The sequence below is a fragment of the Pagrus major genome, chromosome 10 (assembly GCF_040436345.1).
Source record: "Pagrus major chromosome 10, Pma_NU_1.0".
Classification (NCBI taxonomy): Eukaryota; Metazoa; Chordata; class Actinopteri; order Spariformes; family Sparidae; genus Pagrus; species Pagrus major.
Window position 1 is genome coordinate 16599269 of NC_133224.1, and position 72089 is coordinate 16671357.

The 72089-nt window shown below is 41.8% G+C and overlaps 1 protein-coding gene and 2 long non-coding RNA genes across 4 annotated transcripts; all 3 read left to right on the forward strand.

The window, feature by feature from the left end:
• Positions 1–15246: 15246 nt before the first annotated feature.
• Positions 15247–37181, forward strand: LOC141003171 (uncharacterized). 2 transcript variants are annotated; one of them, XR_012179678.1, is made up of 3 exons: positions 15247–15731; positions 35221–36580; positions 37079–37181. It is a non-coding gene; the product is annotated as an uncharacterized lncRNA (long non-coding RNA). The 2 variants fall into 2 exon arrangements; XR_012179679.1 differs by having other exon boundaries at positions 36377–36580.
• A 29-nt stretch (positions 37182–37210) lies between these two features.
• Positions 37211–38754, forward strand: LOC141003173 (uncharacterized). Its single transcript, XR_012179680.1, has 2 exons — positions 37211–37385; positions 37942–38754. It is a non-coding gene; the product is annotated as an uncharacterized lncRNA (long non-coding RNA).
• Positions 38755–47551: 8797 nt separating this feature from the next.
• On the forward strand, positions 47552–52548 carry LOC141003341 (uncharacterized). The gene is made up of 8 exons (XM_073474665.1): positions 47552–47646; positions 48372–48496; positions 48748–49113; positions 49301–49550; positions 49655–49869; positions 49963–50110; positions 51799–51908; positions 52240–52548. The coding sequence occupies exons 1-8, from the start codon at positions 47559–47561 to the stop codon at positions 52546–52548; spliced, it is 1611 nt and encodes a 536-aa protein (XP_073330766.1). The 5' UTR covers positions 47552–47558.
• The last annotated feature ends 19541 nt before the right edge of the window (positions 52549–72089 follow it).

The following is a 72089-nucleotide window of genomic DNA, read 5'->3' on the forward strand; positions in this document are numbered from 1 at the left end:
TGCAACAGGCCTGGGTTTTATTAGCAATTTTGACTATTTTTGGACTGAACGTGATCTCTTCAAATTTGATGGCTTACACTTGAACAGGAAAGGGTCTGAAAGATTAACAAGCAATTTTATTAACTTCATTGCTTTTAGCCTGAAATGATGCTTTTCCCAGCAAGACCCTGCCCTGCACACGTTGTCTTCCTGTCACAGCACTGTCTCTGATAGTGCGGGTCCTGCTGTCATCTTTAGTGTCTGCACTGTCTCCGCTTCTGGCTCCCTTACTCCACCTAGTTCTTTTGCAGCAGCAAAACCTGTAGCAGATCCTCATACCTCTTTTCCAATGTCAATTCCAACTCCTATCTGCTCTCATATCCCTATTAGAGTTACTGACAGCCGTTGCATCCTGTCAAAACGCTCTCACTGTCCTCATGGCAACAACCCTGATCCCAGTAAAGTTAATCGTTCCAGCACTCGTGGGAGGGTCACATCTAACCTGATTAGTATAAAAACAGTTCCTGTCCCTCCAGCTCTTCCCCCTGTCGACCTCAGTTGTGCTTTACTTAACATTAGGTCACTCTCCAGCAAGACATTTTATATTAATGATTTTATTACTCACTATGGTTTGCATCTATTTTTCCTCACTGAGTGTTGGCTTTCCTCCACTGCCAGTGCTGTTCTTATTGAGGCGTCTCCCCCTGACTATAGCTTCTTATTCTCCGCCAGGAAAGACAAAACGGGTGGGGGACTTGCGGTTATCTTCTCTAATCAATTTCCCTGTACAGTATGTTCACTCGGTGACTTTACATCTTTTGAGTACCTGGCCATGCTTATTGGAAACCGCCAACATATCCTGGCATTACTCATTTATAGACCACCCAGGTTTAATCCCATTTTTTTAACAGAGTTCTCTGAATATTTATCTACCGCTCTGATTAAATATGACAAAATAGTTCTGCTCAGTGACCTGAATTTTCACATTAATGATGTTTTGGATTCCAAAGCAACGGAATTTCTGGATCTTCTTTCTAGTCTCAACTTCATCCAACATGTCACTGGCCCCACTCATAATCTCGGTAATACTTTGGATCTAGTCTGTACAAAGGATATTACCGCTGGCCTCCCTTCTATTTTTCAGGTCCCGGTCTCGGATCACTCTTGTGTCTTTTTTAACCTTCTCACGCATACACAGACTATTCGCTCTGAATCTAACCCTCATTCTTTTCGTTTCATTAACAACCATATTAAGTCCCTTCTAGCTGATCATTTGCCCGATAAACTTGAGTCACTTTCCAACACGTCCATGTCTGTCAACAACCTTACAGATGGCCTAAACAGTGCACTGTCAGAATCGCTTGAGTCCTTTGCTCCTCTCAGAACTAGTAGAGGCACTCGAACTAAATCTGCACCTTGGTTCTCCGACCTCACTCGCTCTTTAAAACGGGCTTGTCGTAAACTTGAAGACAGATGGCGCACCTGTAAATCAGAGTCCTCTGGCCTCGCCTGGACTCTTAGCTTTAAACATTATAAACTTGCACTTTCTGCTGCCAGATCTTCTTATTTCTCCAATTTGATTGAAACCAATAAGAACAATCATCGGGTCCTGTTCAATACTGTGGCCAGGCTTACACACTCTTCACCGGTTCTGAGCTCTTCTTTCACAGCTAATGATTTTCTAGATTTTTTCACTCACAAAATCTCCCAAATAAGGAACAATATCATTAGCCAGCAGCTCTCTAGCACCGTGTCCAGCCAGTGCTCTGTGTCCTGGTCCACGAGCTCACTCTCTCAGTTCAAACCCATTTCTGCTGAGGCCTTGGCCTCAATGGTTGCCGCCTCAAAGCCATCAACGTGTTCACTAGATCCCATCCCTTCTGACCTCCTTAAGGAACTCCTTCCTATTCTGAATGCCCCTATACGTGCCATCTTGAACACTTCCCAATAGCGATCCACTGGTTCTTGCCAATTATCGACCTGTCTCCACTCTCCCTTTCTTATCTAAAATACTTGAGAGAATTGTTGCTGATCAACTGACTCTCCACCTTTCTACCAATAATCTCTTTGACAATTTTCAGTCTGGTTTCCACTCCTGAGACTGCCCTAACTAGAGTAGTTAATGACCTACTTGTCACTGCTGACTCTGGATCAGCCTCCGTACTTTTAATTCTTGACTTAAGTTCGGCCTTCGATACCGTAGATCATTGTGTGCTTCTACACAGACTGGAGCATTACGTTGGTATTCACGGGCTGGCGCTCTCATGGTTCCAGTCCTACTTATCTAGTAGAACCCAATGTGTTAGTTTCAATAACTCTTTGTCAGAATGCTCTACAGTTACCGCTGGTGTGCCCCAGGGGTCTGTCCTGGGGCCTCTGCTGTTTTGTATTTACATGCTCCCTCTGGGTAGGATAATTGCCGAATATGGTATACAGTTCTATTTCTATGCTGATGACACACAGCTATACATCTCACTACAGCCTAATGACCCCTCTCAAATACAAAATCCGGAAACATGTGTAAGCCGAATCAAGATCTGGATGAGTCAAAACTTTCTCATGCTTAATACTGCTAAGACTGATTTGCTGGTGATTAAGCCTAATAACTACAAGTACTTCTCTGACAGTCTTTGTCTTAATATTGATGGTTGTTCAATCTCTGAAAGCACGCACATTAGAAACCTAGGTGTTATTTTTGATCCGACCCTGACTTTCCAGACTCACATCAAGGAAATCACCAGGACGGCTTTCTTTCACCTGCGTAACATTGCCAAAATCCGCCCTGCTCTGTCCCGGCGTAGCGCCGAGGTGGTTCTCCATGCCCTTGTGTCTTCCCGTTTAGATTACTGTAATGTCCTTTTTTCTGGCCTCCCCATCTGTACTACTAGGAGCCTTCAGCTTGTGCAAAATTCAGCCGCCAGACTTTTAACAAAAACAAGTAGGTTCTGTCACATAACTCCTGTCCTGGCATCATTACATTGGCTGCCCATTCAGGCTAGAGCCGATTTTAAAGTTCTTCTCTTAACTTATAAGGCTTTAAATGGACTTGCACCATCTTATTTAACTGAACTACTTTCTCCCTACATTCCGCCACGTCCTCTTTGTTCTCTTAGTTCAAACCTCCTTGTCATCCCACCAATCAATAAAAAGTCAGCTGGTGGCAGGGCCTTCGCCTACCGTGCTCCTTTTCTATGGAATGGCCTCCCACTAGGTATCAAAGAAGCTACATCCACTGCAATTTTTAAGTCCCATCTTAAAACACACCTCTTTACTCAATATTTTGGTTTAAACTAATTCTTAACTGTTTTATCATTTTCCTGTGGTGTTTTAATATTGTTTTATTGTCTGTTATTATTGTACTTGATTTTATTGTAAAGTGTATTGAGACCATGTACCATGGTGACTTTGCACTTTAAATAATAAATTGATTGATACTGTGTATTTCTACTGTGTTCTGTGTATTTCTACTGTGTTATGTGTATTTCTACTTTGTGCTCTGTATTTCTACTGTGTGCTGTGTTTTTCTATTGTGTATTTCTACTTTCTGCTCTGTATTTCTACTGTGTGCTGTGTTTTTCTATTGTGTATTTCTACTTTCTGCTCTGTATTTCTACTGTGTATATCTACTGTGTTCTCTGTATTTCTACTCTGTGATGTGTATTGCTACTGTGTATTTCTACAGTGTATTTCTACTATGTGATGTGTATTGCTACTATGTATTTCAACTATGTACTGTGTATTTCTATTGTGATGTGTATTTCTAATGTGTATTTCTATTATGTGCTCTGTATTTCTACTGTCTGCTGTGTATTTCCACTCTGTATTTCGACTGTGTGATGTGTATTTCTACTCAGTATTTATATTGTGTTTTTCTACTGTGTGCTGTGTATTTCTACAGTGTATTTCTGCTGTGTGATGTGTATTTCTACTGTGTGCTGTGTATTTCTGCAGTGTATTTCTAGGGTGTGATGTGTACTTCTACTGTGATGTCTGTTTCTACTGTGATGTGTATTCCTTTTGTGTATTTCGATTGTGTGCTCTGTATTTCTACTGTGTATTTCTACTGTGTGATGTGTATTTTTACTGTGTGCTGTGTATTTCTATCATGTATTTCTATTTTGTGCTCTGTATTCATACAGTGTGTTTCTACTGTGTGATGTGTATTTCTACTGAGTATTCCTACTGTGTGCTGTGTATTTCTACTGTGTGCTGTGTATTTGTACTATGTGATGTATATTTCTACAGTGTGCTGTGTATTTCTACAGTGTGATGTGCATTTCTACTGTGTGCTGTGTATTTGTACTCTGTGATGTGCATTTCTACTGTGTGCTGTGTATTTGTACTGTCTATTTCTACTGTGTGTTCTGTATTTCTACTGTGTATTTCTACTGTGTAATGTGTATTTCTACTGTGTGATTTGTATTTCTACTGTGTGCTGTGTATTTCTTTATTTCTACTGTGTATTTCCACTGTGTATTTCTACTCTGTGATGTGTATTTTTACTGTGTTCTTTTTATTTCTGTTGTGTATTTCTACTTTGTGTTCTGTATTTATACAGTGTGTTTCTACTGTGTGATGTGTATTTCCACTGTGTATTCCTACTGTGCGGGGTGTATTTCTACTGTGTATTTCTACTGTGTGCTGTGTATTTGTACTGTGCGATGTGTATTTCTACTGTGTACTGTGTATTTCTACTGTGTGTTATGTATTTGTACTGTGTGATGTGCATTTCTACTGTGTATTTCCACCGTGGGATGTGTATTGCTACTGGATAATTGTACTGTGTGCTGTGTATTTCTCATCTGTATTTCTACTGTGGTGTGTATTTTACTGTGATGTGTATTTCTACTATGTATTTCTGCTGTATGATGTGTTTTTCTGTTCTGTGCTCTGTATTTCTACAGTGTATTTCTACTATGTATTCCTAGTGTGTGCTGTGTATTTCTACTGTGTGATGTGTATTTATACTGTGTATTTATACTGTGTGATGTGTATTTCTACTGTGTATTCCTACTGTGTGCTTTGTATTTCTGTGTATTTTGACTGTGTGCTGTGCGTTTCTGCTGTTCATTTCAACTGTGTATTTCTACTGCGTGTTGTGTATTTCTACTGTGAATTTCTAATGTATATTTCTGATGTGTCCTGTGTATTTCTACTGTGTATTTCTACTGTGTGCTGTGTATTTCGACTGTGTGCTATGCGTTTCTACTGCTCATTTCAACTGTGTATTTCTACTGTGTGTTGTGTATTTCTACTGTGTATTTCTAATGTGTATTTTGATGTGTATTTCTGCTGTGTGCTGTGTATTTCTACTTTGTATTTCTACTGTGTGCTGTGTTTTTCTACAGTGTATTTCTGCTGTGTGCTGTGTATTTCTACTTTGTATTTCTACTGTGTGCTGTGTTTTTCTACAGTGTATTTCTACTGTGTGCTCTGTATTTCTACTGTGTATTTCTACTGTGTGCTGTGTATTTCTACAGTGTATTTCTACTGTGTGCTCTGTATTTCTACTGTGTGTTGTGTGTTTCTACTGTGTAATTCTACGGTGTGCTGTGTGTTTCTACTGTGTATTTTGACTGTGTGCTGTTTATTTCTACTGTGTACTTAGTATTTCCACTGTATATTTTGACTGTGTGCTGTGCATTTCTACTGTTCATTTAAATTGTGTATTTCTACTGCATGTTGTGTATTTCTACTGTGAATTTCTAATGTGTATTTCTGATGTGTATTCCTGCAGTGTGCTGTGTATTTCTACTGTGTATTTCTACTGTGTGTTTCCACTGTGTGCAGTGTATTTCTACTGTGTATTTCTACTGTGTGATTTGTATTTCTACTGTGTATTTGGACTGTGTGCTGTGCATTTCTACTGTTCATTTCAACTGTGTGCTGTGTAGTTCGACTGTGTATTTCTAATGTATTTTTTTGATTTGTATTTCTGCTGTGTGCTGTGTATTTCTGCTGTGTATTTCGACTGTGTGTTGTGTGTTTCTACTGTGTAATTCTATTGTGTGCTGTGTGTTTCTACTATGTAATTCTACTTCATGTTGTTTATTTCTACTGTGTATTTCTACTGTGTGCTGTGTATTTCTACTGTGAATTTCTAATGTGTATTTCTGATGTGTATTCCTGCAGTGTGCTGTGTATTTCTACTGTGTATTTCTACTGTGTGTTTCCACTGTGTGCAGTGTATTTCTACTGTGTATTTCTACTGTGTGATTTGTATTTCTACTGTGTATTTGGACTGTGTGCTGTGCATTTCTACTGTTCATTTCAACTGTGTATTTCTACTGTGTGTTGTGTATTTCTACTGTGTATTTCTAATGTGTATTCCTGATGTGTATTTCTGCTGTGTGCTGTGTATTTCTACTGTGTATTTCGACTGTGTGTTGTGTGTTTCTACTGTGTATGTCTACGGTGTGCTGTGTATTTCTACTGTGTGCTTAGTATTTCCACAGTGTATTTTGACTGTGTGCTGTGTGTTTCTACTGTGTATTTTGACTGTGTGCTGTGTATTTCTACTGTGTATTTCTACTGTGTGTTGTGTGTTACTACTGTGTATTTCTACTGTTTGGTGTGTATTTCTACTGTGTATTTCGACTGTGTGTTGTGTGTTTCTACTGTGTATTTCTATGGTGTGCTGTGTATTTCTACTGTGTATTTCAATTGTGTGCTGTTTATTTCTACTGTGTACTTAGTATTTCCACTGTATATTTTGACTGTGTGCTGTGCATTTCTACTGTTCATTTAAATTGTGTATTTCTACTGCGTGTTGTGTATTTCTACTGTGAATTTCTAAAGTGTATTTCTGATGTGTATTCCTGCAGTGTGCTGTGTATTTCTACTGTGTGTTTCCACTGTGTGCAGTGTATTTCTACTGTGTATTTCTACTGTGTGATTTGTATTTCTACTGTGTATTTGGACTGTGTGCTGTGCATTTCTACTGTTCATTTCAACTGTGTATTTCTACTGTGTGTTGTGTATTTCTACTGTGTATTTCTAATGTGTATTCCTGATGTGTATTTCTGCTGTGTGCTGTGTATTTCTACTGTGTATTTCTACTGTGTGCTGTGTAGTTCGACTGTGTATTTCTAATGTGTTTTTTTGATGTGTATTTCTGCTGTGTGCTGTGTATTTCTGCTGTGTATTTCGACTGTGTGTTGTGTGTTTCTACTGTGTAATTCTATTGTGTGCTGTGTGTTTCTACTGTGTAATTCTACTTCATGTTGTTTATTTCTACTGTGTATTTCTACTGTGTGCTGTGTATTTCTACTGTGTATTTCTACGGTGTGCTGTGTATTTCTACTGTGTGCTTAGTATTTCCACAGTGTATTTTGACTGTGTGCTGTGTATTTCTACTGTGTATTTCTACTGTGTGTTGTGTGTTACTACTGTGTATTTCTACTGTTTGGTGTGTATTTCTACTGTGTATTTCGACTGTGTGTTGTGTGTTTCTACTGTGTATTTCTATGGTGTGCGGTGTATTTCTACTGTGTATTTCAATTGTGTGCTGTTTATTTCTACTGTGTACATAGTATTTCCACTGTATATTTTGACTGTGTGCTGTGCATTTCTACTGTTCATTTAAATTGTGTATTTCTACTGCGTGTTGTGTATTTCTACTGTGTGTTTCCACTGTGTGCTGTTTATTTCTAATGTGTATTTCTACTGTGTGCTTTGTATTTCTGTGTATTTTGACTGTGTGCTGTGCGTTTCTACTGTTCATTTCAACCGGTATTTCTACTGCATGTTGTGTATTTCTACTGTGAATTTCTAATGTATATTTCTGATGTGTGCTGTGTATTTCTACTGTGTATTTCTACTGTGTGCTGTGTATTTCTACTGTGTATTTCTAACGTGTATTTTTGATGTGTATTTCTGCTGTGTGATGTGTATTTCTACTTTGTATTTCTACTGTGTGCTGTGTATTTCTACTGTGTGCTGTGTATTTCTACAATGTATTTCTACTGTGTGCTCTGTATTTTTACTGTGTATTTCTACTGTGTGCTGTGTATTTCTTATGTGTACTTCTACTGTTTGCTGTGTATTTCGACTGTGTGTTGTGTGTTTCTACTGTGTAATTCTACGGTGTGATGTGTATTTCTGTGTTTTCACTTTGTGCTGTTTATTTCTATTGTTTATTTCTTCTGTGTGCTTTGTATTTCTGTTTATTTTGACTGTGTGCTGTGTGTTTCTTCTGTGTATTTCAATTGTGTGCTGTATATTTCTACTGTGTGCTTAGTATTTCCAGTGTATTTTGACGGTGTGCTGTGTGTTTCTACTGTGTATTTCTACTGTGTGTTGTGTGTTTCTACTGCATATTTCTACTGTGTGCTGTGTATTTCTACTGTGTATTTCTACGGTGGGCTGTGTATTTCTACTGTGTAATTCCACTGTGTGCTGTGTATTTCTACTGTGTGCTTAGTATTTCCACAGTGTATTTTGACTGTGTGCTGTGTGTTTCTACTGTGTATTTCTACTGTGTGTTGTGTGTTTCTACTGTGCATATCTACTGTTTGCTGTGTATTTCTACTGTGTATTTCAATTGTGTGCTGTATAATTCTACTGTGTGCTTAGTATTTCCACTGTATATTTTGACTGTGTTCTATGCGTTTCTACTATTCATTTCAATTGTTTATTTCTAATGTGTTGTGTATTTCTACTGTGTGTTGTGTGTTTCTACTGTGTATTTCGACTGTTTGTTGTGTATTTCTACTGTGTATTTCGACTGTGTGTTGTGTGTTTCTACTGTGTGATTCTATGTTGTGCTGTGTATTTCTACTGTGTGCTTTGTATTTCTGTGTATTTTGACTGTGCGCTGTGCGTTTCTACTGTTCATTTCAACTGTGTATTTCTACTGTGTATTGTGTGTTTCTACTGTGAATTTCTAATGCATATTTTTGATGTGTACTGTGTATTTCTACTGTGTGCTGTGCGTTTCTACTGCTCATTTCAACTGTGTATTTCTACTGTGTGTTGTGTATTTCTACTGTGTATTTCTTATGTGTATTTTTGATGTGTATTTCTAGTGTGTGCTGTGTATTTCTACTGTGTATTTCTATCGTGGGCTGTGTATTTCTACTGTGTAATTCCACTGTTTGCTGTGTATTTCTACTGTGTAATTCTACGGTGTGCTGTGTATTTCTACTGTGTATTTCTACTGTGTGTTTCCACTGTGTGCAGTTTATTTCTTATGTGTACTTCTACCCTTTGCTGTGTATTTCTACTGTGTATTTGGACTCTGTGCTGTGTATTTCTAATGTGTCTTTCTACTGTGTATGTCTACTGTGTAATTCTACTGTGTATTTCTGCTGTGTAGTTCTACTCTGTGCTGTGTGTTTCTTCTGTGTATTTCAATTGTGTGCTGTATATTTCTACTGTGTGCTTAGTATTTCCAGTGTATTTCTACTGTGTGTTGTGTGTTTCTACTGTGTATTTCTACTGTGTGTTGTGTGTTTCTACTGTGTATTTCTACTGTGTGCTGTGTATTTCTACTGTGTATTTCTACGGTGGGCTGTGTATTTCTACTGTGTAATTCCACTGTGTGCTGTGTATTTCTACTGTGTGCTTAGTATTTCCAGTGTTTTTTGACTGTGTGCTATGTGTTTCTACTGTGTATTTCTAATGCATATTTTTGATGTGTACTGTGTATTTCTACTGTGTGCTGTGCGTTTCTACTGCTCATTTCAACTGTGTATTTCTACTGTGTGTTGTGTATTTCTACTGTGTATTTCTTATGTGTATTTTTGATGTGTATTTCTAGTGTGTGCTGTGTATTTCTACTGTGTATTTCTATCGTGGGCTGTGTATTTCTACTGTGTAATTCCACTGTTTGCTGTGTATTTCTACTGTGTAATTCTACGGTGTGCTGTGTATTTCTACTGTGTATTTCTACTGTGTGTTTCCACTGTGTGCAGTTTATTTCTTATGTGTACTTCTACCCTTTGCTGTGTATTTCTACTGTGTATTTGGACTCTGTGCTGTGTATTTCTAATGTGTCTTTCTACTGTGTATGTCTACTGTGTAATTCTACTGTGTATTTCTGCTGTGTAGTTCTACTCTGTGCTGTGTGTTTCTTCTGTGTATTTCAATTGTGTGCTGTATATTTCTACTGTGTGCTTAGTATTTCCAGTGTATTTCTACTGTGTGTTGTGTGTTTCTACTGTGTATTTCTACTGTGTGCTGTGTATTTCTACTGTGTATTTCTACGGTGGGCTGTGTATTTCTACTGTGTAATTCCACTGTGTGCTGTGTATTTCTACTGTGTGCTTAGTATTTCCAGTGTTTTTTGACTGTGTGCTATGTGTTTCTACTGTGTATTTCTACTGTGTAATTCTACGGTGTGCTGTGTATTTCTACTGTGTATTTCTACTGTGTGTTGTGTGTTTCTACTGTGTATTTTGACTGTGTGCTGTGTGTTTCTACTGTGTATTTCTACTGTGTGTTGTGTGTTTCTACTGTGTATATCTACTGTTTGCTCTGTATTTCTACTGTGTATTTCTAATGTGTATTTTGATGTGTATTTCTGCTGTGTGCTTTGTATTTCTACTGTGTATTTCTACTGTGTGCTGTGTATTTCGACTGTGTGCTGTGCGTTTTTACTGTTCTTTTCACCTGTGTATTTCTGCTGTGTGCTGTGTATTTCTACTGTGTATTTCTACTGTGTGCTGTGTATTTCGACTGTGTGCTGTGCGTTTTTACTGTTCATTTCAACTGTGTATTTCTACTGTGTTGTGTTTTTTGATGTGTATTTCTGCTGTGTGCTGTGTTTTTCTACTTTATATTTCTACTGTGTGCTGTGTATTTCTACAGTGTATTTCTAGTGTGTGCTCTGTATTACTACTGTGTATTTCTACTGTGTGCTGTGTATTTCTAATGTGTACTTCTCCTGTTTGCTGTGTATTTCTACTGTGTATTTCTACTGTGTGCTGTGTATTTCTACTGTGCATTTCTACTGTTTGCTGTGTATTTCGACTGTGTGTTATGTGTTTCTATTGTGTAATTCTACAGTGTGCTGCGTGTTTCTACTGTGTATTTCTACTTTGTGTTGTTTATTTCTACTGTTTATTTCTACTGTGTATTTCTAATATGTTTCCACTGTGTGCTGTTCATTTCTACTGTGTATTTCTACTGTGATTTGTATTTCTACTGTGTATTTCGCCTGTGTGCTACGCGTTTCTACTGTTCATTTCAACTGTGTATTTCTACTGCGTGTTGTGTATTTCTACTGTGTATTTCTAATGTGTCTTTCTGATGTGTGCTGTGTATATCTACTGTGTATTTCTACTGTGTGCTGTGTATTTCGACTGTGTGCTGTGCGTTTCTACTGCTCATTTCAACTATGTATTTCTACTGTGTGTTGTGTATTTCTACTGTGTATTTCTAACGTGTATTTTTGATGTGTATTTCTGCTGTGTGCTTTGTATTCCTACTTTGTATTTCTACTGTGTGTTTCCACTGTGTGCTGTTTATTTCTACTGTCTATTTCTACTGTGTATTTTTACTGTGTGCTATGTATTTCTACACAGCAAAATCTGTAGTGTTGGTTTTTCAGTGTAAATAATTTTGAGTTGGTGGGTGTTGAATTTGGTGTTGTTTCAACCAGTAGGTGATTTGTTAATTTTTAACAGGGTGGATGGCTCAATGGGAGGACCACCTCTCAAAGGACATTGTTGACGCCTTAACCATAACTGTGACATTTCTAATTCTACAATTCCATTTTATCCAGTTATCTTCCTTCTCTCCCTACTACAATTGTCTTTTTATAACTGTATTAAAGTAATGAGTAAATACACCTTTAAATTGTATGCAGTGGACTGAGTTTATTCAGGCAGGGTTTTCTCATGTTTCTCACAATACACTACAAGCAGGGTCATTTTAAGTTACATGACCCCTTGGAATTTTTTACCATCTAAATTCCTTGAAGGACACACAATGAACATTGTGCAAAATAGTAGAGCCTGACCGATTCATCGGTTGGCCGATTTTATAGGCCGATATTAGCCTATCACAGATATATCAGTATCGGTGTATATATTATCCGATATGCACCGATATGAAAACCTTATATTTAAAAACTATAATGCAGAAAAACATGCTTGGGCTAATTTAAAATTGGTGTAATTGTAGCATGGAGATGTTGTTACCTTAGATTATGACTATCAGTTTTTATTTTGAAAGGCGGTAAAGTTCACTTCAGAAAGGGTGGGTAACTTCCGCATCTTTATATTTATTTTATCGGAGCTATTGTGTTGTTAAAAATGTAAAAGGAAATTATTTTCTTTATTTTGAATTGCACCGAACCCAGGGGTTGTGGTTTTGGGTGGCTGGTATGTGTTTAAAGAGAAATTAGTAAGCAATATGATTTTTGTGTCGCTGTTTCTTATAAAAACTGTATTAAAAGTAATGTGTGTTGTAAAATGTAATTTTTATGCATTCGGGGATGTTTATGGTCTGGACAAGGATAGCGTGGTTGCATCAAGTGCTTAGTGCTCCGTGTTGCATTGCTAGTGATGGCTACTGTGTTCACATACTGAAAATAGTATATCCGGTGTTCAAACAGGCACAGTAATCCTTGTGAAGAAACCATTTCAGAAAACCACTGTGCTCGGCTATTTTCATGCAGGAGTAATAAATGTGTCTGAATCCACGTGGTCGTCCTGTCCTACTTTAACCGAGACACAACGCAGAATAGACTCCGCTACATAATGACATAGTTTGTCCAGCAGAGTGCGCTTCAACGGGGGATAAAACAGCTGGTGTCAGGAAATGTAACAGCTACCTCACTAATGGTTAAACTATAAACCAGCACAAAAATGACAATTACCAACGTAACATAAGCCACTATGTTCTGAACAGGCACACTAAAAACACTTACAAAAAGTAACATTTTAGTTTTAGAACAAGCAAACTTGTTGTGCTCCTCTACATCAGAGACGCACTGGGAATCCACTGGAAGCTGCTCTATGACGTCGCGTCTGCTTACAGGTTTTGTCTCGCCCTCCGCATGGCATCATACCATGAATGTATAAAGAGAACCCAGCGGGAATGTTTCAGAAGTGGAGCCTTTTATCCGCCCGATTTTGTTGACTTGCTTAGATTTTGTTGATCTGGTCATTTTTCGTTTTTATACAATCAGGAGTCTGCACAGGGTGTTTTATTTTGAAAATTGACCGGATGCTCTATGCCGTTCCTGTGTCTCACTTCCTGCCGGTGTTGCGCCAATGTAGGTATCCCCGACGCGATGTTTTTTTTCGTAGGAAAGTCCGGGAATCTCATTAATATTCATGAGGTGCTGTCATCTTATTGGCAGATCAAGGTGCTTCGTGATTGGTTGATGCAGCTACGTGCGGCTAAATGTTCATTGATGCAGAGTGCAGCATACGGTAAGATTATGGCTCATCACTCCCACTGATATGAGTTATTCATCAAAACTACTAGGCTACGTAAAACTACTAGGCTACGTTAATGTAATCATATCACCATGACAAATATTGGCTGCTCAAAACATCTGAAATAACCGCAAATTCCTGATGGACAGCTAGCACCATTGGTGTTAGCCAAATTTTCTGTGTTATTTCATATGTTTTCCCTGTTTTATTATGAATAAAATATGGGTTAATGAGATTTGAAAATCATTGTATCACGTTTTTATTTGTACATAGGAGTTTGTACATGTATTAGTGTAATAATAGTATTATTTTACATTTCAGTGAGAGCAGCAGTATGTGTAATAATGTCCAGGGGAACGTGAAAGAATATCCTCTGTTAAAGGTCAGATTCATTTAAAATCAACTTTATTGATAAGCAGTGAACAGAACAAACATGAACTATAAACAACACATTGTACATACTGATGCAGGGGTAGAGTTGATGTTAGGATTAAGGTTATGACTAATGGTTGTTAAATTGAGGTATAGGCTTTATGCACAGCTCAACTACTTTCTGAACTTAAACCAGCTCCTTTATTTCCTGTCTTACATTATTGGACAAACTGATTAATCCAGGTGTGTCTGACCATTCTTGTGACTACTGAGGTCAGAGTCAGACACACCTGGATTAATCAGTTTGTCTAATAATGTAAAACAGGAAATAAAAGAGCTGGTTTAAGCTCAGGAAGTAGTGGAGCTGTGCATAAAGCCTATTGCCCCAACCATCTTCTACTGCCAGATCTGCCAATAAATCCTCACTAACCAACTGAAGTCAATGGGCCCTATTTTGACAGGACCTATTACCAGAGGACTACCACCATCATGTGTGCTCCTATCAGTCTCTAGGAGGGACAAATTTCAGGGCAAATCTTCGAGTTTGGCTTGCTAGGGAGGATGAGATTCAGAGGTGGTTGGAGGACTTTCAGAAATCCTCAGGCTTCACCTGGAAAAAGTCCAAAACCTACCCTGATGCAGGGCAAGGCTCAAATAAGTATAGGGTTAGTACTAAACAGTCCACCCCCCACATCTCCTTAACGTTGTGTGTACACCACTTACCAGATTTTTCTTCTTTTCTACATCATCTGTAGGTGGACTTAAGGTCGTAGCATAACACCCGGGGAAGTGCTGGCAAGGTGACAAAAAACACCTCCTGTCCTGCCACCATGTACCTAGTCCTGAAAAGGCAGTGCTTCAGTAAAGGGAGAAAGTCAAGGTTAGTACTTTTTTGACTCCAATGATAGTTGGACTGTTTTTGCTGAATCTGGTGTGTGTGGATTAATTATATACCTTTCACATATCCATTTTATGTCAGGTCAGAAGATCCACATATCCTGGAGGGATTTTTTTTCAAAATAAGCCTCCAGAATGAGCACAACCATCGGCTCTCATGTGCTGAAGCACTTAAAAACAGGGATGTTTGCCAGGACACCTGCAACAAATTACAGGCCCTGTTCCAGAGTGGGCACTCTCCCTCATCGGCCCTTGACACGCTGAAATTTGACCTGCAGGAAAGAGAGGGGGAGAACTACATTTTTGCTGCCGCAGATCGCTCTGTCTGCCCCGATCTCCAGTTCTGCTACAGGTGGGTAAGGTGGGCATAATAGGCATTAAAAAAATATGAGGAATGTGACTTACATTTAAGTACAATGAGGTGTATGGAGCTCCATTCAAAACTCCCATTTAGAATTCTGCCTCCTATAACTCAGCACTCCTCAACAGCATCCTGCCAGCGGAGAGCTTTTTCGGACGTCAGGAGGAAGGTCCCCAGGTCATACTGACTGACGACTGCCTGGCCTTGCTACAGTCCCTCAACGCTGTCTATCCAGGCACCACCCTCATCCTGTGCGTGTTCCATTTGCTTCAGGCCATGTGGAGATGGCTGTGGAACTCCCACAATGGGGTCGCCAAAGCCCATCGTTCTCACATGATGAGCTTGTTCAGGCACATCATGTATGCCGGCACCCCATCATCCCTGGAAGACAGCTACAGGGTGCTGACTCAAGAGCCAACAGCACAGAAGTACCCAAAGTTCCTCCGACACCTTGCTGAGGTCTTCAGAAGGAGAGAAGAGTGGGCCATCTGCCTCCAGTCTGAACTGCCAACAAGAGGAAACCACACGAATAACTACGTGGAGAGTGCAATGCGCATTCTGAAAGAGAAGGTCCTCTACAGACTGAAGGCATACAATGTCACACAGCTGGTTAGCTTTGTTACCATGCGCATGGAAGAGTACTACATCGCCGCCTCACCAATGTCGCCAACAACAGAGGGAAGCAGTTGAAAAACATCCACCATGGCGATGTTGACTGTGAGGCGATTGTTCAGGTACGTTTTGTAGCATCCCCACACTCTGGAACACACTGTAAGAGGGGACAGAAATAAAAAAAAAAAAAATAACAAAAAATCTTCCCTTTATAATAATAAACGTATCATATATACATAGTAGCCTTACAAGATTCTCCCAGGTGAAGTAATTTTGAACTGCTACAATCAATGTTTTAATAACAGAAAAATCACTTTAAAAAACAAACATTTTAACATAAAGACAACCTCTAATAGAGCGCTGTATATAATGTCATATTGAGCTTGAAATCAAAGTTTTTAAACAGTCATTCTGTATCAAATAATGCAGCTTCAAACATATACATGAAAGACAGTAAAAAACACACAAATACATTTCGTTACATAATAAACAAACCAATGAAATAACTAGCTTTAGCTCCTAATGAAAATTGGCATTTCCGTTAGCCTAAACAGGTCATATAAAAATACACAACTTTGGGACACAGCCTACTCATCCAGAAAAGGACCACAAAACAAATGTGTTTCAGATTGATTTTAAACTCAGTTTAAACAGTTTTTTTCTTGTTTTTTTTTTTTTTACATGACAGTCACATGCTCTCCCCATCTGATTAGAGTGGGATATTTAAACCACTTGCTTACCTGATCATTCCTGGTTACTCTGCTGCTGTCTCTGCCACTCTGCTGCTGCTCTGCTGCTGCCCTGCTGCTGATATTGGCTGTTGCTGCCACCCCTTCTGCTTGTCACTGCTCGTCACATCCACCTGTGGGCTCTGTTTCTACGATCCTCTGTGGGGAGGGTCTGCTATTCATTCCCTGCAATGTCTGTCAAGCAGATCATTCATGGGGAAATGAATACAATGGGATAGAGCCTGATGCAAAGCTTGCTTCAGTCATGCTAAAATTATTTATGCTCTGCTTCAGTTATGCAAAATGTTTGTGCCAAAAAAAAAAAATATTGAACTCAATCTAGACTTATCTGACTGAAATGTTTTGACCATGTAATCAGCATTAATTGATTGTTCATATTAACTTAACTAGAATGAACTATCCTTTAGAAGGTGGCGGCGATGCAAATCCCATGGAGTTTCCTCCAAATGAGACCAACTCAGGTCTGTACACAGGCTTGTATTGTAGTGGGAGACTACTTTTCTTATCTTTCCAATTAATGCACTATCTGACTCTGAAAATCCGCTCAAGGTTGAAGTCCAAAAAATCAAAGGCAAAGCAGCAGGTCCTCAGTCCAAAAGGTGTTTATTTCCAAAAACAGAAAATATACATCCGTGAGCTACCCCGGGGCAACTGAGATCTCTCGCCGATTCTCCCCATTTTATACCCGTGGTCCAGGGTCCCCACGCCCTTATGGACCATCCTTTTACCTTTATGATCATCCTGGGTTTGTCACTTATTATTCTCATTCTTGGATGTGTTCTAAAGAACCTACATATGTCTTACTCAGGCCCTTTCTGTGGCCTTGGGTGAACTGTGGCAGCACCTGTTGCTCATTTAAATGGTGCATCAAACATTGGTCTTTTATCAGCCTCAAGCTCAATTAGAGCACAGTTGGGACTGCAAGGGATATTCCAAAATCTAATCACATGCATGATCATGACCCAGTTTCTCATTTGCCACTACAGTCCCCCCTTTGGTCCTTAAAAAAAAAGGACCAATATTTCCACCAATGACCCGGGAGAGCTCACACAAGTCAACACAATACAAACAATAGCATGAATTTAATGTAAATAAAACATAGTATATATGGTTTCAAACGATATAAATGCAACTCCAACCTACAAGACTGACAATGAGTATCAACCCATAGGGAAGTGCTTCAACTATCAAGAGGATAGTTGAGAGTTTTCCCTGAGCCATCTTCTGGACCGGCCCTCAAACAGATGACCCAGTGATATTCATTAATAGATTTCTATTCTGACCTGGCAACATGATGGGGGAAACATCCTCTCCAATTTAGCTGTTTCTGAGAGGTAAAGGCCCCATCATGTGGCCCACTGTTCAAACTGACCTGTCCTTTTGGTGCTGCATACAACACAGAAGAACTTCAAAATCAAATGGCGAAACACTTTAAACTCAATGGTAAATTAGAGATATATAAATGATGATAAAACACATTACACATGCTTAATAAACACATTTAAGTCCATGACATTAAATGGGTACACATTCTTGTGGCGGTAATCCACCTTAAGTCAACACAAGTAAACACTAGATCAACAGTTATTAGATCATCGTCATGAGATACTCATATTGTCTTTTTGTTTTTGTTGAGATTTTTCAAAAATACTTTTTTTGCCTGTTTCCATAGTAAGATAGAGAAACTATAGTCTAATAATAGAGCAGGACTTTTAAAAAAAACACGGCTGGGTAATTTGCATGGACAGTTTACCCCTCGTGGATGGATTAAAACTACATGGTTAACATATAATCTACTAATACTACATTGTGAATCATATTTAATACCACAAAGTGTAATCATCTAGAACTACATGTGCTTTATTTCATGCATAATTAATAACTTGTGCACATATGATTATATTAAAGTGATTAAGAGTAATATATATATATAGGTGACAATCACTTTGTCAACATTGGTTTTAACAACCTTTGCAACCTTTGTCTATCATCTCAACATTGGTTTTGTCAACCTATGTCTATGTACCACTTATGGAGATTAACCTCCTTATATATATTTTTTTTTTTTTGCTATTATTGTTTTCCAAAAAACATTCCACCAGTGCCCCTATGAACTTACTGGTTTCCTGTAAACCACACTGGTTTAAAACCTTTCTCGTGCTTGTTACGGCAATCAGCTTTCTGACGTTACCTTCACAGATGAGTGCCCTCTTACCTTTATCAAACACTCATTTCATCATAACTACACATTTACAACAAGTGATCCCACATAACTGTATTGAATCCAAAGGATCGTCGTACAATTGCTGGAGCTCCATTTATAAACCTGTCAAACTCTCTCTCTCTTGCACGGTAGTTTCCGTTTTGATACCTCACCCTTCTTCCTGGGGAATGTAGGTACCGATGGCTACCTCTGTCCTGCTGTCTCCACCTGGGTTTCTCCACTCCAGGTGCGGACAGCAACTTTAGCCAGGCTTGCATTTTTGCTGGCACATTTGACCAGATCACATTTTGTCCATTATCCATAATGTTGATGACTTCCTGGCTACTGTGAAACCTCAGGGCATAGGACATAGTTTTTAGCCCAGGATATATGGTGAAAAGATTGCGGCTCTGGTTGAAAAAAGGATATGTCCAGAGGAACAATACATATGTTGCTGTCACCAGATAGTTCACAGTCTGCACACGTAAGTTGTGGTTCAAGGGCATGATATTGTCAGTCAGAGTCTCACCTTGCAACAATGCAAACCCCTCGTCCCAATAGCGGTAGGTTTCAGTTTCCTCAATTTGTCTGAGGAGGGATCTTCTGTGATTTCTGTTAACCAGCATCCAATTTAATCGTAGGTCTTCTGATGCATTCCACTGTAAGTAGGGGGTAATGGGATCTGATGCTTGCTTCCAGGGTTCGTACCAGTCATCCCGATGCTGGAGTTGTGGTACATAACCAACTAATGTGTTTATTATTTTGGGGCCTGGGGCTTGGCAGCGAATGTCTGAGTCTTTATCTATATATTGGACGTAGGGTGTCAAAAAGTCTCCATATGACCAGCCTCCTACCGTTCTCCCGGCAGGAACATGTTGGTCACGTAGCTCTCTCCATTGTTCCCATCTATTTACATAAGCTGCGTCATACAGCAGTGCTCGACTCATGTTTTGTCCTCTATTGGGCACTGTTGTAAGTACCCCTCTGGCCATTATCAGGGTAGTGACTATTTCCCACTGTAGTCACCCCTGTGTTGAACATCGCCAATGCTGCTCTTTGTTGTTGCAGTCTTTCATTGCAGAATTTCAGCAAGCTATCCTTTTGGCGCTGCAGTTGCTTCACCATCATCTGCAAGTGTGCATTCTCTGCCTGCAGCTCTGTAACTCTACTTTGCAGGTGTGTCAGAGAGGCGTTCAGGTGCCCATTGTCCATTTGTAGCTGCACGGCTTTAACTGCGCGTTTGCGCACAAGTACGTTTCTCCTGATTTTGATTATCATGTCGTGTGCTTGGGGTGACAGGCATGTTTGCAGGGTGCGGTACACAGGTTTAGGCAGGTTGCCTATTGCAGTCTCAGCGTGTCGGCGTGATGGGTATGTGCTCAGTGGCTGTGGCAGCACACCACTGAGCTTTCCCACGTCGTCTGCAGCAAACTCATCTTGTAGTGGTTGGGCTAGCTGTTGGGCCCACCTGCCTCGTAGTGCAGGTCTGATGGGCTCTATGCGATGGAGTCCTCTGTCCTCCTTGCCATCCGGGCTCGCTGGGCTGAACAAGTTCCCCGTTGGGGAGACTCCTTGATGGTGTGGAGCCACTCTTGCTCCTGATGAGGCGGATACGCCCGTTGCCAGGCCCTGGGATGAGTTGAAACCTGCCCTCCACTTTTATATGTATGCCTCCGCCATTGTGTCCAGTCTGTCCTCCATTTGGCACAACCTGACCACACCTGATACGGGCCTTTGGGCTGGTTTCACACATTTTGATGGTGGCTGTGGTGTTTCGGGTGTCAGTGGTTGGATACCAGGTTTCCTTGCTGCATCTCACCAGTCCTGCTGCATCCGTCATGTTGGGTGTGGATCTTTTGGTTACATATTCCAACTCTTCTCCTCGCACTACACAGAAAGGGAAGAGTAGTTTATCAGGTTTACATACCACAGGTGGCATTGCTGTTGCTATGTCATAGCTGTCATGCTTTTTAAATCTATATGGGCATATCTGTGAGTCTTTACTCCATCCATCCAATTTCCCTGCCATGTGCATTGTACAAAAAGCAAAACATTCAGTTAGGTCTGAACAGTCACCTATGTGACTTCCTGGCAGTGGCATGAGCTGTGGTATTCTTTTGGCGTTGTGACATGCAATACACTCTTGTCGGTCTTTATTCTGTGCTTTGTACACTGCTTCAGCTGAGTAGGTTATCCACTGTTGAAACATGTTTGAGTCCCACTGTGTAGTTTTTAGTTTGGCCAAATCTCGTTTTTCTCGCTTGTTCATCAGCTGAATCCACTTGCTAGCTTCTACTGTTGTCATTTCCTGGTTTGTTTCTACCTCCTGACATGATGTGTTGGTGCATATTACCTGCAATGTCACCATCCCTTCTTCTCGGCAGTCAGCGGTGCGGGGTAATCCCACCCAATGTTTACCTGGAGCGTTGGCTGTTGTGATGTCGGTGGTTAGTACATACTCATATGTGTCCACTGTTACATACAGAAAGTGATGTGGTTCTCCTATTTGTAACATGCCTTTATCAGTGGCTAACATAATCATGGCAAGTACACAATTAACATGTGGTGTGTTGATAGTGGCGGAAAAGGATTGTGTCATTAGGACTTCTCCTTCTCCCTCCCCCCTTGCGAAACCTGAAAGGGTTAGCACAAAGAAAAAGAAAACAAACAAACTAATCTGAGTCAGAGAACGCCCCCCCAGGCGTGAGTGGGCAGTCTGTATCTTGCAGGCCAGACGGTCCTGCACTTGCACTTTCTGGAGTGTCACCGCCTGTGGCAGTGCTGGCGGCATCATTCTTTGCAGCCGCTCCAATACTATGATCAGTACGTGATAGGGGGGTACCGTCACGTCGGGCCCGTAATCGGGCTGAACGTCGTTCCCCTTGAGGCGATGCAGTGGGACCAGGTGTGGGGGGTGCCTTCCGCAGCCCCTTCAGCATGCTCAGGCAAATGCCCAGGCGAGTCTGGCGGTCGGTGACGGGTGCAGTGGTTACGATGGTACCAAAAGTTCTTACCTTCTACTTTAAAGGCTGAGGGTGTAGTAAGTACCACCTTAAATGGCCCTTCCCTATGGGGCTCGTGCCACTGGCGTCTAAATACTCATACGAACACCTGGTCTCCCACTTGAGTCTCACGAACAACCACTGGAATTCCCTTATCGTCTCCTTTATTGGCTTCTTTCACCTGTTGGAAGACAAGTCTGTGGATTTGAGTTAAACCCCGTAAATAGTCCCCCAATTCTCACTCCAGCTGCTGAAGCGGTGGTCCCTCTATAGGGCCTCTGCACTGTGGCAGAGGCATTGGGCGTCCATTAAGCATTTCATGCGGGGTTAGATGGGTTAGTCTGTTAGTTTGCGAGCGCATAGACATTAGTGCTAATGGCAAAGCATCCACCCAGGTGAGTTTACCATTACTGCCAGCCATGATTTTGGCTATTTTAGTTTTTAATACACCATTTGCATGTTCTACAGAACCTTGTGACTGTGGGTGATACACACATCCATATTTCTGTTGTATTCCAAGTGTTTTAAACATTTCTTTTATGACAGAGGACACAAAGTGCGGTCCGCTGTCTGATGAGATGGTGTCTGGCATGCCAAATCTGGGGAACACCTCTGTACACAAAAATTTAGCAGCTGCTCTGTCATCATTTCTAGAAGTTGGGCATGCCTCTACCCATCTACTGAATCAGCAAATTACCACAAACATATATCTTTTGCCTTGAACTCTATCCAGCATGTCTACATAATCCATCATCAGATGCCTAAATGGGCCTTCTGGTACTGGGATATGAGCCAATGGATGAGCGAATGATTTGCGAACATTATATTTTGGACAATATATACATATGGCCAATTCTCTATCTACCATTGCCATCATGTATGGAGACCACCATACTGCTTGTAGTTTTCTCAAAACCTGAGCTCGTGAACAATGATCTGGCTCATGCATTTTCTTTATTGCTATCTTTAGCAATGACAGAGGTAGGACAAAGTGTCCATGACTGCTTCTCCACAGTCCTTCATGGGGGGTCACTGTTCTGATTGCCCCCCTTTGAACCCATAAGCGTTTTTCTGCTTCTGGGACTTGGTTTTGTACCTCTATTAGTGAGGTTAAACTGGTTATAGGGGCACAGTCTTGCTCAAACAAAATTGGGGCTTGAGTTGCTTGCCCTGTAGCTTCTTTTGCTGCCTCATCAGCTAAATTATTTCCTCTAGCTACCAGTGAGTCGTTGGTCTGATGTGCTGCGCACTTAACTATAGCTAATTCTGTAGGCAATTGTATTGCCTGGATTAGCTCTGACACTCAATGTCCATGTACTACAGGAGTGCCATCTGCACGAACAAAACCTCGCTGTTTCCAAATACTGGCATTAATCTAACAAACACCGTAACCATAAGCACTATCGGTATAGATAGTTGCCCTTTTTCCTGCACCTAACTTACAAGCTGCAGTTAGGGCTTTTATCTCTGCTAATTGAGCTGAACATGGTTGATCTAAACGCACTGATAGGAGTTTGGTGAATGTATTATCTGGGTTCAACTGCACAACTCCATATCCTGCACAATTACCTATGTCACCTCGTACGCAAGATCCATCTACAAATAATGTTAGCTCTGATGGGATTGGTTGGTAGTACAAATTCTCGCGTATTTTCATGAAACTATCTGTTTCTTTAATCATGAGGAAAGCCATCAGTGGGCAACACCATTCTTGTCGCTGGGTTTATAGTGTTGCATCGCTGTATTGTAAGTTCTGTTCCTGATAACAAAACTTCATAACCAGTTCTTCTGGCTTGAGTTAATACAAACCGTGGGCTGGTTAGCATGGCATGTAACTGATGTGATGTATATAATGTAACAGGATGTCCCATTGTCAAGACTGATGCCTTTTTATAAGCATCCATCCATCCATCCATCCATTATCTGCCGCTTATCCGGGGCCGGGTCGCGGGGGCAGCTGCCTGAGCAGGGATACCCAGACTTCCCTCTCCCCGGACACTTCCTCCAGCTCCTCCGGGAGGATCCCAAGGCGTTCCCAGGTCAGCCGGGTGACATAGTCACTCCAGCGTGTCCTGGGTCTTCCTCGGGGTCTCTTCCTCCTGGTGGGGCATGCCTGGAACACCTCCCGAGGGAGGCGTCCAGGGGGCATCCGATACAGATGCCCGAGCCACCTCAGCTGACTCCTCTCGATGTGGAGGAGCAGCGGTTCTACTCCGAGCTCCTCCAGCGTGACAGAGCTCCTCACCCTATCTCTAAGGGAGCGCCCTGCCACCCTGCGGAGGAAACTCATTTCGGCCGCTTGTATCCGGGATCTTATTCTTTCGGTCATGACCCAAAGTTCATGACCATAGGTGAGGGTAGGAACGTAGACTGACCGGTAAATCGAGAGCTTCGCCTTTCGGCTCAGCTCTCTCTTCACCACGACAGACCGATACAACGACCGCATTACTGCGGCCGCCGCACCGATCCGCCTGTCAATCTCACGCTCCATCCTTCCCTCACTCGTGAACAAGACCCCGAGATACTTAAACTCCTCCACTTGAGGCAGGAACTCTCCCCCAACCTGGAGGGAACAAGCCACCTTTTTCCGGTCGAGAACCATGGCCTCAGACTTGGAGGTGCTGATTCTCATCCCAACTGCTTCACACTCGGCTGCAAACCGCCCCAGAACATGCTGGAGGTCCCGGCTCGAAGGAGCCAACAAGACAACATCATCTGCGAAAAGCAGGGATGAAATCCGGTGGCTCCCGAACCAGATCCCCTCCGGCCCATGACTGCGCCTAGAAATTCTGTCCATAAAAATAATGAACAGAACCGGTGACAAAGGGCAGCCCTGCCGGAGTCCAACATGTACTGGAAACAGGTCTGACTTACTGCCGGCAATGCGAACCAAGCTCCTGCTCCGGTCGTACAGGGACCGTACAGCCCTTAGTAGAGGGCCCTCGACCCCGTACTCCCGAAGCACCCCCCACAGAATGCCACGAGGGACACGGTCGAATGCCTTCTCCAAGTCCACAAAACACATGTGGACTGGTTGGGCAAACTCCCATGAACCCTCCAGCACCCTGCTGAGGGTATAGAGCTGGTCCAGTGTTCCACGGCCAGGACGAAAACTGCATTGTTCCTCCTGAATCCGAGGTTCGACTATCGGCCGAATTCTCCTCTCCAGTACCCTGGAATAGACTTTACCAGGGAGGCTGAGGAGTGTGATCCCCCGGTAGTTGGAACACACCCTCCGGTCCCCCTTTTTGAATAGAGGGACCACCACCCCGGTCTGCCAGTCCAGAGGCACTGTCCCCGACTGCCACGCGATGTTGCAGAGACGTGTCAGCCAAGACAGCCCCACAACATCCAAAGACTTGAGGTACTCAGGGCGGATCTCATCCACCCCCGGTGCTTTGCCACCGGGCAGCTTCCGGACTACCTCGGTGACTTCGGCTTGGGTGATGAATGGATCAACCTCCGAGTCCCCAGCCTCTGCTTCCTCTATGGAAGACGTGTCAGTGGGATTGAGGAGATCCTCGAAGTACTCCTTCCACCGCCCGACGATATCCCCAGTCGAGGTCAACAGCTCCCCGCCTCCACCGTAAACAGTGTTGGCGGGGTGCTGCTTCCCCTTCCTAAGGCGCCGGATGGTTTGCCAGAATTTCCTCGAGGCCGACCGGTAGTCCTTCTCCATGGCCTCCCCGAACTTTTCCCAGGCCCGAGTCTTTGCTTCCGCGACCGCCCGTGCTGCAGCACGCTTGGCCTGCCGGTACCCGTCAGCTGCCTCAGGAGTCCCCCGAGCCAGCCAAGCTCGATAGGACTCCTTCTTCAGCTTGACAGCATCCCTTACTGTCGGTGTCCACCACCGAGTTCGGGGATTGCCGCCACGACAGGCACCGGAGACCTTACGGCCACAGCTCCGAACAGCCGCGTCAACAATGGAGGCAGAGAACAAGGCCCATTCGGACTCAATGTCCCCAGCCTCCCTCGGGATCTGGTCAAAGCTAGCTAATCCCTGATATCAGGGAGGCAGGCCTTCTTCTATGTTATCCAGTCTTGTGCTATAATAAGCCAATGGTTGTTTTCCTGTGGGGGAATCCTGCATTAACACAGCACATGCATAACCTTGTTGTTCAGCTGCATAAAGATGAAATGGTTTACTATAATCTGGGGTGGCCAGAGCGGGGGCAGTCTGCATATCTGTTTTAAGGAGGAAGAATGCTTTTTCGGCTTCCTTTGTCCAATTTAACTGGGCTGACCTGTTTGTCTGCCCTGCAGCATGTATCAGAGCTCTCAATGGAGCTGTTTTGATTGCATAGTCACATATCCATGGTCTGCTGTAACCAGTCATGCCCAGAAAAGACAACATTTGCCCCACCGTTTGCGGTTTCGGAGCCTTTGTTACAGCTTCAACTTGAGAGGGTGCAATTTGTCTTTTATTCCCACTCAGTTGCCGGCCTAAGTATTATACTGTTTGTTGACAAAACTGCAGTTTGCTTTTACTGACCTTATGTCCACCTGCTGCTAGTGCTTTCAGAACTGTAATTGAGTCCTTTTTGCACTGCTCTTGGCTGTCTGAGCATATGAGAATGTCATCAACATACATCAAAGTGGTGGACTGAACATTTAAATGTTACAGGTCTTCTGCTAGAACTTTGTTAAATATTGATGGAGAGTGCACGAACCCTTGTGGCAGTCTGCTGTAAGTGTACTGCTGTCCTTGATAAGTAAATGCAAACAGATATTGTGACTCTGGATGAACTGGCACACTGAAAAATGCAGAGCACAAGTCTATTACCGTGTACCATTTTGTCTCCGGAGGAATGTTGGACAGTAATGTATGTGGATCTGGTACGATTGGTGTTTCTTCTGTTACTATGGCGTTTATTGCTCTTAGATCATGCACCAACCTATAGTCGTTGGAATTTAGTTTCCTTATTGGAAAAATTGGTGTATTGCACGGGCTTTTAGTCTTTATTAGAACTCCTGCCTCTAATAATCCTTCTATAGTTGGTTTTATGCCATTGATTGCTTCCTGTCTGAGAGGATATTGTTTTGGTATGGTAAACGTACGTCTGTTTTTATTTGAAATTGCTGTGGGGTTGCTGATTTCACTAAACCAACATCAGTTTTATGTGCTGACCATACTTGTGGCGGGACTTCTGACAACAGGTCTTCATGATCTTTGGTCAAGAACATTTGTGTCTTTTCTTCTGTGGGCAACAACACTTTTTCTGCAATCACTTCGTCAGCTTTTTTGTATGAAATTCTCAGAAAATGTCCATCTGGTGACGTATGGATATATTGATTGTCTGTGGAAATCCATTCTTGGATTTGTTGAGCTTCTTTTATCATTGGTCCTAATTCATGTGATTCATGTCCAGCTACCACCAGCAATGTCACATGGGGTGATGAGTTAGGATCTTGAAACCACTCTTTCATATCTTCTGAGAGCCTGACTGCTGCTGCTGTTCCTTGAGGTCCCATTATGATGTCCTCATATTGTATGACTGTCGTGGTGTGATTAATCAGTTCGTTCCAACATGCATCATAGTCCTCTTGTTCACCATCAGCATCATACATCATGGCACAGTGAAGTGGAAGAGTGGGTTCTTGGGCTGCTTCATAATAGTGTGTAACAAATAGCTTCCATGTTTCCCATTCTTGATGCAGAAAAGAGTTTGGTGAGGTTATTTTCATCCAATATACATGTGCTTCTTTGGTCACCATATGTTGTTCCATCACTGGTGCCATTAATGTCTGCAGATTTCCTTCTGGCAGATCGAAATGTAAGCCATCCGGTGTGCACATTATTCTTGCTTGTAGTGTACACAAAATGTCTCTTCCTAATAGATTGATGGGTGTGTCAACTGAGTAGAGTAGTGGCGCATAAACAGTTCTTCCTGCAATTTTCATAGGAACTGGTTCTGTCATTGGTATTATTTGAGTCCTCCCAGAGAAACCAACTGTCCGAATTTTTGCTGATGAAAGGGGAAGCCCAGCTCCTTCTTTTCCAATACAGGAGTGTGTTGCTCCTGTGTCCACCATAAAATTATGCTGACGATTCTGTATTGTTACCTCTATGGTGGGCTCAGTTTGTGGTTGCATGGTTAGAACAGGTGTTATAACTTCCCCTTCAGGTTTCTCTGGGCATCCCTATTGCCATTGTGCTGCGGGTCCCATCCAGGGATTGGTTGGGCAGTTTCTCTGCAAGTGTCCAGATTGTCCACATCCCCAGCATTGGCTGTTTTGTCGTTGTGTGTTTTGTGCTGGTTGGCCATATGAAGGCTGTTGACGTTGGTATTGCATTTGTGGAGGTCCTCTTCTCCATCTTCCTCTTTGTGGCGGTCCTCCATTTTGATTTGCTCTTCCTCTACCCTGTGGCGGGTAGCCGGCGTTTCCTCCTTGGTCAAAATGCACGTGTATTGGAGGAGCTTGTTGCATTGTTGTTGGAGCTGTTGCATAGTTTGGTTGCTGGACAGCTGAGGGCTGTTGCAGAGTTTGTGGTGGTGCCGCTGCTGCTGCAAACATTGGTGCCTGAGTGATTGCTGGCTCAGCTTTTACCTCAGGTGCAGGATTAGGCTTGATTTGTGATGCTGTAGTTGTCACTGATGCTTGGTATTTAGCCTTATCTTTGTCTTTCTTGATGGTCTTGGTCAATTCTCCAATCTGGAGTTGTGTTAGCTTCCCAGCTAACATTCTGCTCTGTTCTTCTTGGCTTGACTTTTCAGCTCTGTATGTATCCACATAATGTACAATGTGTTCTGAAAACACAGGCCAGTCCATTTTCATCAGGCCAACTACTTGGTTTAGTTTATTTTGTACTTCTTTTGGCATGGCATTTTTCACATACAGCTTGAACAGAGCTTTAGATGCTTCATTTGCGTTCCAGTCACTTCCAGTTTCTTCTTTCCACTTTCTTTGAAACTCATGTAAAAACTGTGTTGGATTTTCTCCTTCTTTCAAAGTCTGCCTTTCCAGCTTGGATGGATCCATTTTAGATGGATACTTGTTTCGTAATGCCTCCCATATTTTTGTTCGATAGTGTCCAAAGGGTTTAGCATCATGATAGTGATTATGATTTAATGCTCTTGCGCTTCCGTCTGTGCTTTACATTCATGGTACCACTGCTTTTCCTCCCATGTGGCCTCTCCAGTTTCTATTTTTTCTTCTATTTCTCTGCATCTTTGTATTCCAAACTCCATTTCCCATGGTTCAATTTGGCCTCTGTGCAACTGTCTGTCGCCTGGGTGGGAGTACTTGAGCCATTCTCTCACTCCCCTTCTGTCTTCACAGGGGAGTCTGTGTGCATGTGGTTTTTGACTTTCTTCCAGCTTCTCCATCATCCTGCTGAACTCCTCGAACACTTTAGGGTCTAGTGCATGTTGTGTTGGAGTAGAGTGACGTGCTGTACCATGTTGTTGTTGCTCTCTGCTTTTCACCGTCTGTGTTTCGGACGGTGCTGGCGATAAGTCACGGTCAAGATCAGTCACATCACTGTCATGGTCGCTTCCTTCTCTGTCTAAATTTTCTGCTAAATGCTCAGAGGTTTGGCTGTGGTCTAAATCCTCTGAAATACTACCCTGACTGTGTGTTCTTTTGTGCTGTGCTGAGCGTTGGCTAGTTTCAAGGTCTTCACTAATCTTTTGGCTTTTGTGTGTGTTATCTGCTTCTGATGTTCCGTTTTCTCTCTCAAGTCTACTGTAAGTTTTCCCACTATTCTCCCATCCACTTCTCTCAGTGGAAACTGTCTTATTTCCTCCCCAGACACGTATGGCGGTGGCGGTGTTTGTGCTTCTAAGACCGGAGCAGTGGGCTTTGTTTTATTCTGCTCCCTTTTTTGTTGTACTGCCATTAGCCTCTGTGTTCCTTCTATTTTGAAGTACTGCAGCACATCTCTCTGTTCAGTGTGATTCATCTTTTTATTTTGATGCTTTTTTATCATTTTTTAGGTCTTTCTCAGTAATTCAGCCTCTATTCGGGCCCACAATAATTTAGGTCAAAAGTCCCTGTTATCGGCCACTTAGTGGCTCCGGAGGATACTCTGTGCCACTTTTTCATGCACTCCTGGATTTTTCTCTTTTGTGTTGGGTGTTTCAACATTACTAGTTCAACTGGTGTCAATCCCGTCGGCCGCTTACTGTGCGTTATGCCCATTCTGTTAGACGCTAACTGGTACAGCAGGCCCCACGCTGCTTTTATCTTCTATTTTTCTTTCTTGCCGCCGTTATCTTTTTAGATTAGACTGCTCCTCTTCTGGCCCTCCAATTATTTATCTCTTTTTCTCTTAATCAATTTCAATATTATTATATTATTGTTATATATTATATATTATTTATTATTTACATATTTTTGTCAAAAAAATGTTTTCTTAATTTCTTCTTTACTGCGTTTTACTGCTTTTATTTTCTTAATATTTCTTAATAATTTATTTCTTAATATAATTTTATTTCTTATAACTTGTTCTGCCTCAATTATTCTCTTTATTATTTACACAGTACTCATACTCCTCTTTTATTTTTATGACATATATTCATGCATATTTCAACTTTCATGCTTTTTTTGTACATATATTTACAAAGGCCTTATGCTATTTTCTTTTTTTTTTTTTCTACTCTACAGCTGTTTCACTACTATGTCACAGCCCTCTTACTTAGGCGCTGTCTCTGGATCCTTTTATCTTATTTTAGTCATCCCAGAGAGGGCACGATGACCTGGCTTCCCTGCCATACAGAACTTCCCGCATCTAAATCACCCCGGAGAGGGCACGGTGATTATACATAAGACCGCCAGTTCTCTTGACCCTTCACCCGGGTCGCAACGAGCTATTGTTTAAATCTCAAACCACAACAACAACTTATTTAACGACTTATTCAGACTCTTTAAACAACGATAACAACTGATTAGACACTTAGACAACGATAACAACTTGTTCAGACATTAACACGCATTTTATCCTCAGCTGATCTGTCCCTCCTCCTTACTCTTCACAGCTAGAATTATTTGTTTCAACAGATAATGGATTAGTACTATTTTCTTGTGTCATCATTCTTGGTACTGCCGCATATTTTACAAAATACCATATTATTCCACTTCATAGACTCAAACACATACAAATCCACATGCAAATTAACATGTTAAAAAGCATCCTTTCACATTTATCCATCTTTCTTCATGCATATTTTTGTTTTACCATTAAAATTTGATTAGGACAGGCTATGCATGAACATTAATATTCAGACATAATTCACATGCACGCATGAATTGACTTGACTAAATCACACATTTACATAATATGACTTAAACATACATATATAATCATTAATCACACATACTCACGATTTTGACCTGAAGACTGCTGTCACGCCATTTAAATACCTCAATTCAGGTTATTATTTTTACAATTTAAAATTTAATTTAATTTAATTTTATATATTTTTTTAATTTATTTTAATTTTAATTTTTATCAGTTTTAGGTTCTTTTGGAGAGGTTTTAGCAAAATACCTGAGACTTGCTGGGAAGGAGCGGACAGCATTACTCATGTAAAATAATAATAATAATAAATTTGTCTCACCTTAATGGTGGATGTGGGGCGCGCCTGAGTTCCGCCGTCCTTTCCCGCCCAGTCCCTTTGCCGCAGGCTGTGTGCCGGTCACTCCTCCGCGGCTAGCGTCGCCAAAATGTAGTGGGAGACTACTTTTCTTATCTTTCCAATTAATGCACTATCTGACTCTGAAAATCCGCTCAAGGTTGAAGTCCAAAAAATCAAAGGCAAAGCAGCAGGTCCTCAGTCCAAAAGGTGTTTATTTCCAAAAACAGAAAATATACATCCGTGAGCTACCCCGGGGCAACTGAGATCTCTCGCCGATTCTCCCCATTTTATACCCGTGGTCCAGGGTCCCCACGCCCCTATGGACCATCCTTTTACCTTTATGATCATCCTGGGTTTGTCACTTATTATTCTCATTCTTGGATGTGCTCTAAAGAACCTACATATGTCTTACTCAGGCCCCTTCTGTGGCCTTGGGTGAACTGTGGCAGCACCTGTTGCTCATTTAAATGGTGCATCAAACATTGGTCTTTTATCAGCCTCAAGCTCAATTAGAGCACAGTTGGGACTGCAAGGGATATTCCAAAATCTAATCATTTGCATGATCATGACCCAGTTTCTCATTTGCCACTACAGTATCATAAATGGTGTTACATGGGAATGAGTTTTCCTTTGTTTACAGTTATCTGTCTGTCTCTGTCTAACCATCTGTAGTCAGCACTGACACTGAAGAACCACTGGATTGTGGACTGGCTCCTGTTGAGACTGACTCAGGTAAAGACAATCAAGCATGGTTGCACTTCCAGAGTACATTAAAAGTACTATTAAAACATTCTTATAACAGACAATGCTGTTGATACGATGTGATCCGTAAGGTGATTTATTGTCAGGTAATATATTGAAGCTTAGTTGTCTTAAATAAAAATAATAAGATAAAATCCACTGATGAATCACATGACATTTCACACACATGAGGAAGATAGCAGGAAGAGGCTATCAAAACATGTCAGGATACAAGGTAGCCTACATAAACTGTCCGTTAAATTCAATAGTACTTTTTCAGACTACATTAAAAGTAGGCTATAACCATGAATTTTTAGTAATACTATAAACACCTTGTACTGTACACACCTTGTAATGGGAAGTCTTTCCTCAGATGCAGTGTTTTTTCATGCTACTTCAAGGAACATCTGGACTGGAGGAGGAGCTGATGCAGGTTTTCGATTGCCTCAAAAAGAAGCTGAGAGATGACCCCAGCTTTTCAGCACCCATTACATCCTTCATCTCCAGCTTCAATAAATTAAAAACTGACAGTTCCCTGCAGTCGGCTCTTTCAACTTTTGCTAAGGGCCCAGTCATCAAGACGAGCCAGTACCAAAGACCAAAGGGACACCTTCAGACAACAACCCAAATTGGGGTCCAGCCCACAGCTGTAGCCCGCAGAAAGGCGAGGCTGGGTGGGAGAAGGGCCTTAATATCAGGGCGGCCCACAAAGGCCTCAGCGAGGGAGCACCCGTATAATAAGACTGGAAGGAAGAGCAGTGCTCCTCATTGTCTCGCCCACTGTGTGGAAGAGAACATCACCCTCGGTGGAACACACTAGCTGGATGATGACATTCATGATTTCTTTTGTAAAATATTGTAAATAATTATTTTTCATTCCTTGATCGGAGGTTTGATGTTTTGATAAAATACTGTGGTTTTTAACACACTAGCTGTGTTGATGACAGTCATGATTTCTTTAGTAAAATGTTGTAAATAATTATTTTTCATTCCTTGACCAGAGGTTTGATGTTTTGATAAAATACTGTGGTTTTTAACACACTAGCTGGGTTGATGACAGTCATGATTTCTTTAGTAAAATGTTGTAAATAATTATTTGTTATTTTTTCATTCCTTGATAAAAAGGTTGATCAGAGGTTTGATTTGATTCAGTGGCAACAATAAATTACTACTTATTTGTGTGCATTAAGGCAGAGGTCTTCAACAGGGGGTCCGCGGAGGTGTTGCAGGGGGGTCGTAGAATTTTTGGTTGATGAGGCAATGTTTCATATCATTTAGTTTCCACATTTATCAGGGTTCCCACTCTTTTATTGAAATCATTTTCCAGGACATTTATACATCCCCCGTCCCATTCAAGCTTTGGAGAAGTGTTCTTTTCGACAGTTGTATTTTATTAGTATTTGTAGATGTGCGGTCTATGGCTATAATTTATTAAATAATCTCTTACATGCTTAGAAATTATATGATAACTTTTGATCAACTCAAAGTTGCTAGTTTTATCACCAGATACTTATTTGGAAAGGTCAAATAGAGCTCTGGTAGCTCATGTCACCATGTGATAAATCATTTTCCAGGACATTTTACTTTTTTTCCCTCATTTTTCATGTGTTTTCTATGACTGGAAAATTGGTCAATCATTTTCCAGGTTATTTAATATAATACACAATTTTATACAATATAGTAGGGGTCACACACACACCAATGCGCACGAATACGCCTGCAAAACTCACCGTTTAGGAACAATGCAATTAGCCTACCATTTATACACTGGTGCTAGCTGTCCGTCACTAATTCGCGGTTAGTGGCGATAATTCAGATTATTTCAGATGTTTTGAGCAGCCAATATTTGTCATGGTGATAGAATATGCGGTTAGTGGCGATAATTCAGATTATTTCAGATGTTTTGAGCAGCCAATATTTGTCATGGTGATATTAGCCTATTACATTAACGTAGCCTAGTAGTTTTGATGAATAACTCATTAGTGGGACTGATGAGCCATAATCTTACCGTATGCTGCACTCTGCATCAATGAACGTTTAGCCGCACGTAGCTGCATCAACCAATCACGAAGCACCTTGATCTGCCAATAAGATGACGGCACCTCATGAATATTAATGAGATTCCCAGACTTATCCTACGAAAAAAAATATCGCCCGCGGGACGGCGGAGATCAACATGGCTACCTCCGCAGTTCACGTTGATGAGGAAGACACGGAAGACGTTACCACACTGACAGCATCTCCTCCGGTAGAAGACGACAGTCACCCGCCGTGGTCATACCTGGCAACAATGTCTGGCTACCTTAGGATGGGGGAAAATCCTAAAACATACAGAATGAAGTGCCTCTTGTGCCTGCCAAAGTGCCATGAGATAAAGGCGTTTAAGAACTCTCCATCCAACCTTAAGAAACACATTGAGGTAAATGAATTAAGTAACGTTAATCGCTGCCAATGTCATCTCATGTGCCAGGAGTATAATTATGTAATTTCCTGATAAAACATAGTTTTAGCCAACATTTTAGCCTACATATTTCGTTAGCCAACATTACGTGCAAGCTAACGTTGCTAGTAACTTTAGTATCACACGTGGTGGCGTGGACAAGTATGGATAAACCTACGCGACACACACACCCACAATATTTTACACTTTATTCTAGATAATATCTTGCGCAAATTGTTCTGCAGGAGTGTCGATAAAACAGGGTTAGCATCTTAACCTATTCGAAGGAGGCAGTTTTCCTCCCGCATGATAAATATTTTCAATATCAAGCGCTTCACTTTTTTTATTGATTATTATCAGATGCACAAGATCTGTAACTTGAAGTTAAGCAATATTGAAAATCTGCATTTTTGTTCATAGGAGCTGTAGTGAAATAGCACGCTGTTTAATAAAATAGCTTTGTTTTTGTTTTTTATTGTATTTGTTGTAATGCACAGCTATTGCCAGTCTGGGTCTAGAGCAGATATGAAAAAAGTGCATGTATGTGCATATAATAACTACCAGATACAGAGCACATCTGCAAAAGTTGGAACCAAAACTGCATTTATGTTAACCACAAAGAAAAAAGGGGGGAAAGCAGATGTCCAAGCTCAATGTGCTGCATGATGTTTTAGCTTGTACATCTGCTATTTTTTAAACAATTTGTCATTTTTGAAAGATAAAATATAGTTGACAGTTGACCAACATTTTTATCAATTGGACATGCCCACAATTGGGACACCAGGGTGAAAGTGGTTAGAACAATCCAGACCTGTCATTGTGGTAACTGTTGAGTAATGTCTTGAGTATCATTTAAACTAATAATATTATTTATTTTATTCATGTATTTTTCATCTAGAGAGCACATCCACAAATGAAAATGAAGCCTTCAGAGAGCTTCTCGCAGATCTCCTTCCTACTGTCAAAGTCATCACACGGGTCACCCTGAGATCAAGGATTGAAGATTTAGCAAAGACTATGAAAAGCGTGGTAACTGAGGAGATGAGTAAAGTGGACCACATCGCCACCACTACAGACTGCTGGTCAGTTAGGAGAAGGAGCTTCCTTGGTGTGACTGCCCACTGGGTCAACCCGGGTCATAATGACCACTAAAAAAGCAGAGCTCCACTAAAGAGCCTGCAATCGTTGCGGAAGGTTATCTGATGTTTTCTAAGAATTTTGGACGTGTGGGGCGAACTATTTCTTTCTTAGCTGAAGCCGACAACGGGACAAAATAAATGTAAAGACAGACATAGTGGAGTTCCTATTTTCGTTTTGACAGGTATAATAAATTCTGTAGTCTACCCCTTACATGACCTGGAAAGTGACATTATTCTAAAACGCATAAGAATAACTCCCCCGACATGGTTAGAAAATACTGCCTCTAGGCCTGTCACAATTATTACATAATCGCCTGATAGTGATTATTTGAGCTGACCGCGATCATTTTGCATAATCGTCAGATTCCACGATCAAGGGAATTCTACTCCAATGTTAGAAATGGCGCATAAACATGCTTGGATGGAAACATGGTGTTTTAAGAGCAGCGTGGCTCCTTTTTAAGAGCGTAGCGAGTGGTGAAGCCGGAGACAGAGAGATGGTGGCTGAGCTCAGAGCTGACAGGTGTGGGTGATGGAGGAGAGAAGAAATTAACAGTAAAGTTGTCTAGTAGTAGTAAATGTACAGTTTAGGTTTCTGTTTGTCTCTGAGTAAATGCTGCAGCTCCTCAGGACCCAGGAAAGTTCCCGTGTCTTGCTTCCCAGCTGCTGGGTAAAGTGAGGGAGGAGCTAGGCTAGGTTACGGTTAGCCCCGAAGTTAGCATCAACTTCGACCCTGGAGGCAAACCAAAGTCTCTGCTGAAGCAGGAACGGTTAACTACGGAAATGAGGAGAACATTACTCGCCCTGCCTCATCGGCATGCAAAAAGTAATCAGGAGTAAATGCTAAACGTCAGTATATTTTCCTGCTTTTTTGTCCTTTGCCAATCACACCTATGAAAAAACTGCAACATTCAGCAAGTGTCATGGGCTGTGGAATAAGTGTGGAAGATCCTGCCAAGCAGCTGAAGCTGTGGAAGATGCCTGCTCCCTCCAGCTGCTACGACCAAATGCCACCAGGTGGAACTCGCTGTTTATGGCTGTGGAAAGGCTACTCAAGAATCTGAGAGAGAAGGGAGAGCCAGCTTTAAGAGAGATCTGTGCAGAATTGAAGGTTCCAATGTAAGTTGGAATTATGTATTTTTTATTTATTTATTTATTTTTTGCCTGTCATGGCTTCTGTGAATGTCCCTGACTTGTATCATATTTAAATGAGACTCGTTTAAAAACCACTTGACCCCTTTAGAAATGATCCCTGAGGTGAAAGTGCTATGCTCCATTAAAGTCCTCATTTCATACTATGTTCGCCTTCCTAGTGGTTTAGTTTACCGGAGCTATTAAATATTTTTACCACCACTAGAATGCAGTAATATGTTGAACATACACTATCTAGCTTTCACCAACCTACCTACAACTGCACTCTAGTGGTTATAAAAATATTCAATCTCTCAAGTAAACTAAACCATTATAAGGAGCTGTAGACAACCTCGGAACTGGTTCATACACAATGTACTGTAAAACCTTGCTTTGTATGTTTTCTAGGTTACTGATTTTTGGGTACAATATTCATGCATAATTGTAAAATAGTGGTTTGTTTTCTCCCTAACCGGTTCCATCCAGTTGAGCTCACTTTCCTCAAAGAGTACTACACCACCATGAGCCCTGTCGCCCAGTCCATCAACATCCTCCAAGGAGAAGCGGAAGTCCAGATAGGATGGCTTCTTCCGACGATTTCCCTTCTGAGCAGCAAACTGGAAAAAATAAAGATTGAACAGAGGCACTGCAAGCCGTTGGTTGAAGCCATTCAAGTGGGCATCCAGAACCGTTTTGGCGAGATGTTAAAGAGACCCTGAATTGATTGCTGCAGCGATTCTCATCCCAAAGTTCAGAACGGCCTGGATCAAAGATGATGCTACACTGAGAATTGGTAAGACAACATGAAGATCTTTAAAATAAAGGAAATGTAGCAAATATACATTAAATTACAAATTTAATGTACACTTACTACATTTGTTATTTTATTATTCATTTTATACATCAGTCTAATTTCGAATTAGGTTGATAGTATTTCAGCTGTAATCAGGGTACTGTAAATTTTGTTTTTGAAGTTCGGGGCCTGAAAATATCTCAAGATGTCTGGAATTGTTAGAGTCAAGACATTAAATTTGTGTTTCTCTCCTTGTTTATTCCCTGAATTTGGCAGATACAGAAATTGTGAAAGTAGCCAATCTGCAAGCTCACACTGCCTCGTGTTGCGAGCTTGTAGATCTATTTTCACAATTTGTCTCAACTTTTTTTCTATTATTTTATTTATTTTTTGCTAATTTTGGCCTTTTGTTTCTGATAGTATTGTTTGTCAATGTAATTTAATTTTTTTCCCTTAGAGTTATGGAAAATGTCATAAATGTAATTAAATTTGTCCTATAAAAATGTGCACATACCCTGGCTGTACTAATGCTAGTTTCACCCTCCCTGTGTTTCAGGGTTGGACTACATCAGGGAGCAGTTGGAGGATTCTTCCATTTCAGCAGATGTTGGATCCGGCTCATCTGATGAGGGAGATTTCTTCCATGCCCTGAAAAGATCCCACGAAACACAAAGCGCCACCAAGCAGCTTGATTCGTACCCAACCTACTCAACAGACAACATCAAGATACTGAAGACATTTCCTGTGGTTCTCAAGTTGTCTGTCAAATTCAACACACCTCTGCCTGCTTCTGCAGCCTGTGAAAGACTGTTCAGCATAGCAGGTCTCATCTTCAGCCCAAAAAGAGCACGGCTAGCTGCGAACACTTTTGAAAATCAACTTCTGCTGAGGATGAACCGCGAGTTCAACTTCTCTATCACCACTAGAACCAGAACCAGAAAGTTTGTGTGTGTGGTGTGAGTATGCCTCAGCCCATGAGGATTCCCCCAACATAGTTTAAAAGTGGAAAAGTGGTCCTTAAGTTTAATTTTGCAATACAGTTTGTGCAAGACACTTGTTCAGAAAAGTGATGTGCAACCAGTCTCCAGTGATGGTGCTGTGTGTAGTGAGAATGTATTTTTTAAGTTGTATTCTTAACCAGACACAAGGCCCCTTATTTAGTTGTGTTCTCTGAGGCAGATAGGAGGCATTTTTTTGTGTTCTTAGGCAGACAGACACTTTATGTATAGTTGTGTTCTCAGGAAGACACGAGACACTTGATTCACTCACTCCACATGTTTGCTCAGGTGGTTTTTTGTTTTTGTTTTATCATACCACATCTATTTCATTCACCTGAAAGTGAAATAAAGAGAACAAGGGGAGAACTATTTTTGGTTGTTTTGCTTCTTTTTATGCATACTATAAAAATACTTTGTACTTTACTTGTACTTGTACTTTTGATACTTGAGTATATTTTTTCACAAGATACTTAAGTACATTTAATGTGAGCTACTTTAAGACTTTTACTCAAGTAATTTTCTTAAGGGTGACTAACTTTTAACAAAGTCATTTTCAGTTATGGTACTTGTAATTTTACTTAGTTATTTTTTTCAAGTACTTTATACACCTCTGCAAGGGGGGCGGCATCCCCCCTCAAATCGCCTACTGGTTTCAACACTTGTAGTGATCAAATAGCTCTGCGAGCGTTGTCAATCAAGCGAGTTGAATATTAACACCTGTGACTGAGTTACATTCACTCCTGGCGGAGTTAATCACAACATCCGGTTTGGATGCCTTTTTCACTCATGTCGGTTGGTAATAGGAGAAGACGGCAAAGACCCTGTGTGGATTATACGGCTTAAATGAGGTAAGAACCGAATATATTTACTTCTACGGGATGGTAATCGCTGTATGAAGTCGTGTTAACATATCATGGGGTGTGAAGCGAATTAATTGTCATTGACCTGGTTGAGACAAGCTGTTAATTACGTTCACGTTTGCTGGCAACAAGTGGTTGCTTAAAACAAAGTTATTGAGTGGCAACTTATTTATCCGGCCAAATATCAAGTGTTAAGCTAAAATAAATGTGTTAAGATGTACTAAGGTGACCAGTGGTGGATGAATTAGCGTTTTTTAAGTCAAATGATGGTGAGTGTTTTGTCAAATTTTAATCTGTGCATCAATGTGGGGGAGGGGTGGTGGTGGCGGCGGCGTCGTCGTAGTGAAATTGTCCAAGAGGTCCTGGCTGCAGACCTCCACTGTGAGGTCGCTACCGCCGCAGGCTCCACTCTCAGGCCGCCTCCACTGTCAGGACAGGAAATGCACGGGATACATTTCAAAATAAAATCGCGAATACACTTCCGGTTGAATCGTTTTCCTCACAAATGCATTAATTAGTAAACAATATGATGTAAAATCTATTAATTCCTTGCCTATAGTATAAATCGTTATATCGTATTTATATAGTAAACTTTTTTGTTTGTCGTTTTTGGTCCGTGTTTTCCTTTTATGTTGCGCATGAGCCCCAACGTGGGCATTTTGTTTTATTCTGTCCAAATCTAGGACAAAAAGCCCGACTAATATACACTGCACTGCGTAATTTTACAACTTAGTCATTACGAAAAACAAACGGTGGGTGATATGACTCGGGGCTCAATAGTCTATTTGCAGCCTACTACAAAGCTGAGGATCTTGAAAAGAGAAGGTCAAATAGTTGATAAATGAAAACAATGGAGGGCAGGAATAACATTGCTCAGTGCACAAATGGTCTTTTAAGTTATTACTCATATTCATAAGCCAACATCTCATAAGATGTCATTGGCCTATACATTTTATTGTGCACTATACAGTACTTAACTGACTTTTTATCATTTAACTTTGACTTTATTGCACTGCTCTTTTTCTATATATTTTTTCAATTTTTCTTCCTGTTGTATTATTCTGTATTTTTATTCTTTACCACCATAAATTTCATGTTTGGTTCTATGTCTATGCTAATTATGTTCTTGTTCTGCTGGAACACCCAAGTAGCTACCACTAAATACTACCCTTACTCTTGATATCTACAGTATAATCCAAGTGAATTATTAACTTGATCCATGAGAAAAACAAAAAACACACAAAAAAAAAAACCACAAGTCACAACATGAATAAATGTTCTGTAGCCCTTTATTCTTTATTCTAACACAAACTCACTCATCTGTGTGACATTCACAATAGGCCAAATAATTTCTTCTGTCCATTATTTCTTCACAGAATTTCCACATGTCCTCAGTATTGTAAAACGTGAACTTGAAGGGCTCCAGGATTGTTTCTTTTTCATGCTCATCCACCTCTTCTTTCCACACCCTCCCATATTGCACAGCAGCCTCAGCCTGTTTCTCCTCCCCCAAGCACAGAACATCAGGCAGGTCTACTTTGGCAGACAACAGTTGTCTGTTGGCCTCAACCCGCTCTGCTGCATGTCTGCAATCGTGAAGAATGCGATCTTCAACCGACTCCTATGGAAAAGACAAAGAAAGATGTCTGTACATAGCTGCTGCACCAACAGTATCTGACCAATAGATACTGTGAAAAAGCTTACCCCTTCCACTGGTGTGTCCACATCGGCAGGTCTGACTGAGACCTCAGCCTGCTGCTCTTCTTCCTGAAAATATATAGATAAGCAAAATGATCAGTTGTAATATTCAAAACACAAGCTCCAAAAAGAAGAAAAAGAAAAGATCCCATCAGTCAGTCTGGAGGTCAGAGGGCCCTTCTCAGACGTCACTCTAAATGTGTATTTCCTTCCTCAGTATCAAAAATAAAAGTACTGATGGTGCAGAAGCTACTTCTCAGTAATTTCAGTTACTATTCGTTTTGTTTATATACTGTAGTTTACAACAGAGGTGGAAAAATAAAAAAGTAAAAATGTGCCATGTAGTCCTGCCACATTTTGATTCCACTTGTGCACTTAAACAGGTGATATCACTAATTAGCTAGTCGACCTCTGGCAAAACATCATGGTGTGTTGCATCGTGTTGGTAGCTTGGCTGTCTCACATATCACGTCTGTGAGTTCAGAAAGACACGTTTTCAACTTTGTGACGATGCCCAGCTAATGCAAGGAGAGTTTACAAAAATGTTTTATAACGTTACATACAAACAAATGCGAACAGTTACTTTAGGTTATGCACTATACAGTTAATAATCCCTGATAATTTACGGTGTTGATGCTAACCTCCACTGGTGAAAGTTAACTTTGACGTTATCTAACTAATTTGCATCATTAATGACTTCTATAACGTTATTATTTTACGGCACCTATATTGACGAAGAACACAAGAAACCATGCATTTACTTTCTGTGGATAATAAAAATCAGCAACTCACTGCTACTCGGAACACATGCTCACTCGCTGGTCTCTCTCGAATGAAAATGCAGGTGAAATCCAGATTTAAATGTCGTCACTTTCCGTCCTGACAGTGGAGGTGTCCTGACAGTGGAGCCTGCACCGGAAGCGACTTCACAGTGGAGGCCTGCAGCCAGGTGCCTCTCAACTTTTCTGGCCCTGGTTGCTTCAAACTGCGTTTGACTTCCCCATTTTGTAGCTAGAGCAAGAGTGGCAGACTTAGCCTCATCAAATTGCTCCCTAAACTCCATCAAAACACTGATGGCGTTTTGCAGAAGAGTAGATGCTTTCAGAATATCCGCGTCCTTAGCTTGCAGTAACTGTGAGGCAGCGTTTATACATTCAAGAATCTTGGTTTGCATGTTGACTAAAAATATGAAAGAAAATTTGCTTATGGCATTCTTGAGCGCACTTGCTTCACCACGCTCATCGTTTTTGTCACTGGTCAGGGATATTTTGATGAGGGCTTTTATAATGTCTCCATATCTGTGCCTTAACGCAAAAAGCGCATCATGTCGAGATGTCCAGCGAGTGGGACAGAGGCGTTTTAATGTGACAGTTCTGCTCTCTGGCTTCATTAACTCACTGAGGAGCGCTCATCGTTTGATACTGTGACCATCCAGCTGCGGGGAAGTTTCATCCCAACTTTAGTGGTAGAGGTGTAATAACTTTCCGAAAAACACAGATTGTCGTTATCAGTGGGAAATGGACCTTTGGGTCTGTATGGGCCCATCTTAAGGATATATCTTTTAATGTTGGCGTCCTGGATGTTTTCAACAAAATTGGCCCAATCAGTCAGAAAACACTCCAGAGGAGGGTTTTCATCATCCACGGTCTGCGTGTCACCTGTAGCATGAGGAGACCTGCTGCTTTCATTTCCAGTGTCCAGTGCGGGTGAGGAGGGGGGCTGCTGGTCAGGTACCAGGTCTGGCTCTACCCTGGAGCAGCTAGCAACTGCTGAGTCCCTAACATCACCGCGATACAGCCGAGAGAGAAAGAAGGGGATTTAAGCTAGGCGGCTGGGCTACTACAATAACAACCATCAACAGTTTACAACTAACTCACACATTGTGTATAGTGCAGTGATTGTTAGAATTGCTACCTGTAAATCTGGCTCCCTGACTGTGCTGGCAGTATTGGCGGGCCTGAATCGCTGCCAACAACAATGTCGGGTTCATCTCCAGGGGGACGAACAAAATATGTGTCCAGTTTTTGTAATTTGGCTTTTCCTTGCTCTCTTTTTTCCTTTTCTTTGCACTTTGCCCGCTTTTATGTTTATATGAACTGCCACTCATGTTAACTTCGTAGTAAAAATGCTCCACCTAGCTTGCACTCTGTTGACAAGTGACTGATGACGTTGGTGGACGGTTGATGACAATTTTGCCCAAAATACACTTGGAGACAATATCGGCGATCCACTTGTAAATTTGCACATCGTAAAGTGAAATGTGAGAGTGAAAATAAAGTCATACAGCACAACATTTTATTCAATATTTTACACCTACTACATCACTAAAGTCAGTCTTGTAAAGTTTCACTCAAGTTTAGTGTGGAGCATAAATCACATGCTTTAAACACAAGTGTATCACACACGGAATAAGAACTTATTCATCCATTTCAAGCAATAAACATAACTTATCTATTGGTCTTTCCAAAACACTAGTTTTAGTTTTCACAAAAGCACATCTAACAAGACCTTTTGCATCAGAAACTGCCTTTTCAACTTTTCCCATCACCCGTGAACTTCTTGGTGCACCGTCGTCCACTATAAGAACGACATGTCCTCCCTTCAGATTTTTCCTGATTTCAGTCCACTTCTGCCTCTCCTGCAGAAGCGGCAAGTACCCTGGTCCAGCGTTTCCAGAAGATGTCAGACAGGTATTGTACCTGTTTCCACCTCTTCCTGGCATACAAGTCCTCTTTCTGAAACACTCCAGGAGGCAGCACTGGTTGGCTTTTCAGAAGAAGTAAATGGTTAGGTGTGAGAGCCTCAATGTCATGTGGATCATTTGACACTCTTGTTATAGGTCTGCCATTTACAATAGCCTCGACTTCACAGAACAATGTGTGGAGACGTTCATCATCAAGAGGCTGCTGTTTCAGTATCTGGTTAAGAATTCTCCTCACAGAACGAATCTGCCTCTCCCAGATGCCTCCAAAATGTGAACCTGCTAGTGGGTTGAATATCCAAGTGATTCCTTTCTGCATGAGCATATTTGAGATTTTTGACTGATTCCAGCCTCTGATTGCTTCACGCATTTCTTTCTCTGCACCCACCAGATTCGTGCCATTATCTGACCTCATTATAGACACCTGGCCTCTCCTGGCTATAAATCGTCCAAAGGAATCAGTTTCGAGAGAATTAGCAACTTCTATATGAATTGCTCTGACTGTGAGACATGTGAACAAGACCCCATACCTCTTGACCATACTCCTCCCACACTTGACCTCAAAGGGTCCGAAATAGTCTATTCCTACACTAGTGAACGGAGGATTGTCTGGTATCAGGCGATCTTGTGGCAGATTTGCCATTCTCTGTTCACCAGGTTTTGCTGATATCTTTCTTGATCCTGCACGACAGGATCAAGCTTGATGATGTGACTTCTTCTCTTCAGCTTGTCACCTTTCTAAAGAGTCATCAGTTCATCACATAAGCCTTGCATTTGATACAGTTTGACAATTTCAATCTCTCCCAGTGCAATATCTTCAGTAGTGAGCAAAGATCCACTGATAGTTGTTTTGAACTTTTGCATCTGGTTTGCAACAATCTCAGTTTTCCTTTCATGACTCAGTCTCCCACTTGCTTGTAATGTGAGTAATTTGCGATGTACACTCAGTTTGTGGAGCAGTTGTTTCAACTTCATCATCCAGGAAACTGCTCTTGTTAATCTGTGCCATTCTGAATAATGACAAATGAGCTTGTTAAGTGTATTCTCATATGCATTTGTAGCATTCGCACTCACTGCAGCTTTAACTTCAACAACATCTTTCTGTATCTTCTTTGATATCAGGTGAAACTGGCCAGTGTTTCTCATCTTTCTTCAAAAAATCTGGCCCACCAGTCCAGTCCTGACACTTTATGAATGTGTCTGCATTCATGCCTCTGGATGCATGGTCGGCTGGATTCAGCTCAGAGTTCACATACATCCACTGACAGTGGATTTAATCAGTGTTTTAATGGAGACACTCTGGACTTCCCAATGATGAATGAACAGTGAACTGAACCCTTTTTGTTTTTAATGAGAAGGTAGGTGACAACTCCATAACCTTTCTCACTCGCGTCTGCAAAGTGGTGCATTTGTGCAGATGTGACTTTTCCAAAACCAACTGGTTTTAGACATCTGTCCAGTGTGAAACCATGAAGTTTTGCAAGATCCAAAATCCACTTTTGTGACTTTTGAGCCAGGTCAGCAGGGATATCTTAATCCCAGGAGACTTTCCTGCCACACAGCTCCTGCAGGATCATTTTAGCTGGAAGGATGACAGGTGACAAAAACCCTAACGGGTCATATACAGGACTTACAAATGACAGGATGCCACGTCTAGTTTATGGTGTATTCTTTGCATTAATTCTGACCTTGAAAACATCTGACTCTGTACACCAGTTCACTCCAAGGACTCTTCCGTCAGGTAATGCATCATGATCAAGGTCCAAATCTTTAACCTCTTTTGCTCTTTCTGACTCAGGAATGGAGGCTAGAACAGTCCTGCTATTACTCATCCATTTTGTAAGATGAAATCCTCCACTCTCACACAGTGCTGTCAAGTCTCTGACCACATCAACTGCTTGCACTGCAAAAAAGGAATTTCAAGAAAGTAAAAAAAGCCTTGTATCAAGAAAATAAGTCTTATTTTTTTGCCCAAAAAGAATATTAATCTTGTCAAGCATGTTTTGATTAGAAAAAATATCTCATTTTAAGAAAGTGTGCCTTACTTTTTCTTGTTAAGATATACCAGCTAATTTTGAGCTAGAATGAACCAGAAACAGAGTATAAAAATGTTTTACAATAAAACCCAGTGCAGTGACAAGATTATTTGCCTTATTTTAAGAGTAAGACCATTTGCACAACTTCTCAATTTAAGAATGCCATGAAACAAGGACAATTAAAGGTTTATTATTATTATTATTATTATTATTATTATTATTATTATTATTATTATTATTTTCATTGCAGGGCAGAACCTGCTGCTTCATATCTAACATATTAAGATGACAGCAGACTGGTCTATACAACACACAACATAATACAAATAACCATGCTGAATGAAAACTGCATGGCCCATAAACAAAACAAAATGAAAAAATGGCCAAAATGATATGACCCTTGACTCAATTGCATCCTGAATCACAAAAGAACATGCAGTATCCTGCAGCATCGGCATATGACTGCTAATTGATTGTTCATCTGAAGAAGAAAGAATCATGAAACAACAAAATTGACGGTCAAGAAGCACAGTTTGTGGCAAACACATTAAACAGTGCGCCTTTTACAGTCCATCAGATGAGGCTCTGTGTAGCCCAAGCACATCTCCCAGATAATATTTTGTAGGGACATATGTCACATCCTTGTGAGTATAACTATAATATGGAGTGAAATCTACCAGATTATCAGATGCTATGAGTTCAGTTGCTTGTGCCATGTTTGGAATCTCTATTGTATATGCCATGTAATTTCCATCATAGCGAACAGTAGTATGCTGCTGCAACTCAAAACAATATAATGATGAGTTAATTACATAGATATTGCTCACAAGTCCAAACTCAGGTAAATCATTGGAATTAACAGCAGTTACAAGTAATGTCTTCTCCCGTATATATTTATTATCATTTAGATTAATCCATTTTACAGACACTGCATTGTCTATGTCATCAGTTCCAAGGAAAGCCCTTGTTTTTTCTTTCAAATACGACATGTTGCGTATTTCTGAAGTTGGTCCCAACGCACACTCGTTAAAAAAAATTGGGTGTTCAGAATAACTTACATTTTGACAACATTCATACATTTGATTATGCCTTATTAAAGACTTGCAAAGTATTAAAGTATTAAGTCTTTTCAACTTGCTAATTGTCTGTAGACCAATGACAGGAGCAAACAAAATTTTAACAATTTCTATGAGTTCAAGAATTATTTTGTAGTATTCAGTATCTTTAGCTGTATCAATAAGAAATGGCAATATCTTTAGTAGAACAATCATTTGGCCTGAGGATTGCTTCAATTTATTATCACTTGAAGCTAATGTGCTGTAAGCTATAGGGCTTGGTTTGTCTTTGACATCAAGTGGAGTAGGGAAATCCAGTTAATGCAGTATTGAGAACATCCAAGTCTAGTTGACCTAAAAGAACTAACTGTTTTAACACACACTTTATTTCTAATGGAGCAATGCCTTCAAGAAATCATTTCCCCCGTTTTTAGCCTGAGTTAACTAGCTGGAGTCCGACCTGCGTTTGCCCCTGCTCTGTCTGAACCGTCTGAACCATGACCTGGTGATACGTCCTGGTTATTGCTCACACCATAATTCAGTGACTTATGACGGCAGAAACGACTTGCCATTTATCAATTATCACATGAGTGTGCCTCGATTTTAATAATTATAAAGTAATATAAACTTATTTAGATGAATATAATTTGTATAAATGCAAAATAAACTCATTTAGGCTGAGTGCCCACCCCCGCTCCCTCTTGGAAGATGGTACAATCCACCCTGTCGCGCTCTTCTTTTCTTTTTTTCTCCGCTTGGAGTCCGTTGCAATTTGAATTAGGCCTACACAGCAGCTATTCCGGAGGTCACCTGCTGCTGCTCGAAATGTATTATTCTCAAACATCGATTGTGGATGGATATCAGAGTCAAAAGATGGACAAACTGGACGAGGTTGCAATTGCCACACTCAGAGGTATGCTACAGGGGTTACTTTTATGTTGTGCTGGCGTTGTTTACCTATCTTAACGATTTGTGGATTTGCTAATGGGCTAAAGTTTAGCAGCTTATCTACATCAAAAAACCGGCTGGTGTTGCATTATGATTCCCATCTAGAAATAGGTTAAGTCTAATTAAGCTTTGGGTCCATGTTGTTAATATTAGGGGCTGTAAATGCTGAAAAATGCCTGGTTGTAAAATGTTAAGGGTTAATTGATTAAGCAGTGCACATGCCCAGGCAGGAGCCGGAGCCGTTGGAGCTCTTTTGCGCGCACAGGACCCTGGTTCAAGTCTTGCCACTGACTCGGTGTTTGTTACCTTGGCAACCCCCTCCCCCTCTCCCCCCCCGCACAATAAGTACAAGGCGCCTGAGTTTAATCTGTATGCTAACGCATTTGTTTAAAGGTGCCATTTGTGGTGCCAATTGTCTATCAAGCTTTACAATATTAACTGACATGAAATGTGAATGCATTTTATCTAGCAAGGCTCTATTGTCACTCTTACTGTAGTTTGCATGGCTTCAATATATGTACCGGTAATTTATAAATGCTGTCAAATTCACTCACTGCTCTTGAAGTAAAAATAGGAAAAATGTGTAAAATGTCCAAACAGTGCTTATTGTACAAGGGGTGTTGGCAAAATGTCCTCACCTGCTATGTTAAAATCTGAGGGAATTCAATGATAACCTGTTCTATATTCCAGCTGCTAATATTGGAGAAGACTTACTCCACTCGCTTTCCCGAGACGACATCAAAGACCTCTTTCCTGGTCCTGAAAATTTCTTGAGGCGGCGGGCTATATGGCTTGTTGTAAATAAAGATGAAAAGGTCAGGTTTGTCTTTCACAGTACAACAGAACTGTTTAACAGTACAACATTTTTCCAATATCACAGTTTAAATCTGGTTCATATACATAAATATGTCATTTGTTTAGACATTTCTGCTTTGAGTCCATTTCAACAGTGGATATAAAATAAAAAAGTGCTTTTTTAATCCCCAAAATGATAATGCTTGAACTAACAAGTAAGAACATACTATGACAAAGTTACTCAATAAATGTTTGTGTCAATGTGTTTTAGGTGGATACTGTTCCCGAAATTCAGCAATCACCCCCCACTGGAGGCAGTGACCTTTCAAAAGAGGAGGCCAATACTTCTAAATTTGTGACTATGTCAAACCCAGAATACATAGTCTTCACAGACAGTGAGCTTGAACAGGTGCGACGCTCCTACTTTGAACAGAAACGGCTGGGGACCGAGCACAATGTGACCCTATCCAAGGAGCTCTTCTGCCGACTCATAAGAAACACTATGACTAACATGATCTCCATCGCAAGAGCCACAGAGGACTCCAGATACCCCACCAAACATGAGGTGAATGCCATGGCAAAGCGACTGATGGATTACTATCCAATGATAAAAGACAGGTCATCAAACAATGAGTGGGTGAGTAGATTTTGTCACTTTTGCTTGTTGCTGGTATGATGTTAATACTGAGATTTCTGTTCATACAGTGCTAAATCGTGACAGAAAGTTCAAATGGAGCAAGACATTGCCGAAAGATATAATTAGAATATAAGAAAGTTTGAGCCTATTGTCATTTTTTTTAATGTTAACTATATATGCCTCACAGGAGCATGTTGCCAAAAAGCTCATGAAGAGACTCTCAAATGTCAGAAGTCCAAAGAAGGCCAAAGGTCCTCCTTCCAAGAAACCACGACAAGAAGTCAGTTCAGACGTTGCAACTACTGACTATGATGGAGATTCCAGTACATCCACCATTATTCTGGAACGGTCACCTGTTAACACCATGGGCATCCCAGTAGATCTGTCACCTAGAACCAGCACCCCAGCGCAGAACCGGAACAGCAGTGATGAAGAATGTATGTATCTTATTACATTTAATTTGTCAGTTTTACTTGTTAGTTTGGAAATCTCGTGTCCCCTTTCCACCATAACGTTCCTGTAATGTCTTCATCTTGTTCAGTTGACATCATGGACAGCCAGAAAATCCAAGCAAGACACTACAAGACCCTCCAAGAAATGTACAAGTCCAAAAAGCCAAACAAAGCTGCGGTAACTCATTTGCTGAACATGGAATTTGAGTCTCGAAGACGCTTCATCACCTCTGATGTTTTAAAGGAGCAAGACAGAGCAACAAAGATTCTAGAGGCTTACCCTTGTTTCAGAGAACTGGATCATGTAAGTAATGTTGTTGGGTTTTTTTTTTTTGAAGAAGTCATCAGAATGTACTTTTTTTCAGTTTTTTTTTCTTTATCAGAATCTATTTTTCAGGTGCTGGATGAGCTGCAGCGAATCATCCAACCGACCAACTCCCAGTACATATCAGAGATGCAGAACAGATGGAAAACCTTCTATTCAAAGGTCCAGTTTTATGGAGTTATGAAGAAGGCCATGAAGCCTCCTAAAACTTTGAATGGAGGTGAAGTCACAATACATTGACTTGTTCATTTTATATAATAATTAGAGATAGACCGATATGGTTTTTTCAGGGCCGATACCGATACCGATTATTAGTAGTCAAGGAGGCCGATAACCGATATTTGGAGCCGATATTCATTTGCAGTAAAAGGGAAAATATTGGCCTTGATGCAGTTATATTATGTCTTAAGTCTTGAACAGCAATATCCTGCTCCTCTCTACAAGAAACTGTCAAAGACAGCTTCAGGACACACTTCATCTAACAATATGTCATTTTCTGCTGCTTGGGATCTCAATCAACACAAAAAAAAGGTAGAGTAAAATAACTTGGTAGTTAAACAGCCATTATTGCCCTACAGTTTTCTCTCAGACAGACGGTGCTTTGCTGTCAGTTTCTGCAGCTTCTCATGTGGCACACACACACACACACACACACACACACACTTCTTTATTAATTAACTTTTAACTTTAGTTTTCTTAATTCTCTAGCCATCCCCTCAACGTGCTTCCCTGCAGTAAAACTAACTGAATTTTACTCACACACACACACTTCTTACTTTGATCACTGACTATTTCCCTATCAATATTATCAGCATCCTTGTTTCAAGTGATTAAACCGTTAAAAACACTAAATAGCCTGCAGCATCTTCTCTTTAATAATCAGTGTTTATCATAGGAACAGACAGCTGCCGCTAACGTATTGGGCCTCAGAGTAACGTCGTGAGTTGTAGAGTTTCGCTACAGTCTGCTGAGCGTCCAGAGCCAGGAGGAGAAAGCGGACCGGTGGGGCTACCGGCGGGCTACGTTACTATCGCGGACTATTTCCATATCGATATTATCAGCAACCTTGTTTCGAGTGATTAACAAGCACGTCTGGAGGGACTGCGAGCGGAGAGGAGAAAAAGTTTTGCCGAACGGAACCGGCGCTGTTCCTGGGGGCTCGGTTTCGAAGGTAAGTTAAGGCAGCAGACTCTCCTGAAATTGTAATTAACATCCCAGTCCTCTACACTCAACTAGTAACATGACTGTGAGCCCATTAACGTTATATAAACATAAGCGGCAGCTCTGCTCGCTCGCAGTCCCTCCAGACGTGCGTGTTAATCACTCGAAACAAGGTTGCTGATAATATCGATATGGAAATAGTCCGTGATAGTAGAAGTCTGTGTGTGTGAGAGAGAGAGAGTAAAAACCTAATGAACTCAATTCAGTCCAGTTTTGTTGCAGGGAAGCACGTTGAGGTGAAGGCTGATTAGCATTAGCGTAACGTTAGCCCACCGGTCCGCTTGGCTCTACACGCTCAGCAGACTGTAGCGAAACTCTACAACTCACGTGAGCACTGTGCATGCACAGCTTTCACTGCTGATTGGCTGTTACCTGTGCGTGTAACCAGAGCTTGTAACCACTCAGATGGTGCTGTGGGTGGGACAATGCTGGAGACAGAGTAGCGACAGCAGACAGAGAGGTGCGGCTGCATCAGAGCCAAAATAACCCAGTTTTAAATTGATCTCTTATCGGCCGTCGGATTAAAAAAAAGGCCGATGCCGATATGCGTCAAAATGCCGAATATCGGCGCCGATAATCGGCCCGGCCGATAATCAGTCTATCCCTAATAATAATGTCTCGTAATTATTTGTTATGTTAAAGTTATTTATGGTACCACCTTGTATTGTCCCTTTTCCATTAAACCAGTGGAGCATATCACAGCTGTCTTCAGAGCCATGCCACTGCTCTTTCCGTCCAGCACTTTGCCACCGAAGAAACTGGGCTCAAGCAGCGAGGCTCTTTTCCATGTCCTAGCGGTGAGATTTACAGACTTACTGAAACATTTCATAATATATGTTACAGTTTTTCAGGCATACATTTTATATTAGGTTTAGTTACTTTGAGATAAACTTTTATCATTTCAAAAGCTCCAAAGGGGAAGTGTTTTCCATAGTGTACTTAATGTAGTACTAACATCATTGGAACTAGCTGTGCATTCAGCATTTGCAGTGGGCTTAATGCTGAGGGGTTACTGTGACTGTTTGTTTTAAAGTACAATATGATTTCACTAATGTCCTAGTCCAGGTCTTAAGTTTATGTTACTTGCAATGTTTTTTCTAATCTTCTTGATTTATTTGTGTCATCTAGACTTCTGAGGATCCTAATGGTTTCATGCAGCAGCGACCCCTGTCTTCTCCGGTTCTGCTCGTTTCTGAGGACAACTGTATGATCGCCATCGGAAAAACACCTGTGACCACCTTCACCATAGACAGACTTAATGAGGGACTTCTCTACGTCATGGCATATTACTATGCCCTGCACATGACCTACCCCAAGTGCATTTCTACACTACTGTCAGTACTGCAGACAGAGGTACTTCAAGATTCAATTCACGAGCAGGATTTGACCCCTCACGACAAAAAAGCGATGGGTGAGTGGAAGTCATTCAGTGAGTGAGTCCCTTTGTCCATCACTCTGCCCCACTCTTCCTGTTGTAAGTATTTCAAAGAAAGATGATGTTCTGTTTAAAAAAAAAGTTCATCACAGTTAGACACATTTGTTGGTGAGATTGAAAACCTTTCCTGTGGGATAATATGCTGCAAAGCAGCTGCAACATGGTGTTTATTGCTGTAGTATGCTGCTACAATAACTGATGGGTTTTTTTGATAGTGAGGTTCAAATCAAAACTGGCTTTTCAATCTGTTAGATTATGATAGCTCTGGAATGTGGAAGTTGTCCTTTTTTGGATGTTGAGTTGAGCAATTGTATTGCAAAGTTAATAAAAAAATATTAAATGAGAAAGTTTTGGTGTCTTGATTTAAGACAACATCACTTATATTTGTTATGCTGTTTTAAGAAATGATGTCTTATTTTAACTACTTTTATGCTCATTATCAATCCCAGATTAAGGTGTCAATTCTTAAATTTAATTTAGTCAAGAGACTTAAATTCTAATTTTAAGTAACTTAATCTTAAATTAGTGTTTTTTTCATTGCTTGTTTTAGAAGAATTCGGGTTAATTTAAGATTTTCTGTCTAGTTTAAAGTCTCATTTTAGTCTTTCAGAGCCAAGAATTTTGGGCTTATTTTAAGAAATCTTGTCAAGCGAAAAAAGCTTACCCCATTGGCAGATTTTTTTGCTTGATATAGGATGATTTGATTGAATATAAGAATTTTTTGCTTCTTTCTAGAAGGGCTGTTTTTGCAGTGTGGGTTTCATCTGACACTGACAAAAGGCAGTCATCTACATAAAAATTGTGCATGCTTTAACTGCAGCAGGTGCCATTTTGTCCTTAGCATCCTCAGCTGTCTTCCTTAATGCAAAGTTGGCACCGCTGGGAGAGGATGTCGCCCCAAACAAGTGCACAACCATTTTGTATTCTTTCAAGGGCTCATTCAGGTTTCCATTCGGCCACCAGAGGAATCGCAGGAGGTCTTGATCCTCTGGTGGTACTTTCACTTGATGATACATTGCCTCTATGTCTGACATTAAACCAATGTGGTCATGTCTGAATCTTGTTAACACTCCTATTAGTGTATTTGTTAAATCTGGTCCTTGTAAAAGTTCTGTATTCAATGACTTGCCCTGATGATGCTGCAAATTCAAAAACTTCGCAAAGTTTCCCTTTTTGGGGGTGATATACCCCATGATTAGGTATGTACCACACACTATCATTTTCAGACACAGTCTCTTCTTTTGGTACTTCCACTGCATACTCTTTACTGATCAGGTCAGACATGAATCTCTGATACTCTTTATGAAAGTCTTTGTTTTTGACAAGTTTCCTTTCCAGGTTTTCTGCTCTCTGGAATTGTTGTGCCCCGGTGGCACAACAATTTCCACTAGAGTTGTGTGTTGTTTCACAAGTTGTCATGTTTTCTGTGGTGCTTTTCTCACTGCTCTTAACAGCTTCATTATCATCTTCCCTTGTGACATGAAGCATGTGTAGGAACACATGTCCATCGCCTCTGCATTCCATTGAGGTTCTGTTCTTGCATTAATTACTCCTCTCATCTGCAAGCTGACTGTTTTCAGGAAAGAGACGCCATGAAGTCTCTCACCTCTTCACCTGACTTGTTTTGCTTTCAATGAAACCGTCAGATGGACGCTTCACAGGAGAACCCCTCTCCTTTATTTACAGCTTTGGATAACCATTTGTCCTCTTCCCCCACTCAAGATATTGACACTCCTTTCTCTCAGGTCGGTTGAGTTCATCATCAAATGAATCCACTACAGAGTAAAAGTACTCTGGGCCTCTTCTCTGTTTTCCAGCCCTCCTGCCCTAATGGTTTACGACTACGCTTCTCTTATCACACATTCCAACCTATAATGGTTTCTGCACTCATCCCGATTTCAAGCAAGTTCTAAAATACCATTAAACCAGGAACTCATCCTCTTAATTTTAACAGATTAGGAAACAGTAAAAGAATTTCATAAAACTGATCTTTTTCCCGTTTCTCTACGATTAAGATTGACTGAGATCAAGTTTTAATGTTTAATCTGTCCTGTGTTCGGTGGAACCACAGCACCTCCTGATGACGAGCTATTTAAGAAATATTCTGTTTAATATGTTTATTGTTATCGCCAGTAAATGTCTCTGATATGTTTTTGTTTTAACAAGTATTAGGCTAGAACTAGGAGAAATATGTATAAGTGATCAATTCTACCAGTTCTACCTACGGTATATTCAAGTGTGTTTTCTTTTACGTTTTAATCAAGTTTTAATTCCTTTTGAATGTTAGTGATTTTAATCATGTCATAAACCTTTTCATGATAGACAAAGTACATCTATTGAGCCATGGTGAGATTCTGTGAAAGGTGAAGCACGGTGTTGAAACGTTTAAAACTATAAGTTTAGTTTTAGTGAGTTCCTGTTAATTTTCACACTATCTACTCGGAGACAAAAAGTCGGCAGTCCTGCCCCCAGGCACGCCCGCCATTTGGAGACAACAAAACTAAGAGACATCACTTGTCTCGAGTTAGTCTAGGTTTTTTTTGTTTCACTCTTACTCTTGTAATTTATTTTGGAAACTCTCGTCTTTAATTTTTCCGCTCCTTACTTTTACTTTGAAACACGCTTCAAGGCAGCGATCTCAGCAGAAGTGCTCGCGCGTTGATTTTTCTCACTTTTATATTTTTCGCAGTATCTTTTATTAAGTTTGTACCAGAACGAAGTTCTGTTTTAATTTGTTTTATACAGTTAAGTATTGTAACCTGATTTAGAGGAAGTGAACTTAATTTAGATTATCTTGCATTAACTAACAACGGAAGATCCGCCTGATCAACGTATCATCCTCAGTTATTTTATTCAAGAAGTTAGATTTAGTTTACAAAGTCAGAGCCTGAGAACCACTCGAAGCAACGAAGAAGAACATCTTTATCAAAATCATCATCACGACACTACAGCAACTTGCTGTGTCTGAAACCGTGCAAGCGGTTTCCAACAAAAGACAGACTCGTTGACAAGCGGTACTGGACCAGCTGCCCTCTTCCTAAGACATCGGACCGAGGTGTCCAACCAGCTGATACCGGACGAGCTGACCCCCACCATTGAACCGGGACTGCCAGCTAGAGTCGCAAATCACCTGAGGGAACCCGCCGCCGCGGACTCAACCACTCTGCTAAGAAAGTAGGCTTTCCATCGCTCATCACAGCTGGATTCACACATGATACATGAGATGGTGTCTATGGCTCTGATTCATATCTTTTAGTTTAAGAGAAAGTCGGTTAGGATTTTGGTAGTATTAAAATTACTCCCGTAATATTTAAATGCTTCAACCTAACTCGTGATCTCACCATCAGCCCATATTCCACTAATAACCCATTACTTAGTTATTCCATATTTCCTGTTACCTGTTGTTATTCATTTAAATTGCCATTTCATTTATTTAATCTGAATTATTTAGTCAATAAACATATTTAACCGTATGTCATTGTCTGTGCAGGTTTGTTTTTAATCTGGAGAACCGATGGATCTGTGTAGAAGTCACTACTTCATTTATGAGATTGAATAAATTGATCTGAAATTGATTAGAATTGATACAAGTTAAACTTGTCCAGTCGAATTTGATTAATTACCTCCGGATTATTCAAATAGACGAACAACGGAGGTGGTGCCCCATTTACGAGTGCTTTATTAATCACCAGTGATTAATAAATTACATTTATTATTAGTGTATCTCCTACATTCTGCAAAGGAAGCACAGGGCAGAGTCAGGAAACACACAGTTGCAGGTAGGAACAGTCATATTTTTGCCGGGAGTTTGGTCCGACGTCACCCATGTACCCCTTTGTGTGTTACCCCAATAAGGCTCCCCCTTGCTACAGGTGAACCCGGAACTTAGAAATAGAACTGATATAAAACAATGCAGGAAATTCTAACTTTTTTTTTTTTAGATAATATTAGCATTGACCAGGTTTTGAGAATGTTCACCATAATTAATTAGGAAAATAAATAAATTATGACAATAATGAATGATCAGATGAATAAAACAAAGTAATCATTGACCCAGCTACATACTCCCCCCTGAACTCCTAAAAAACAGCTCCAGTACAGGATAATAGCTGGCTTAAGGGTAATCTCAACATAGTCAGTTATCACTCTCAAATATACATTACTACACGCAACATGAATGTCTCCCAACTAGCAGGGAAAGTAACATGAAGAAGCTGGCCAGACTTCTTTAATGTACTCTTGCTTAGGAAAGTGCCTTATACACAATCCCCTGTAGCTGACTAGATAACTATAACCCAAACTGTATGTTTACACAAAAAAAGCACATTAATGTTGAACTTAGAATTGTCCCTGAGACATAACAAACTATGAAACTATGCCATTTGGCTGTGTGTTTTTCTGTGTCATGTTCTGTATCAGTCTGTTAACTGGCCTTATAATCCTGCCTACTCTTGTCCTAATATGGCCCACTGAGTCACTTGGTGGCAGTCCATCAGGTTTTAAGGCTAGTTTAGTAGTTTCTCCCTTGGCTGTTTGACTCTTTGGTTGACCATCGCCTGATCCTGATTGTACACTATTTCGCCTAGTCTCTGCCACATTGCTGCTTGCTTTACTGCTGCTGTCCATGTCTGTTTCAATGGGAAGATCTGACGCAGCACTGACGCTCTCCCCGTCAGTCTCAGTGCTGACACCGTCGCTTATCTGTGACACCCGAGAGGGTGATACAGGATTACCAAGGGGCCGTTGAGGGGAATCAAAGGGCACAGGCTCAGTTTCTGGGGGGCCTTCAGGAGCAGCAGACTCAGCTACCCAACTGGCAGTGCGATCTGACCGGTCAACCTCCGACTCAGTCAACAGGAGTCTCCTGTGTTCTTTACTTGTTTCTGAGCCACTGTCAAAGGTTGACTCAACTTCATGCTCCACTTCCACTGGTAAGAAGTTAGCTTGCAACAGCATATTTCTGTGGACAACCCTCTCTTGACTGGTGGTGAGATTTTTAATGTGGTAAGTATGGCACCTTAAGTCTTTGGAAACAACTGTGTAGAGTTTAGACTCCTACCTGTCAGCCAACTTCCTGCGTCCGCGTCCACCCTTATCTGCCAAGAGAACCTGATCCCCTTCTTCAATATCTGTGCCCTTAACCCCTTTGTTATACAGGTCTGCCTGTCGTTGTTGGCTGGGATTGGCATTGACCTGGGCCAGTGCGAGGGCTTCCTTGAGGTCATCTCTCATCCTTTTGACATAACTGTCATAGTGATGTCATTATCTCTCTCCACATTGCAGAAGATCACATCTACTGACAGTCTGGGAATGCGTCCATACATCAGGTAAAAGGGAGCATAGCCAGTCGACTCATGAGCTGTACAGTTATATGCAAAGGTCAGCATTTGTAGCATCTGCGGCCATCTTTGTTTATCTCTGGGGGGTAAAGTCCGGATCATATTCCCCAAGGTTCGGTTGAATCTCTCAGTGTGGCCGTTCCCCATGGGATGGTAAGGGGTTGTCCTTGACTTTTTTACACCGGCAACCTGCAACAGCTCCTGAATCAACTGGCTTTCAAAATTTGCACCCTGGTCTGAATGGATCCTTTGAGGGAATCCATAGACACAAAAGTACTTATCCCACAACTGACGTGCGACATGCTTTGCTGACTGGTCAGAGCACTTGAAGGCGTGGGCCATTTTAGTGAAGTGGACTGTTGCCACTAATACATCCACACTCCTTCCTTTAGCATCCTCTGCAGACCAGAAATCCAGACAGACTAGTTCCAAGGGGCTTGTGGTCTTAATACTTTCAAGCTTGGCTCTTCCTTCAGTTTCCAAGGTCTTACTGACAACACAACGCTTGCAAGTCTTGACGTACTCTCTGACATCACGCTCCATATCAGCCCAAAAGAACCTCTGCCGTACCAGATACAAAGTCCTGCTCTGACCTTGATGGCCAGCATCATCGTGAACGCCTCGCAGAACACCGCTGACCAAAGAGGTGGGTACCATGTACTGATGGCACTTCCTCCTAGTTACTGTATCCTTACACACTCGGTATAAGATACCATCAAGCATTTTCAACCTATGCCACTGTTTCAAAGTTTTAAGCACCCTTATTGACAATCCGGCTCGCTCTCTCCTTGAAGACCGCCTTGCACGGGTGACAAACGGAATGACCTGCGACAGTGTGGCATCATTTCTCTGTTGATCCTGGAGCTCCTGGAGTGAGAAGACAGGCAGGGTGCTTTCGCCTGGTGGGATGAGTTGCTCCAGATCCTGCGCAAGACAAGCGACCACCCTTTGTTTGGACCCCTGATCCCACTCAACATGTCCTGCCAACACTGCAGACACCTCAACATCAGTCATAGAGCAGCATTCGAAACTCTCGAAGTGGGTGTTCGACGCTCTGGTGGTTGGCGTCAGCCCTGAACACTTCTTGAACAACACCCTCTCGAACTTGTTGAGACTCCTCCAAAAGCTCGGCATATGGCTCCTTTATGAGCCTTTGGCTGACACGGGTTTGAACGAATGGCTGCCTGCTCAGAGCATCAGCGACGATGTTCTTGCTACCAGGTATGTATTTGATGCTGAAATTATATGGCGGTAACTTGGCTACCCACCTTTGCTCACACGCATCGAGTTTGGGTTTTGTGAGGATAATCAGTGGATTATTGTCTGTCCAAACAGTAAAGGTGTGCCCTTTCAGCCAATAGCTAAATTTGTCGCAGACGGACCACTTCAATGCCAAGAACTCTAGGCGGTGCGCAGGATAGTTGCACTGAGCGCGGGTCAGTGCTTTGCTGGCAAAGGCAATAGGACGTGCCTTGCTGTCGCCATCCTGGAGCTGAGTTAACACAGCGCCTAAGCCATCCTGGGAGGCATCAGTACAAAGAATGAATGGTTGGTTGAAATCAGGGTGTGCCAGTACGACAGACTCCAGGAGTGCAGCTTTCAGACGTTCAAATGAGTTGTGGTGCTCCTCTCTCCAGTCACTGGGGTGCAGTTTCCTGAACGCAGCAGCGCCTCTTGCATTCCCTCTCTTTCCTTTTGGTGCTGCAGTCAGTGCAAACAGGTTTGGCTATGCGGGAACAATCAGGAATGAACTGCTGATGATGATCATACCCAAGAATGACTTGATCTTTCTTTGGGACGGTGTAGCGCCATCTTCCATCATAAGATCAGACTCAGACATGGAGGCGATTGCCTTGACCTTATCTGGGTCGGTCGACACACTGTTTTCATCCACAATATGACCCAAGAATTTCACGCTCCTCCTCAGTAGGTGACATTTTTTTAGGGGCCAGCTTTAGTCCATGAACACGAAGTCTGCTGAAAACTGTTTCAAGCCCCCTGAGAGCTTCAGCTTCGTTGGGAGCATACACAAGCACATCATCCAGGTAACAGAGTAGAGTTAGAAAGTTCTCATCTCCAAATATGCCCATCATTAGTCTCATAAAGCTTGCAGGGCTGTTGCATAACCCCTGTGGGAGTCTATTAAACTCATAAAGCCCCATAGGTGTTGTGAAGGTTGTGAGTTTTTTGTCCTCTTCTGCCATGGCAATGTTATAAAAGCCAGATGTGAGATCCATTGCACTGAAAATGGCATTACCTCCCAGAGCTGCCAGACAGACAGATTGATGGGGCAAGGGATGTGCATCCTTGATTGTGCGTGCATTCAACCAGCGATAATCCACGCAGATCCTGAGATCCCCGTTCCTCTTCCATACAAGCACTAATGGGGAAGCCCACACGCTGTTGGACTTGCGAATGATCTCACGTTCCTCCATCTCCGTGAGAACCTGTCGGAGCTTGTGATATTCCCCTGGTGGAACACGCCGGTACGGGAGTCTGAACAGTCGCTGGTCGGACAAATGGATGCGATGGACCAAATCGTTAGCCATCCCACAATCAAGCTTGCTCCTTGAGAAAATGTCCTCATACTTTTGTATCAGTTGCAACAGTTGTGACTTCCAGTGGTCTGTCCCCTCACATGAATCAATATCCAGATCATCCAATCCCAGATTACACAAACTGTCACGAAAGTTGGGACATGGTGGAGGATCTGAGCTGTGGGCTGATTCACCACATACTGTCTGGTTCTGCATTCTGACCTCTGCAGTTGATGTTTGCTCAGAGGCCACATCCAGATCCTCAATAGCAATGCAGGAGGACACATCTGCTACCTTGGTGTGGCACTTTAATGTGACAGCCTTGTCAGACGTGTTCAAGATTCTGACTGGGATCCATCTCTCACCATTTATAGAAGCAACAGATTGACAGACGATTATGTTTTTCTTGTGGATTTGTTCTTCGATGGCTCAACCAGAACAGCGCTGCCTTCAGAGAGGGGTGAGACTCCAGGTAACTTACCCCAAACCAGGTGCTCTTGCTTTGGGAGAAGAGTTACTGCTTGCACCAGCTTGACAGACCCGATAAAATCTGGCATAGTGTCACCTTTCCATCTGTTGATGCCAGACAACATGTTAAGAAACTGCATTATCTCAGGTGCGTTTGTAGACTGAGGTTTGCTCAGAACCTGCCAGAAATGGGGAGACTGTTTAAACTGCTTCAAGAGATATTTAATGACATTTGTGCCCAAAATCAACTGATCTTTCTGCCCCGAAACCACTAAAACAGGTACAATAAATGTACAACCATACACTTCCATCTTCAGGTTGTGAATGGATTTGGGCCTGACTTGGGTTCCACCACAGCACAACATCAGGATGGGCAGAGTTGGTCTCTGATACTGAACCAACATTCTTAAGCATCTGTTCAGCCTCTTCACTAATGGTGCAAGCCATGGAGCCCGTGTCTAGCAGAGCTTGTAATGACAGTTTATCATCCACCTGTGCACTGGCATAGAATAGGCTGTCAGATTTATTGAGCTGGGTTATGTTCTGGAACAATACAATGGCACCAGGTGGAGCAGATTTTAGGCTTTCTGCATACACTGACTGCATATCTTCACTGGGATTGAGGGTCTCATCAATGTCACTCACACTGTCCCCTCCCATGCGTGAGTGATTTAGTTTCCCTGATCAGGTGAGTTGTTGCCTTGCTGAGTAGCAGTGACCTGGGGGCAATCTTTTCATCTATGTCCTAGTCCTAAGCAGCTCAAACATCTCCGTTCTCTCATGAGGTGTGTTCGTGTTGAGTGGGAGCTGTTACCACAAACTCTGCATGAGGCAAACTGAGCTGATGGGATGAACTGAGGTCCAGCAGCAGGGGCAGACTGGTTGGTATGTTCTAACACTCTCTCTAGCATACTCAACACACGTTCCAGAGCACCTGATTCTGAAGCAGCTGCTTCATTTGACTTGGTTGGGTTAGTTTGGGTGCATTTGGCCGTGTTCACTTGGGCAAAATCAGTGTCGGGTTCAGGGGAGCTAATGGATGCTGTAGCTGTAGTTACCTGCAGAACGTGTGCTTTGGCCGTGGTTACATTTGGTCTTTTAACTTGACACTCTCTTTGATGTTCATCGATGACCTCCTGCTCCTTTGTGAGAGACCAGTTACTTATGGGCCTTCACTTGAAAACACAAGCAAGACTGGGGTCAGGACAGTTTCTAATGAACATCATAGCTATTTCTGCATCCATATTGTCCATTTTGCTCCCTTGGCACTTCAGGTGTCTGTCTGCTGCCTCAGCAGCTGTATTTAGCCTAACCCAATAATCTACTGGTGTTTCTTTTGCCGCTGGCTGTGTGGCATAAAAGTCAGCCAATGGTAAACAAGACCCAGGGGTTTCACTGAAATAACCTCTCAGTATGCTGTAGATTGTCTCGGGATTAACAACTGTGTCAGATGACGAACTGCTCTTCAGTCCTACTTTGACAATACTTTTAGCTTTGCCAAGAAGATGACTCAGAATCTCATCTCTATGTTCGTGGGTCGAGAACTGTTTCTTGTGCAAATACACCTCCATCATATCAATACACTCCTGAATGGAATATTTTTCATCTCCATCGCCACGATACATGGGAGGTTCCTTCACATCTGATCTGACGACCAGGCTCACCTTGGAAAGGTCAATGGTCGTTTCTTGTGCTTCAACCCTTGCTGAACTAGCTGCAGGGGACTGCTGTGAGGTGAATGGGGACTGACTGGCTAGTAGACGACTGGCTATTGATTCACCTATCTGGCTCCCCAACTCACCAATGAGATCACGTAGCTGTTGGACTGTGTTCTCAGTGTTAGCAGCAGGTGTGGAAAACAAGGGCTCAAGTGGAGGGGTGTCAGTGAAATCATCTGAATCTAAGGGCTCTTCATTAATTAACACTGTAGACTTACTACGAACTACCCCATCTGTGTTGAATAAACCCCTGTTCCTATCAAAAGCTGGCGTAGATACATTAAAGGTATTCTGACCTCTGCCTGCCATATCACACAAATTTAATGCACATATACAATAATGGGGAAAAAACCCCTCAGAAATAAGTTTTACAGATATCACAGAAAATGCAACTTGTATCAATATGACTCCTTGGTTAGTTATTGATTTTTTTCTGAATGCCTGTGTTAAACAGTCTTAGCAAACACTTCAGCAACTAACAGGATCCACAGGTACAGCGATCGGTGGCAGCTGACCAATGGATCCGGGTCACGGCACCAGTCTTATGTAGCAGTTGTGAAATGGTTGCTTATAGGCTGAAGGATGACAACACCAGGGATCGGAGTTTGTTCATTTATTCTGCAAAGGCAGCACAGGGCAGAGTCAGGAAACACACAGTTGCGGGTAGGAACAGGCTGCCTCCACAACAAGAGCAGCCATATTTTTGCCGGGAGTTTGGTCCGACGTCACCCACGTACCCCTATGTGTGTTACCCCAATAAGGCTCCCCCTTGCTACAGGTGAACCCGGAACTTAGAAATAGAACTGATATAAAACAATGCAGGAAATTTTAACTTTTTTTTTTTTTAGATAATATTAGCATTGACCAGGTTTTGAGAATGTTCACCATAATTAATTAGGAAAATAAATAAATAATGACAATAATAATGATGAATAATGAATGATCAGATGAATAAAACAAAGTAAACATTGACCCAGCTACACATGTAATCATCCATCCATAATAGGGTGACTTGATGCGGGGTCAGAGGTGCACTGACTCCAATGGTCATCACTATGCCCATCAAGATTTCATTGGGGCGGGGGCGTGTCAACATGGCCACTGTGTAGACACGTCTTTGCCAGCTCCTGTATATTTAATCATTAATAGCACACCAAACGTCATTTTACTGGACTACTTCGGTTGTTTTTTTATTTTATGACGATGTATGAAACATTCAGGTATGGCTGGGAAAGCTAACTCTCGCCTAGACCGCTGAAATCGAGCTCAACCTCGGCACGTTAGCGAGAAGGCTAACCACCCGCCGTGACCCAAGCATGGCGACGAGGAGGAGGAGGGGGACCTGTGCCTGTCAGCCGTTATCAAACTTATTGAAACTTTCCGCAGTGAAACCCGCTCTTCGATGAGCACTCTGCAGTCTGTTATAGAGTCATTCGGGGTACGTATGACAGTGGTGGAAACCTCGCTACAGGATTGTGATGACAGGATTACTACACTGGAGGCGAAGTGTGAGACTTTGGAGAAGTGCAACAAGCTGCTAATGACGAAAACCAAGGACCTCGAGTCAAGGAGCCGCCGCCAGAATTTACGCGTGGTTGGTATCCCGGAGGACATGGAGGGGCCTAGAGTCACGACATTCATGACCGACTTCTTCGCTGAGACGCTGGGCATGGATATTCCCGAGGGACCGGAGATGGTGGACGGGGCGCACCGCCTCGCTTCGCGCCCGGCGCGGGCTCCAACACTCCTCCCAGACCAATGATCTTGAAGGTGTACCATTTCGGAGTAAAGCAGCAAATCCTCCAGCTGGCCAGGGAGAAAGGCCCGCTCACATTTCGTGGAAAATCAGTGCATATCTTCCTGGACTTTACTACTGAAGTCGCTAAACGGAGGGCATCTTTTAACAATGTCAAGCAGAAGATCCAGGCTGCCCACATCCGATATGGTCTGCTGTTCCCGGCTCGGCTGCAGGTGACCTTCAACGGCGGGAGATACAGCTTCGCTGCTCCGGACGAGGCAGAGAGATTTTACGCGGAGACCATCGCCCCAACGCTCCCGGCGGGTCGAGCTGACGGCACCACCGACAACGGGTGACTCTTCACGGGCTCACGGTTTGTTTCTCCCCATGACAGCCCCACAGACTATCCAATATGGGTGGCTTAAATCTGTTTCACAACTGTTTAAAACTGTGTTTTCCCATTTAAAGCCGCCATTTCAATTCAATTCAATTTAATATATTATATTAAGTGTGATGAGTGCTGAAAGTATTTCATTTTGAATCTGTATACAGATAATGTCCATGACAAGTTTTCTTTTCTTTTTCTCTAGACGTTTGGTGTTATATATTGTTAGGTTTGGAGCACTGGTTTAGTGCAGTTAGGATACACCGTGTGAGGTGTAGTAGACGCTTCGTTTGGGGAGGCGTTTGGGGTGTAGAGGGTGGGTGGGCTGGGGTTTTGTTCTTCTCCACACTGTTTTCACTGTTTTTATGTCTTATTTTTTGTTTGGTCAGAAGGTTTTCTCCACAGAGTCTTGACATAATATCGGGGGTTTCGGCCAGATTTATTGTACCTTGTTCTCAGATTGGATTGTTGAATCCTCTCTCATTGCTGGCGACTTTAACTGTTACCTAAATCCATGGCTGGATAGATCTAGTAAAAAAGTTCAATCTAATATAGGGCAGGGCCAGTCTTTACTTGGCTGCTGCAATGACATCCATTTTATAGATACGTGGAGGACTCTCCATCCCACCGATAGGCAGTATACATTTTATTCTAAGGTTCATAATTCATCCTCTAGAATTGATTATTTTTTTACTCCTAAATCTGCACTGCAGAATGTGCGCTCCTGTTCGATAGGTAATATTATCATTAGTGATCACTCACCAGTATTTTTAGTCATGTCCAGTAAAGTACAATGCCCCAAGGCACAGTGGCGGTCCCCAAATCATCTTCTGAAAAACCCTAATTTTAAATCGCATCTTACTGAACAGTTCAAATATTTTATCACTGAAAATGACACCCCTGGTGTTTCTCCTAGTCTGCTTTGGGAAACCGCTAAGGCTGTTATCCGTGGTCTTACTGTATCATTCTCAGCAAGCGTAAAGAAAAAACAGAGGGCAGAACAGCAGAAGCTTGAACAACAATTATGTAATCTGCAGGGAAAGTTTAACCTCAACCCGTCAGAGGATTTGAGACTTCAAATTGATGTTACTGTGATGTGACTGAGGAGGGGCGTGGGCTGGGGAGGTGGAGGAGATGAGAAACAGGTGCGGGGAGAGACCAGGTGTGGTAATTAGAGGAGGGAGACGCTGGGTGCGGAAAGAAAAGGAGTTCGGCTGTGTGTGGAGAGGGAGTTTTTTGAGTCTGGCGGCTGGAACTCTTTGGTGGGGAGGGTGTCGTTCGTGGCTGGTTAGGGCCACCGGCGATGAAGACAGCCAGAGCAGGGGGTTAGTGGTTCCAGCGATAGGAGGGGAGGCTGGGCGCCTCCTGTAGTATAGTCAGGGCCGGGTTTAGAGAGTGGGAGTCTGCTGCTGCCCCTTGCCACCTTCTCAGTCGTAGCGTTTGAGCCTGCTGCTACTCCTGCCGCTCCTTGCCACCGTCTCCGCTGGAGCGTCTCTGCCACCGGATGGACTGATCTGCGCCGTCCAACGAAGCCGTCTTCCCCGGGGAGTTGGACGGCGTCTCAAGCTCAGACCCCGGGGGGGGGGTCTCGCCAGACGGCGAGTTGAGTACCCTTTTACTATATTTACTTGTAAGTTATTGTAATGTATTGGACAGTGGGGGCGGGAGCTCAGTCGGGGGACTCACCTGCGCAGCGTAGCGAGGGGGGGCTGCCATTTCTTTGGTGACGTCACGTGAGTTGCAGTGTTAATAGGTCACAGGTTTTGTGGCCGAGCAGAGTGTAGTTGCAGTGCCTCCAGTAGAGGGTGATAGCGTGCTGTGTTATAGTGTGCCTTAAGCTTGCAGTGATTTGTAGTGGGTAATAGTGGGAGCCCTTTTCTCCTGACAGCTAGCGCAGGCTTCTCCTGGCCACAACCCACCCCTCAGTCCCCTATTTTATAATTGTGTCCTATTGTAATAAAGATTATTGTATTTTGTACCCACTGCTCTCTCTGAGTGTTATTGGACGGCTCTGACCTGGTGACAAGTCTGCCATCTTTTGACTGAACCCAACATTCATTACATTACTACTGCAGCTCTGGACACTCTCCTCTCTAAAGAGGCTCAAAGATCCATTTAGTTTGTGAAGCAAAGGATGCATGAATTCGGGAACAAATCAAGTAAATACTTAGCAAATTTAGTTAAGGCAAGGGCTGATTCCTAGGCCATCCCAGTTATAAAAGACAGATCAGGCAAAAAAGTCTATGATAACAAGAATATTAACAACTCATTTTCAGAATTCTATGAAGGTTTATATAATTCTGAATCTGGTAGTAATTTGGAGACCCTGATGAATACATTTTTGTCATCCATCAATCTTCCTCGAGCTTCTGATACACAAAAAGAGCTGCTGAACAAGCCGATTACAAAAGAGGAAGTCATGCAGGCTGCCAAGAATTTACAAAATAACAAGACCCCAGCGCCGGACGGTTTGACTCCTGAATTCTATAAAGCTTTCCAGAACCTGCTGAGTGATCCCTTGCTCAAGATGCTGTCTTACTCCTCTGAATCTGGAGCTCTTCCTAATACTATGATGGACACAAATATTTCATTAATCCTTAAAAAAAACAAGTCTGCGGATGAATGTGCTTCCTACAGGCCAATTGCTCTGCTGGATGTGGACCGAAAATTACTTGCTAAAATACTGGCCAGAAGGCTTGAAAGTATCCTCCCAGATATTATTTCATTAGACCAGACTGGTTTTATTCTAGGTCGTAAGAAGGGGGTAATGTAAGAAGACTCCTAAATCTTATACAACATAGCACACAGTCAAAAGTCAAATCTCTTGTGATTTCCCTTGACGCAGAGAAGGCCTTCAACAGGATTGAATGGCCTTACCTGTTATATGTTCTCTCTAAATTTAACTTTGGTGATAATTTTATTAAATGCTTCTATATGCTGCCCCTCGTGCCTCGGTTATTACAAATGGCATGAGATCCCCTGCATTCACAGTGAGGTGGGGCACTAGACAGGGCTGTCCAATCTCCCCTCTTTTGTTTGCTCTCGCCATGGAGCCCTTGGCAGAGGCCATTAGAACTGATCCATTAGTGACTGGCATACAGGTGGGTCTTCTGCAGCACAAAATTTCGCTTTACGTGGACGACGTCCTTCTCTATCTGTGTAACCCTGAGGCTTCTATTGTAAGAGCAGTGGAGATAATTAGATCTTTCGAAAAAAATTTCAGGCTATAAGGTTAATTACTCTAAATCCGAGGCAATGCCAATGACCCCTTATGTGTCATGGTCTTCAAATTGCTCTGTCCCTTTTCGTTGGTCCCCATCAGGTTTTGTCTACTTGGGCATACATATTACTCCCTCCATCTCTGGCCTGTACAAAGCCAACTTCGTGCCCCTAATTCGTAGGATTAAAGAAGACTTAGCCCGCTGGACGGCTCTTCCACTGTTCTCTTCTGGGGAGAGTAAACCTCTTCAAAATGAACATACTTCCTCGGTTGTAATACCCCTTTCAAATGATCCCGGTTCTTTTAACAAGGAAATCACTTTCAGTTTTAAATAGCTCTCTATCTTCCTTTCTCTGGAGAAATAAACGTGTTAGGCTGAAACTCACCACCCTACATCGCCCTTTCGAGGAAGGGGGTCTGGCGGTGCCGAATATTAAACGTTACCAAATTGCTTGCCTTTGTAGTTATTTATGGCATTGGTTCAGAGGTGACCCTGATTCTACATGGCTCACTCTAGAAGCTACCCCAGTGGCCCCTATTCCTCTCCGTAACATTTTATATGTGTCTAAGAAATGGACACAGCCTAATGTAAAAGGCAACTTTTTGTTACAGAATGCTATAAGGGTCTGGAGACTGGCAAGAAAACTTGAGGGCCAGGAGGGCTTCATTTCTCGCTTTGTACCTATCCGCTTAAATCCAGACTTCCGCCCTGGCTTGATAGACCACGCCTTCTCCTCGTGGTCCAGTAAGGGTATAGAGACTGTGGGTGATTTGTTGATAGATGATGTTGTGGTGTCTTTTGCGCAGCTGAGAGACAAATATAATCTCCCACAGAACCATCATTTTAGATACCTACAAATACGTAGCTTTATTACCTCTATTATTAAACTACACCCTAATGGGTTTTCTCTTTCGGCTGTGGAGGAGGCCATCCAAAACCCAGGCTCCAGAAAACTTATTTCCAGGTTTTATAGGGCCCTATCAAGCCCAAATAACGTATGTATGGCTCATGTTAGGGCTCTTTGGGAAGCCGATTTTGGAGAGGCTATTTCAGATGAGGAGTGGGACCGTGTTTGGTCGAGCTCCACAGGCTGCCTGTTTACCAACAAAGCTAGGGAGTTGCAGTTTAAGGTTGTACACAGGCTTCAAATTACTCCTGTGAAACATAACAAATTCAATCCTCTGCTTTCAAAATACTGTAATAAATGTAAAATTACCGAAGGTTCATATTTCCACTGTATTTTTGAATGCCCTCTTATTAATGACTTTTGGATCAAAGTGTGTAAAGAAATTGATATTATTTTCAAGAGGAAACTAGCCCTGGAACCTATTTCCTGTATCCTGGGAGTACAACCAGCAGCTTTGAACCTGCTTAAGGTGCTGCTGTTTAATGCAAGGAGATGTATTCTTCTACAGTGGATTTCAGACTCTGCCCCCACAGTCTCACACTGGATCCGGAGTATTATGGAATTTCTCCCCCTAGAAGCTATAAGCTTCTGGCTTAATGATAAACGTTTTTTCAAATCTGGGACCCCTTTCTAGAACATATTGGAGACGATGGGGCCCGGGCTCTCCGGAGTGGTCTCTGTGGTCTGGCATGGACTGAGGTTTCAAGATGCATTCCTAGATCTTGATGTGCTGTCGGCGTACTGCTGTGTTTGATCCCCCCTGGTACTTTGACTGTGTAAACCTTCTGTTTTTTTTGTTCTTTTTCGTCTGTTTTTGTTTTTTGTTTTTTTTTGCGTGTATGTGTGGAGAGTAAGTTCTAAAAAACAAAAAGAATAAGAGCTATATTTGTCAGGGATGTAAGTATTTGTAGGCATCTGTGTTCATGTGTTTCATGCTGTACTGACAAAGCGAGAAATAAAGAGCTAAATCCTCAAAAAAAAAAAAAAAAAAAAAAATTCATGGGGGCTAAGTCCCGTTGTGGAGTTTGACGTGCTGCGAATAGCATACAGCACTAGCGGAAGGGCATCAGGCCATTTTAGCCCTGTTTTCATCATAGTCTTTGTTAATGGTGGAGTTCATTCTCTCCACTTGACCTGAGCTCTGTGGGTGATAGGGAACATGCAATCTCCACTGGATCCCCAGTATTGATGCAAGACTAATTTTTGCAACAAAAGCAGGGCCCCTATCACTATTTAGTCTCATAGTTACCTATAAATGCGGGATAAGCTCTTTTATCAAACATTCTACAACTGTTCATGCATCTTCTTTTCTTCTTTTCTTGATGGATACGCTTCCTCCCATTTGGAAAACATATCAGTGATTACAAGCAAGTATTTCTACCCTTGGCAACTAGGCATATGTACAAAATCAATCTGCATATTTACAAAAGGACCTGAATGCAGCGGCAAATGGTTATGGCTGATGGTATTACCTGCTTTACCTACATGTGTAGGCCCGTGTGCAACGCAGGGTAAAACATGAAGGAGAGAGCGGGGGCAGACCGGCCAGCCATCAGGGTGGAGCCACAAGCCAGACTCCTGTTGAGAACAACCTTTCCTGATCCATGTCTTTTTCTCCTCACCGTCAGCACGGTTTTGTGACACAGTGACATCATCAAAAGAGGGGAGAACAGGAAGTTCAGGAGGTTGAACTGAAGTACATTGATGTGCCACAGAGGATGAGGAAACGGCTGCCTGTTTGGCTGCGGCATCTGAAAAACATATACAAATAAGAAAATATCAAAAATATATTCTAGTTCATATAGCTCTAGCTGTGATGTTCACATTTGTTAAACTGGAGTGCCCTTACACCAGGAGGGACTTTCACAGCAATCTTGTCCTTCTGTTGGTCAAAAAACTGTTTAAGCATTCTATAGATCTCTTGCTTCAACAGAATAACAATTTTTAATTACTATTTTATGGCATGCACATAAACCACTTTTATCACGTACACACTATCTTAAACCACCTGGGAGGTAAAACTGTTTATTTGGTTTTTAACTATTGGGTCACTAAGAAAAATTAACAGGACAGTTTAATACTGACTGAAACTCTCCACCTGTTCTGAAATTAATTGGTTAGTCTCTTGTAAAAAAGACTGTAAAATAACTTTTTCAAATATGAATATGTAATATATATAATATATAATAATATGTTCAAGTTTCTATTTCAATAATAAATCCCCTTTGGGTTAATTTTCTGTGAACTGTTTAATCTCTGTGTGATGTAAAATAATGAGCAGATCAGAGGAAACTGTCAGTTTATTGTTTTGTTTATTGACCTGATGATTTTATAACAGATCAGTAACACATGTTTGTGAATCAGTTTAAACTTGAGTTTAGGAAAGATCCAGACGGTTCAGTTCTTCATGTTTTTATTGTTCAAATTTACACAAAACAGAAAAATGTCAGTGACTAATAACGATACTAAAGAAGTACAAACAATGAGTTAGTGTTGGTTATTGAGTTAAAGTACTGATTAATGACAAAAGTATTCAGCTAACTGATCTAAGATTGCAGGAAATAGTATAAATGATCTCTGGTTACGCCATTGGTTTAGTATAGGTGATGTCAGGAACAGTCATCAGGGCTGGTGTGGCCAGGGCTGTTTGGCATACTGGATGGTGTCGAGTGCAGCTACGATGTCAGAGTTTTTGGCCAGAAGGTGTCGTGTCACCGGAGCTCGGGTGAGTCCACTCCTCATCAGAGTCTCTACTCACCTGAAGATGACACAGTCCCAGTCTGGTTACCTACTGGTTTGTACTGGCTCATACTAAGTAACAGATGGTTATTCTAGTCTCACATAGACCTAAGTCAGTATCAGACCAGTCTAATGTGAGTCTGATTCAACATCTGTGATTACACGATAACGTACTGGCATTCTACTGACACTTTTTTTCTATATGATATTTTAACTCACAATACTTTGATGTTTCTATCGTTCGATTTAGATTTAGACTCAAAGATTTTTATGTTTTTTAACCGAGTATACTAAACTACGACATTTTTATGACTTCTTATGCCATTTACCATACAACTGACCTTTGACCCCACTATGGCACCACCCTCACTGTTGCCTCTGTCCATCTCCACATTATCCTCCTCCAGTGCAAAAAGGGGTGTGACACACTGCCTGTCCACCTCAAAAGATCCTGCATGAAGGACAACACTCAAGAGGAACGGGAAGCTGAA

Bases quoted from the DNA above. Each gene is read 5' to 3' on its own strand.
- LOC141003341 (XM_073474665.1), top strand. From the start codon at position 47,559: ATGTATTATTCTCAAACATCGATTGTGGATGGATATCAGAGTCAAAAG. The intron at 49,114-49,300 runs GTGAGTAGATTT...TATGCCTCACAG, and splicing joins GGTCATCAAACAATGAGTGG to GAGCATGTTGCCAAAAAGCT. The intron at 49,551-49,654 runs GTATGTATCTTA...CATCTTGTTCAG, and splicing joins GAACAGCAGTGATGAAGAAT to TTGACATCATGGACAGCCAG.